At 50.3% G+C, this 70,879-nt stretch overlaps 1 protein-coding gene across 2 annotated transcripts; it reads left to right on the forward strand.

Moving 5' to 3' along the window:
• The first annotated feature begins 10,661 nt into the window (after window positions 1-10,661).
• On the forward strand, window positions 10,662-38,894 carry PDPN (podoplanin). Of its 2 annotated transcripts, none has more exons than XM_036025327.1 (6): window positions 10,662-11,062; window positions 28,623-28,759; window positions 31,744-31,870; window positions 35,494-35,520; window positions 36,056-36,167; window positions 37,210-38,894. In XM_036025327.1, the coding sequence occupies exons 1-6, from the start codon at window positions 10,996-10,998 to the stop codon at window positions 37,214-37,216; spliced, it is 477 nt and encodes a 158-aa protein (XP_035881220.1). In that variant the 5' UTR covers window positions 10,662-10,995; the 3' UTR covers window positions 37,217-38,894. The 2 variants fall into 2 exon arrangements, with proteins under 2 accessions (XP_035881220.1, XP_028367065.1); XM_028511264.2 differs by having other exon boundaries at window positions 10,663-11,062; window positions 36,056-36,161.
• Window positions 38,895-70,879: the final 31,985 nt, after the last annotated feature.

The raw sequence follows: 70,879 nt of genomic DNA on the forward strand, positions 1-70,879 counted from the left end.
CAGTGTTTGTGTGTTTGAAAAAATTGGGAAGTATTTCCAAATGTATATGAAAGAAGGGCGATGCTCTTAAAATAATCGAGAGCCTTCCTCAACCCAGTTACTCCTCCGAACCACAGAGCATAGAGAATGACTTGAGCGATGATTTTCTCAGTCTCCCAAAGAGGGCAGTAACTAGCGCCACCTAGAGGCCTAGGGGGGAAGTCCTTCTTCACTTAGAACAAGCGGTTTAGGGCGGGGAAAAGTGGGTTGCCAGGTGAGGGTGCAGGCATGCGCCTGATCCTGTATCAACACTTATTACAAAGTTATAGTGATTAAATAATGGGCTGGTGGTGCAGGTACAGACGCATTAACCAATGCCACAAAACAGGCCTCTAATTACGTGCAGACTTGATATGGGAAGAGGAGACATAGCAGTTCTGTGAGGGACAGATTTTGAGAAAGACCCAGAGACCACTGGTTATCCGCCTGGACGGGGTGGTGCCCAGGAAGTGTGAACCCTCATTTCACACCACACTCACCACACTCTAAGTCAATTCCTAGTGGGTTAGCCGCTTAAATGCAAAAGGCAAAAGTTTCAATCTTCCGGAAAAAATCCTGAAATAAAATTTTTATGACCTTAGCATACGGCAAGAATTTTTTTTTTTACATAGGACTTTTGAAAACCCCTGACACATTGAGCGCCATTGAAGTGAACACTTTCGGTTGATCAGAAGGAGACAGCGAATGAACTGAGGTATTTCCACGCAACGGGCTACTTCGCGGCGGAGAAGAGTGGACACACTAGGCTTACGTGTGACAACGGGGCGAATATTAACTGCCGAAGTCTGGGTGAAGCCAGAAGTTGCTGAAAAACAACATACTTTAGGAAACCTTTTTTTTGTTCAAAAGCTAAGCAAACTACTAATTATTGCTTAGATATGTGCATATGTGATAAACCTCTTAAGGAAACCAAAGGCGGGGGATAAATACAAAATTCGTGATGCCGTTAGCTCTGGCGGTGGGTGGCGTTTTTGTTTTCGGAGCGTGCAGTGAGGTCACGTGTCCATTTCGTTGTGCTGCTTGATAACTTATGTTGTATTTTCAGCATGTATCAGCTGTTAAATCTTTTTATAAAGGACAATGTAAAAAAGAATAACTGTTTCACTATGTGATTCGTTAGTATTTAATGTGGTGAAAAACACTTTGTAGCAGAAGTCAGAATGCAAACACTTCTTCGGGGGTGGGTGGGGATGAAGTTCTCCTTGTGTTTTAAGCAGATGAACTCACGGTGACCCTGACGCTGGGCCTCGAAGAGGAACTTACTCTGGTGATCGCTGACTCAATCTCTTTCGGTTTCGAGCGGCTCCCTAAGGTGCTCCCGTTCTCTTTCGGGGAAATACTCAGATTGCCGGGGTTTCCTTCCCTAAATGGTATCTGGGTGCAGGGGTCAGTGGGGCGGGGCTGTGGCTCATACGCAGGCTGTGACAACTCTGCTGTGTCCTGGGGCGTCCTGCGGGCCTTCAGGCTCTGGCCTCTCTTTCTTGCTGATGGGCTGGTGCTGTCATTGGTCGTGCCTGCTCTGACGTCACGGATTGATGACGTCTGCTGTTGCTACCACTCCGTGGCTCTGCCTTGTGCTGCGGTTGGAAGGCCGCTGCTCTCTGAGGTCGGTCTCCTGGTCCTGAGCTGGGCTTCAGGCAGGACCACCCGTCCTGCTGGCATCACTCTTTCCACCGAGGGGACACGAGGGACTTCACACTGGGGAGCCAGCTGGGCCGTTTCAGGGTCGCCTAGCTGGGCACCTGTCTCACCCTGTCACCTGCTTTCTGTGCATCCTGTTGGATGTTTCCGGAAGCAGAGCATCTACGCTTCTGTTCTCCGGGGGTCTAGGGTTTCCGACCCCAGACGGAGCCCCAAGGGGCCCAGGGGGCCTCTGCCCTCCTCTTGTCCTCCCCTCTGCACGCCTTCTGCCCTCTTTCCTCTCACTTCCTACGGAGAAAGAACAGCCCCGCGGGCGGCTGGACGCGGGAGCCTGGAGCTGAAGTCGGTTTCTGCCTGCAGACATCAGTATGGGAGCTGTCGGTGCTTGGGAACCCCAGTTCGGATGAGAGAGGTTTGCAAAAACGAGCGTCATGGCGTCCTCTGAGCCGTTTCCAGGTTCCGGGAAGCGCACCGGACACACGCCACCAGCCCTTGGGAGGTGCCTGCGCCTCTCCCCGGCGCGCTTCCCGTTGGAGGCACCGTGTTCGAATGGTTTGACTCAAGAACCAGCTGGGAAGGTGAAAACACCCTCCATTCCGGACGCCTTTGCCAATGTATTTACAGAGCTTGATTTTTATCTTATCGCGTAAAGGGATAAATATGTGCATTTCTAAATAAAGAAATCACATATACTTATTTTCACAAAAAAACCATGGAGCTGCGAATTCTGCTCGCAGAATTCGTGGGAATGCTCTTCCATGAAACCGAATTCTCACACCCAGTGCCCTGTATTAACTCAGTCAGTTACACCGAATGAATGTTGCTTCTGTCAAGATGCTACCTCTTGGTTCAAAATGACGAGTTATTATACATTTTCTTGAGAATCCTGATTCTTCTTACTTGTATTGGGGATACAGTCAATAGCGTTATAGCAGCTACGTTGGTGCCAGGTGGATAACTAGACTAATGGGGTGATCACTTCCTAATTTCACTGATGTCTAACCACTGTGCAATCCACATGTAACTAATGTGACACTGAATGCCAACTGTAATGGAAAACTTTACACAGTTTTTCAGGAAGAGGAACTATCCACATGCCAGGACAAGACAGAAAACTCATCTTTCACTGGAAGGAGGCTCGCCAACGCCAGCATCTTGACTTGTCCCTTCTCTGCCCTTCGAGGACTGTCACCTCCCTGGGCCATGCATCCTGGTGATCCGGGAGGCCTCAGAGGCTCGTCTGCCCACAGCCAAGGGGAAGGAAAACAGTGGTGGACGGGGGCGGGTTGTGGGGGGAGGGAGATCCGCTTTAGCAAAGAGGATGACGTGTTGGTTGAGGACCTGAGAAAGTTACACACTTTCCACTTCCCGCCCCCTTGGTGGCCCCGTGCAGCCTCGGGTGTGCAGGCGTGTACCCCACTGGGCACGGGGGTGGGGGGCACAACAACCTCTTTTATTCTTTTCAAACACACGGCGCAGCCTCTGCTTTCCTTGTTTATTTCCATCCCTATCATCCGCCCCCACCCCCAGAACTGTAAGAGGCCCCCAAACAGCCGCCTGGCTGCCTGGTTCCCTGCCACGCCCCCGAAGCTAGGACACCGCCTGGCACACGGGGGTTGTCCAACGGGCGGTTGCGGAATGAGAGAATCGGCAATCTGTCATTTGTCACTTGTGGCTGCCATGCCAGAGAGAAAAAGATGATCGGGTCCCCCAGGTCGGCTGAGGAAAAAGCTACCCCCCTCCAAAAGAACACCTCCCAGAAATTCCCCTGTGCCCCTCACCCCTCTCGGGAAAGCCGAACCACGCACCGCCGTGCCAGGAGGGCCCCTGTGACATCTGACGGCGGCCAGGGATGGGGTGGGGACCAGCCGCCTTGCGTACTGGGCTGCGGACATAAAAACTGTTTTCTTCAGCTTTATTAATTTTTTTAAGCCTTTTCCTGTTTTCCTATCATGGCCAAACCCACCTCTTGGCAGATGCTAAAGTCTGAATTTTCAAGTTAGATTCCTGAGTGGTGATCAAAACAGATTCAGGATGTCAACAGAACAGATTCGGTGGAAGAATCCCTCGCAAAACCCAGGGATGGAGCCCAGTGGAGGGAGGCGGGCAGAGGCGTCCCCTCTGGGGGAGGCACCATCTGCTCTGGGCAGGGAGTTCCTGGTTTGTGGTGGTCGTCCGCTGTCCCCGTCCTCAGCACGTGGCCAGGGCAGGAGTTGGCGGAAGACACGAGGAAGTTGCTCAAGCCTTTGGGGCACAGCCACGCCTCATGGGTGGGCGTTCTCCCTGACACCCCACGTCTTCCCACCAGCATTTCACAAGCCCACTCCCCACCCAGGGACACTGAGGGACAGAAAGGCTGGGACTGATGTCTCCTGGGCCACCACCCTCTGAGAGAACAGCAACGTGGAGACACGAGCCTCTCATCCTCATCCCGTGTCCCTGCTTGACCTGCAGCCGCCCACACACGGAGACGTATTCATTCAGATGGCTTTCCAAGCAGGGCCGAGGCTGCTCCTATTTTTTTTTTTCAAATACAGTGAAAGTTTGAAGTCACGGGGGTAGAAGGAGTGAGCCGCGGCAGAAGGGAGCCAGCTGGGCAGCGTGCACGGACGCAGAAGCCTGAAGCCCTCTCCGCACACACCGCTGAAAGGAGCTTTCTGTGCGTGTCGGCCTGGAGGGTAAAAACATCAGCCTCTCCCAGGGCTCGTCCGCCCGTTGCAGCTCAGGGTTGATCCAAAAAACAAAAACAAAAACAGAAAAACAAAACACTGACTCTGCCCCCATCCATTCAAGTCATCAGTGACCTTTTTGTTTCAAACCATCCAACACCCCTGCATGTAAACCGAGGGGCTGGGCTCAGCCAACTTTTGGGGGGGCGGTGGGGGAAGGGAGGTACGTAAAGAAGCAATTTGTTGCGAGGGAAACATTGCCAGCGGCCTGAGTGAGTCCTTTCTGCATCTCCTCGGGGCGGTGTGGAGCGGAGGTCAGACTTAGGACATACAACGTGGGGGCGTCACCCTCCGGGGAAGGGGGCGCTCACACCCTTGGCCAGGTCCCAGCCCCCTTCTCCTGGCGTCTGTGGCGCCCACTCTGCGTCCAGCAGAGAGGCCACAGCTTCCCCAGGAGGACACGGCGCACAGAAGCCTGTTGATCCACGGAGCTGAATGTTGTCCTTATTCCTTCAAGCAAAAGCTCTGCTGCTTTTAATAGACCAGGGAAGAGCCAGGCAGGCGTCACACCTTGTTCCTTGTCCTGAGACAGCCCCGGGGCCCCGCCTTGGCAAGGGGGGCTCAGCAGCCTCCCTCTGCCAACATGGGGGCCGGGAGCGGGCTGTGGGCCGAGGAGCGGACGCCACACGTGTGTCAGGTTCGGCGAGGACAGCAAGAGGACAAGGACGACTGGCCCCAGTCACGCCTGGGAGCCATCGTGGCCACGGGGGCCCCCGAGTGCCCAGGGCAGTGCTGGGCACCCTTCAGGTGTTCCCGAATGAGGGTGTCCGCGAGTCACCACAGTGAGCGGAAGACAGCAGGAGCCCCGAGCTGCCGCCTGACCAAACCCCACGAGGAAAGGGGCCCGAGTGTCTTGTGCCGCCCCCTTCGGCAATGTCTAAGAAACCAGCGCCCTTGACACCTTATCAACACCTGCTCTCGGGAAAGGGAGAGGAACCCGTGCACCTGGAACTTGGTGAGACCGGCCCTGCTATGGGCTGCCCTTCCCAGGCGTGCCTGCGTCCTACAGGGATCGACTGGCCTTCGGGCTCGGGAACGAATCTCTCCGAACGAACTGCAGCCGTCAGCCAGCGTGCCGAGGGGAGGCGGGGCCTCCGAGATGTGGGGCGTTGCCCACAGAGGTCACACCAGCCGCCTCTTGTACTTTGATTCTTTTCAGACTCAGGCTGGCGCGTGGTTCATTATGTGACATTGACTCCGTGTCTGGGCTGGGCTGGGCTGGGGGGTGGGTCCCAAGCTGTCCGTCCACAAACGTTTACCAAGCATGCTCCAGAGGCGGGGCTGCAGAGATGAAGCACCCGTGCACATGGGGCCCAGTCCTGTAACTGCAGCGGGAGGGGGGAGGCGGCCATAATGCCGGGAGGAGCTCCAGCCCGGCAGGGAACAGGACGGCGGCCTTCAAACAGGGGCAGCACACAGATTTACCCGGGGGGCACGCCAGAAAGGAGTCAGTTTCTCCAGTCTTCAACGTGTGGAAGTGTTCCTCCGTAACTCTCTGGAGAAGGAGGCACCTTCGCCATGCCCCCTCTCCCAATTGTAAAAGAAAGGCAGCCCCTTATCTGCCCCATTCTGGGGGGGGGGGGTTTCGTCCCAGGTGCGGACATAAAACGAGGCCTCTCCCTGCTTTGCGTACATGCCGTTAAGGGTGCGGGTAAGGATGTTCCAAATTCAGGATAAGACCAGAACTGACGTCCTGGCCTCCTCATTGAGAAGGCACATCGCCACATCCAGCCAGAAAGGCACACCTGGATCTGACCAGAAGGAGAGGTCAGGCAGACCCACACTGAAGGACAGTCTACAAAGCGTGCCGGCCTGCAGTCTTCACAACGCATCAGGTTCCAGAAAGACAAAGAAAGGCCGAGGCAGAGTTCTGGATTCTTCCGGAGACATGACAGCCAGGGCCATGTGCGACCCTGGATCAGATTCTGGGGGTGGAAAAAAAAAATCTATCCAGGGCATCATTGGGGAAATTGTCAAAGTTTGAATATGGAGTGTGGATTAGACAATAATAGCGTGGGTTTAATATTAAATTGTGTGAGTTTGCAATTCCTCCTGTGGCAACCCGGAAGAGGCTGCCCTTGGGGAATTCACACCCAGGCAGGGAGGGCTGGCGGGCAGGCGTCACACTCGGGTGAGTCAGAATACGACCGACACTCGGGTGTGTATTGATATGGAGACAGGGAGGAAGCGCACAGGCAACGTAGAAGCACACTGGTGAGCTGGATACAAGGGTGTGTGGGGCGCTTCGGCTACTTCAGCTTCAATGCCAGTCTGAATTTATATCAAAATAAAAAGTTGCAAACACACACAAACAAACAAAAATCTGGGCATGGGACCGTTTTTCTGCTTTCCTGTTTGCCACCTTCCCTGGAATGAATGCCTATTTTTATCATGAAACAGGAACACACGGACCTCCTGCGTGTTTTGAGAAGCGCGGCTGTCACACTCCTTGCTGGGCACAGAAACCTCCAGAGCAGGGATCACACGCCCACTTTAAAGAGGCAAGAAACGAGGGCCTGTGTGGCCCAAGGCCACCGTGGAGCCGAATTTTGATTCCCAAACACTGGGGGCCTCTTCCAGCAAACGAAGCTGCTACGGGTCCCTTCAGCCCCATGGCCACGCCCCCCCATCCCCACCCCCATGCCCAGCCTCGTCCCGTTTCTGCTGAATTCATTTTGGGCCCAGCTCAGACCCCGACGTGCGTGACTGATTCCGAGTCACAGCGGCGCCTTTACCATTGGAGATTTGTTCCGTCAGGCACCGTCTCAGCTCTGGAGCAGGGCGTGTCCAGAAGAATCCAGGGAAGACGAGGAGAAATCTTCCCCAGCAGCCTGGGGAAGCTGGGCGTCCTGCTCCTAACGGGAGATCCTGACGGGAACGCCCCCTCCCCTGCAGCGTGGATGGTCCCAGGTTCCTCTCCTTCTCCCCCACCCTGGGGAGGGGGGCTCCTGCTCCCTGAAAGTGACGTACAGTCCTCTCCCTCCAGACCCTCAAGCAGGAGAGCGCTAGTCCTGCCATGACCACTTCTGGACGACTCCATACCATGTGTGCGGTCTCTAAACCCATGGATGGTTCTCCAAGTAGGGCCCCAGGACCAGCAGCGGGAGCACATGGAAACTTATTAGTCATGCAGATGCTCAGGCCCCACGCTGGCCAATCAGATGCTCAAGCTCTACACTAGACAATGAGATGCTCAGGCACCACGCTGGCCAATCAGATGCTCAGGCCCCACACTGGCCAATCAGATGCTCAGGCTCTACACTAGACAATCAGATGCTCAGGCCCCACGCTGGCCAATCAGATGCACATTCCTTTGGAGACCACTTTGCTTTGGAAACCCATTTCCTCATTCATAACTCGAGTGTTATTTATTAGTGTTCTTAACGCAGGGTGGTTCTGAGGCGTCGGTGAGATAGTGCTGGATTCTTAGAGTTCCTGGGGTGCGGGGCAAATGTCACTGCTACCTCACTCGTCACCACTTCAGGGCCACAGGCTGTTTCTCGAGGATGGAGGAATCTTGGCACGTTCCCTACTTGTTCCCGTCTTCTCCACTTCTGGGCTGGTCTCAGGCTTCCAGCCCCCACTCAGCTCACTGCCCCCTCTTTACCTACCCCGAGTCGCTCAGGTGCGCCCTGGCTCCCACCTGTGCCGAGCCCGTCGTCCCTCCTCTCAACTCTGCTGTTTGCGTTGCTGAGGAAGGTCCCCCAACTAGGCCCAGCCTCTCTGTCCAGTTACTCGAACCCACAGCACCCGGACCCTCTCCATAGACTCCAGAGTCCTGACCCCTCTGCCCGTCCCCCAGGATGGCTTCCAACAGGAGGCAACACCCTGTGACCTACTCCTCCTCCATCCTCCACCAGAGGTCAGGTGACTGACCTGGTAGCATCTAGACCAGTTCCTGGGGGGGGGGACAGGGACTGGGGCAGGGGGTCGGGGCCTCTCCTTCAACCATAACCTGACCTCAGTCACCCTCTAAATGAGCTGCATTTCACCCATCTCCCACCTGGGCTTCATTTCACCTCCACTTCCAAGAGAAGGTGGTCTTTTTCCTTTCTCCTTGCCTGCGGGCTGGATGTGCATCTCTCCCCCGTGTAGCAGACTCTGCAGGCAATACCTGCACCATGCGGTCTGTCCGTGCAGCAGGCATTGCTGAAAAGGCCGTGATCGTAATAAATGGTAGTGGCAAGATGGGCGAGTCGGTTTGGATTCTCCTCTCTATCCCCAGTTTCCTCTTCACACTTTCAGCCCCCTGAACGGTCAGTGCCCTTCCTCTCCTCACTTCAGGCACCGGGGCCAGGACCAGGCATCGCCTCGGAGGGCTTTGGCAAAGCAGAGCCCCCCAGCCCCACCCCAGACCCAGGAGGCTGCACCCGCATTTCGTTGGCACTAAACATCCCTGTAGACAAGATCTCCAGGTGTTACCGGACAGGGGCCGGGCCTTGAGTGGGTCTGCCTGGTGTACGGTGTGGGTTTTTGACTCCGTGTAGGAAAGTGTCACAACACGAGTCCAGGTGGCTGTGAGGATGCGTTTATGAGAGCTGGGGACAGTGACACAGGGAAGGGCTGAGCACAGAAAAAGCAACAGGAGAGCCCAAGCCAGACTGCCTTTGCTCACTGGCAAGGTGGAGAAAAGGCGGCTTTGGGGACAGGTTCAGGGGGTCGGCCTGGGACAGACTGCCAGCTGCCAGTGGCCTTGGCGTTTAGGAGACGCGCACCTACAAGGAAAGAAGTGGGGGGAGGAAACGGGAAGGGAATGGCTGGGGCTGCTTCCCAGAGGGAGGGCGCTTGCCGGGTCCTTCATCTTGAGGCTTTTATCTCTCTCCTGCAGGCTGGAATCTCAGGGGCGGTCTCGGGGGAGGGTTCAGTGGACTGTGCATCAGTTCTCCAGGTGTGCTCTTCCAGGAAAGGTCATGATCTTTACTGATTGGTCAGTGCCCGGGGCAGGGGGTCCTCAGTCACTGCAGTTGGTTCTGGGGTGGCCCACCTGGTGTTGCTGCTCTGCTGGGCCTGGGGCTGAGACACAATGAGGCCTGGACATTGTCTCCAGGAGGGGGCAAAGGCCACCCTGGGGGCGAAGTCCTTGTTTTCCCAGCTTTGCCCCCTGCCCGGAAGGCCCGCCCTGGTGACCACTGCACCTGGCCGTCAGTTGCTCTGCCACGGTGTGCAGGCAGCCCTCCGTCTGTTTCCTTAGTGCACTCACCAAGGCACCTTCCTGGCTCCTCACTCTCCAGTCTCCCAGGGACACTGGCGTGAAATACGAATTCCCAAAGGGCCTGGTTCATGAGCAGGGGGACCCCAGGAATCTGGGCCTTTATGGCAGTCTCCCCTTGTGATCCTCACGATAAAGCAAATTTGAATAACTAAGCCTCGGATAAAGATCTGAGAACAACCAATTTTCACCCCAGTATGGAGCTCTAAGACACTTGTTTTTCAGGTTTTTTCGTTGAATGAAGTCTCCGGCATCTGGGAGTGGGGCAGAGGCCACCATGCCAACTTCTCTTCTAAAAAAAAAAAAATAAGAGAGAGAGAAATCTCACCAGTTCAGAAGGCAATAAAGTCAAAACTCGGAGTTATCTTCCTGCTGCTAGCATCCTGCACCTGGGGTCAGGGTGAGCTTGCTTAACCCAGAAGAGTGGGGATTGCCGGCAAATTCCAGGGCTGAAGAAGGAGAAGGGGCCCCACCCGGCTGGAGGTGGGCACAGGCTTGGGGACCGGGTGGGCCGCAGGCTTCATCCTCGGGCCCTAGCACCACCGTCCTGCGCCCCAAAATGCCAAAGCCACCAACCCTGCCAAGTTCCCCCCACCACTTCTCAGGCAGCCCCCCACCCCCCGGGAGCCCACCCCCTCCTGCCCCTCCTGGACAAAGCTGCAATTTATGGGCTGGAGCCTCCTCTTGGCCAGCTCAGATGAGGATGGCCACTCTTTTTTTTTTTTTTTTTTAAGCCATCAAATTCAATATTTACAGGCGCAATCCCGTGCTCGGTTCTGAAATGACTGGCACACAAGGAACCCCTTACTTCTCATGAGAAGAAAAACCTAGCGCTTGTGCCTTGCGCTTAAAAAACAGAATGAAGTTAATTAAAAATAAATAAGCCGCGTACTCCGTGCGCCCCCTTTCCCTTCTGTTGGGGAACACAGTACAAGCCAATTTTGCCGGGGCCGGGCTCCCCCGCATGTCTCGGCGGCCCCCACAGCGGCGAGCGGCCCTGTAACTTTAAACCTGGCCTGAGGTCATCGCTTCAGCGCTGGCCAAACAGAGCGGGAGGGCGGTCCCAGCGAGCCCCGGACGGAGACCACCTTACCGCGGGGCGCTCCCGCCCTCCCTGGGAGGGATAAATGCTGACTTCAGTCCCGAAGTTCCCAAGTGCAAAGTTTGCCCCGCCGACCGCCGCGGGCGAAGGAAGCCTGGGGCCCCCTCCTGCGCTGGGACTTCTGCTCCCCGCATTCCATTCCCCTCTTTCGCGCCGGCTCGGCCAGCGGAGGGCCTGTGCCCGTCTGTGGAGCTTTTTAATCCCCCCGCCTCCCCCTCCGCCAGCACGGAGAGGAGTCGCTGCTCCGCCCCATAGAGAACAAGCTAGCTGCAAGGATGTGGAAGGTGCCAGTTCTGCTGCTGGTTTTGGGAAGAACGCTGCTCTGGGTCCCGGCAGACGGAGGTAAGGCGCGGGGCCAGCGCCGCCCTGCAGCTGCTGTTGGGGGCCAGCGAGCCGGGACTTGCTGGGGTGCCGGGGCCTGGTATTTGCGGTTGCCCAGGGGAGCAGAGGGGGAGCCGGAGTGTGCGCGCACGCCCGCCTGGAGGGCCCGGGACAGGGCGAGGCTGCGGCTTAGCTGGTGCCAGGTCCCAAAGAAAGAGCTGAGCGGGTGCGAGGAGGGGCCCCCGAATCCACAGCCGGCAAAAGTGGGGAACAGTGGGGGGTCTCCCCTCACAGACAGCGCAACTCCTGTCACGCCCTGCTCAGCTCAGCAGAGATAGGGTGGCGGATGACTGCAAGGAGCCATCCGTGGCCGGGACGGGGCTTTCCTACTGGGCTGTGCCCAGGAGGGATGCCCGTGGCCTCCGGGGAGATTGGCCCCAGGGCATGGGGAGGGACGGTCTGGAGTGCTGGGGCGCCGGGAGGGCTCCCCTCGTGCAGCGCAGTGAGTGTCTGTCTCGGGGTTGCCGAGTCTTACACGCCAGACGCCCACATGTCAGGCACACTCAGGACCCCATGCGCCGGGCCGGGTGGGAAGAGGCCCCGGGACCCTCTGTGTGGAGGACAGTGTGTGTGGGAAGGACGGAGTGGACGGCCCCGCAAGCAGCACGAGGGGATGACGAAGGATGGCCGGGAGCCTGAGGTTTACTGAGTTGGTTTGGGGCCGGGCTGAACTTGGCCAGCAGTGCCAGTGACCACATGAGCGTTGGTGATTCCTCGGACTTGAAATGCGTTCGATCGGATGACAGGGGCTCCGCCTGCCTGGTCGTCTGCATCTTTCCGTTCCCTCCCCTCTTCTTCCTCACACAGCCCCCCCCAGTCCCCCATCCCTCACCTCCTTCTGCCCAGTCGGTGGCATCCTCAAACATGTGTCAATATTTTATTTCTTTTCTTGGGTTTTTATTATCTGTTTCTCCCCAAAGACTCTAAACTCCCAAGGACACAGCTGTGCCTTAGCCTTGATCCCCGGGGCCCAAACAAAGTCTGGTGCATAGTAGTCGCTCACTAAATACCGGTGGAAGGAATTGTAATCGAAGGAATGCTCTTTGGAGCTGGAGGTGGCTGAGCTGTGCTCTGACAGGGAAATGTACCTTTTCCAAAGTCAGGATCGGGGTAGTTCCCCGTTCCAGAAGAATCCTGGGAGGGAGTGTCTTGAAGGAGGAATGGACCTGACCTAGGCTTCCGTAACTCCCCGCCAAGACAAAAATACCCAGCCCTGGGGAAAGGATCCGGGGTTGGGGGGGTGAAGCGCTTCCGTGCAGACCGTCTGCGCGACTGTCTGCTTCCGAGAGCGGGAGTGACTCTCTCTGCAGGCCCCTGGGCCACTCGTGGTGGCCCTATCTTGGGCACTTCTCTTTTCGCTGCCATGGGCCCGACTCTGCATTTCAGTCACATTTCCTTTTTGGCGAGACAGCGTGCAACATGACGGCCTTCTGTGCTCCGCAGGGCAAGGTGTGGGAGGTCCCCAAACCGAGCCCCACCTAGCCCTGCTGGGGTGGGGGGAAGACTGGCAGCTGGGCACATCCTCCGTTTGCTCCCAGGGAAGGGTTAGCTGTAATTACCTTGAAGCCGGTTCCTGAGTGTCAAAGCTACTCCTGAAGGGTGGCCGTAAACCTAGTCTGAAAACACAGCCACGGACTGCTAAAGGCAGAAGCCCCCCTCCCCCGGGTTGCGGGTGGGAGGGGATGGCTGTGTGTGGATGCTGATTTGCTGGCCTGCTGGCAAGGAGCTGAGGCCCCGGGGGCTTTGTCTGAGGATAATGAGTGAAGCAACTTGCATATGGATGAATAACTTCATTGAGCTAAGCTATTGTTGGCTGTCTGTTGCGGAGCCGGGCTGGGGGTAATTATGGGGATGAATTTTATCATCCTTCTCCTAGTACCCTTCTCCTTCGAGGGGCCTCCCTCACCCAGCGTTGTGATCCCAGTTGGTTTTAGAAGCTGGGCCCCGGGTGTTGTCTCAGAGGATATCAGGGGCTTCAAAGCTGCTCCGTTGGGCACGCATCTGGCATTTCCTCAGTCGTCAGCTCCCCCCCCACCCCGGCCCCCCGCCGTTTGCTCTGAAATTTCATCCACGACCCGCACGTCCGGGCCTCTCCGTTGGCTTGGTGGAATTCTGCAGGCTGCTGCTTGCTGCAAAGCCACATGTGCTTTTCCGGGACCAGTCCACCCAGGATTAATCATGCAGCAAGCAAATTTCCCCGAAACGCTTGCCAGTTTCGGAGGCCCCGGAGTCTTCGAGAGTTGTTGAGAGTTTCTCCGTGCTGCTCAGGGCTCCGATCGAGCGTTTCACAAAGGCCAGGTCTGCGAGAGCCCTGGTGAGGGAGGCCTGTCCAGTGCACCGGTGCAGGAAGTCCAAAACAGCACTTAGCACAGAAAACACATTTTTAAGGAGTACCCAGGCATGAGACTAACACAGGACAGGGCGCGCAGGGAGGAGCCCTGGCTGAGCAGAGGCGCGAGGCCCCTTCTCTCCTGCTCTGGCCTCGGCAATCAGCGGCCCGCGAGTCACTCCACACCAGAGAATTGTGAAGACCCCAACCTCGGTGTCACGGGGGACGGTTTGGCCAAGTGGGAGGGACACCGCCTCCCTCCCATTCCCACTCCCCACCTCGGCCTCTGTAATCATCGCAGCTCCTTAAATTGTATGTTATTACCTTCAGAAGACGCCAGAACTGGGATTCAGGAATGGGTTTCACTCCCAACCCCGAGCTCTTTCTGCTACATTATATTGCTAAACCAAAGAGAGAGAGAAAGAGAGAGAGAGAGAGAGAGAGAACCCCATGAACACACAAAGGTTGAAGTTGAAATGAAAGGTTAACCCCTCTTTAAGTTCCTTAAACAGGAGAGCCCAAAGGTTTAAGAGGTATACAGAAGAAGTTCTTTACACTAAATATTTGCCCTACTCCTTTTACAGGAGAAACTCCCAGAAACTGGGTTCTTCTCGCCAACGCAGTAAAGAATGAGAGATCAGTGAGTCTGTGAGTGCGCAAGCAGGGTTTATGGGTGACCCGGTCTCGGTGGAAGAGACCGAGCCTAGCCCGGGTGGGGGTGGGGAGCTGGAAGGCACAGGTTCAGGGTGAAGCAGGGTAAGGGTGGCGAAAGGCCCGTGTGGCGAGTGTGCAGGGGTGGTGAGGGCTGGGACGGCCAGAAGCCAGGTGGCCTGAGGCCTGGTGGCCTGGCCAGGCGGCCAGAGAGCCAAGAGCTCTGGCCAAGAGCGCCAAACCTGCCAAGCCCTTTGTCCTGAAGACTTAAAAAGTTGAGTGGGTGGAGAAGTTACCTACTGATTGGCAGGTAAAGGTGGTGCCAGCTTTGGGTGGTGATGGGGGAGCCGGCGGCATGAGCACCTGAAGGAGTTACCGGGCTTCTTCCTTTAGGCTTCGGGCGCCTTTCGGGCTTTGGGATGAAAGCAGAGTTGCAAAGGCTTTCTTTCCCAGTTCATTGGAAAGATACATAGAATTTCAAGGGCTTCCCTCCTTCCTGCCTTTATTTCCCCTCTGGCTGCTCATTCCATGTAACAACACTCCTCTGAGAAGGATGCTGTCCCAGCCCATCACCGTGGGATGCATTAGTTCACTGCCCCGCCCTCCCAGGGGCGATACAGAATCTCCCTCAGGCTGGGTGAGGTGTCGGGTGCAGACGCCTGTGCACACCCACCATCGTAAAGCTCTCTGAACTCTTCACTAGCGCAGCAGCAGACCTTGCTTAAAATTCCATGGGCTTATCTGAATATTTGTCATATTTCTGGCGTCTGAGCATAGGCATGCCAGGTTAGAGCTTGTGCAAATATTACAGGGGAGGACAGAGAGAGAGAGAGAGAGAGAGAGAGAAGGCTCAAACACTTAGCACACCCTTGCAACACTCACTTGAGAAGTCCGAATAAGATCCTGCCACCCCTCCAGGAAACAGCTAGTGAGAGTGTTTTTGTTGCAAGAGAACTGAGTGGTCGGGGGAACGGGGGAACCGGGGACGAAGCGGGCGAGGCAGGTACTTCTAAAGCCAAGTAAACGGTGACTGAGAAAAGCCCCAGGATTCCCACGGGGTGAGCAAAGCGTACAGCAGCTCTCGATTGCACGCTCGAATCGTTTCCCTGCTGATTCCTGAAAACTCTGGGAAAGGAAAGCGATCAGGCGTTTCATCCGAGCGCTCGGAGATGGAGCCGGTGGGGGAACAACAGGAATTGTGCCAAGTTCATCCACGGCAGGAAGACGAGGTGGCTGTTTCCTTCCCTGCGTCTCACCCCAGCACCCACCAGCCAGCCTGCTCGGGGATGGGGTCCAGTCAGGGCAGGCATTCCCTTCAGCTTCAATGCGCTGGGTGGGCGGGCGCTCTCTCTCTCTCTCTCTCTCTTTCTTCTGGCTCGGAGCCTTCGCCCCGTAGGAGAGCGCTGTGTCCTTTGAGGACAGTCCAGCTGGAATCAAGCCAAGCCCAGGGGGAAGGCTGCAGGCCTGCCCACCTCCATCCACCCAGGGGTCTGCCATGGACCTGCAAACTGGAATGTCATGTTTCAGTTCGGGCCGCGCTCAATGCCATGCCGGCGGCGGGGAAAGAACCCAGAACAACACAACTGTCCAGAGGATGGTCAGCTTTCCGGAGGAAGGTGGGCTCCTGACCCCTGTGCAGAGGGGACCAGAGCCGCCAGCTGCGGGGAATGTCCCGGGATCATAATTGCCCTTGTGGCTTCTGCAGCCTGCCGGGGAATGCCAGCTACATAGAAAACGGGTGGGGAGCGGGGCAGAGGGGCATGCGAGAGTGTGTGTAAACGTGTGACCGAGGAGAGTGGAGTGTTTCCTGCAATTCATCAAGGTGTGTCCCTCTGGGAGGACAGAGCACCGCTGAACAATACAGGTGACGGTGACCCAGGGAGTAGAAACCCTCGCCAAAGGGTTTGGCGAGGTCCAACCTGCCTTGCCCAAGGACTCCATTTTTTACTTAACAGCTATTTCTTGAGAAACTGCTTTGCGAGTCAGGCAAGGCAAACGTTGTACCTGCTTGCAGCTGGTAGGCAAGATGTCACATCGGCTGGGGCTGGGGAGTCTGATCTCAGGGACAGGGAATCTGTGATGAGTCAGAGGTGCCTGCTCTGTCATGGTCTGGAAATGGTCCCCCCCGACGGCCTCGCCCTGCTCCTGTACCCTACATAACACGGAATGATGTCTCGGGTAGTCTGCCCTTGAGAAAGGCATGCGTTGGATAAAGCATCGGAAACGATTTCCTGTTCCCAATACACGACTGGGTTTCCCGGCCCCTGGTGAGTTGGGGTCATGTGACACATGGCCCCCTGAGCCGCACCGCCCCCTAATGAGACTGAGCTTCTGAATCTGTGAGGCTAAGGGAACTGGGTTCTGGGTGGAGGGTGTTCACGGCAGTGACTCTGTGACAACCGCTAACGTGTACTGAACGCTTAGCACGTGGCCAGGCCCCGCTTCCCTTGATCTGCTCCATGGACCTCCCAGGCAGCAACTAGTTGCGTTTTATGGATGAGAAAAGAAGCTCGGGGGGGGGGGGGGGGCTTAGTAACTCACACACAGACTCAGCTCGAGCAAATGGCAATGGTGAGCCTTAGCTTCAGGCAGCCCACCCCCCGAGCCCACGCCTCTAACCACTGAACACAACAGCCAGCTGTGCTTAGGGGTGAGGGAGCCAAGGACGCCCCGAAAAGTCAGCTGTTGGATTTCCTCAAGTACCTTGTCGAGCAGCACCAACGCTTGTTGCTTGCTAGACACGTAATTCAGTCTGAAGAACTATGGTGCCGGGGGTCCCGAATGGAAGGGTGTGGTCCCTGCCCCCTTTAAAGCAGGTACAAAATACACACCATTGAGAGCTTTGAGAGTTGGAGAGGGAGCACAAAGTGGGATCGCAGCTCACCAAGAGTGGCGAAGCGGATGCGTGTGGGACCCAAGGACCGGGATCCTGTAATCGTAAGAGAACACGCGAGGCAAATAGCGTGTCCAGAGCAGCTCACACCATTTGGTATCTGCTGGAGGAGTTGGGACGTGAGAGTCCTGTGGCCGCTGGGAGCTGGAAAAATGCCTATAGGGGCGATGGGACTAGGTCTTGGCTGTGAACGTGGTGAGGTGGGTTGGACAAGGTGTCAGGCAGGGAAAGGGGTCCCGGCAGATGAAAACACTCAGAGTTACACGGGAAGAGGTCTGGGCACCGAGGTCTGGGTGGGAAGGGCCAGGAGGGGCCAGGGAGGGCCGGGAGGGGCAGGGAAGGTGGGTGGAGTCAGGGCCGTGGAGTCGGGGAGTGGTAGGAAAGTCCGGGAAGCAGGAGTCCATGCTGAGTGGGAGAGGTGGACCTTTTTCTGTAGGCAATACTAGAAAGTGGGAGTGGGCAGGTCGTCAATAGTGGCTGTCGGAAGAAAATCAGTGACAATGGCACCAGGAGGGACAGAGGCTAGTGTATGGGACGAGTCAGGAGGAAGAGACTGAGGGTGGCTGGCAACCACAGAAGGACCGATGACATCAGACCTTTGGGGGAATAAGGGCCAGCAAGGCTTCTGCCCAGGATTTCCCAAAATTTTTCGTCTTTCATTTCCTGGCTTCTTGTTATTCGCCTCTTACGACACTCATCCCTGTGATAAAGAATGTTGCTGATAATGCGACGCACATGCCATGGAATTAACCCCTTTAACACCGACCAAATCCAGTGGTTTTTAGTGTATGAATATAGAGTTGTGCAACCAGCACCACTGTCAATTTTAGAATATTTTTTCTTTTTAAAAAATTTATTTATTTTTTAGATGGAGGAGTAGGGAGGAGGGAAAAGAGGGAGAGAAACATCAATGTGTGGTTGCCTCTTGTGTGCCCCCCCTCACTGGGGGGGACCCGAACTGCTACCCAGGCATGTGCCCTGACTGGGAACTAAACTGGTGACCCTTTGGTTCACAGGCCAGTGCTCAATCCACTGAGCCACACCAGCCAGGGCCAACTTTGGAATATTTTCATCACTCCCCTCCTCCAAGCTCCCAAACCATTAGCGGCTGAATAACATTCCACTGTATGGACAGACCACCTGACTGTTTATCCCTTCGCTAGCCGATGGACGTTTGGGGCTGTTCTAAATAAAGCTGCAAAGAATATCCATGTGCAAGTCTCTGTGCGGACATAAGCTTTCATTTCTCCCAAGTGTATATCTAGGAGTGGAATGGCCGGGCCACACCGTTACCCCGTGTTTAACTCTTTGAGACACTGCCAACCGGTATCCAGAGTGGCTGCAGCACGCTTACATTCCGACCAGCAATGCGAAAGCAAGTCCCAGTTTCTTTATATCCTTACAAACACTTGCTAACTTCTGTTTGCTTGTTTTTGACACCAGCCATCCTAACGGATATGAATTGGATTCTCATGGAGGTTTTGATTTGCGTTCCCTAACGACTGAAGATGTTGAATATCCTTTCATGTGCTTATTGGCCAACGTTACATCTCCTTTGGAGAGATGCCTGTTCATCTCCTTTTCTCCTTTCAAAATCGGATTGTCTTTTTATTGTTGAATTCTTGATGTGTTCTGAATCCTAGACCCTAGACCCTTATTAGATGTATGAATTGCAAATATTCTGTGGGTTGTCTTTTCACTTTCTTAATAGTGTTCACTGAAGCATGACTTTTTAAAATGTTGATGAAGTCTATGTTATTTTATTTTTTTTCTTTTGTTGCCTAGAGTGTTGATGTCACACCCAGGAAGCCGTTGCCTTGGTTTACTCTTATGTTTTCCTCCAACAATTGCATTGTTTGAGCTCCTGCGTTTAGGTCTCTGATTCATTTGGAGTTAATTTTTATCCATGGTGTGACGGACTGACCCAGCTCCATTCTTTTGTGGGTGGATGACCCACTGGTCCCAGGAACAGTTGTTGAGAAGTTGATTCCCCGTTCAATTATGTTGGCAACTTCAAAGTCAATTGCTCATTCTTCATTCTAGGTTTGGACTCTTTTTTTTTTAAAGATTTTATTTATTTTTAGAGAGGGAAGGGAGGGAGAGAGAGAGAGAGAGAGAGAGAGAGAGAGAGAGAGAGAGAGAGAGAGAGAGAGAGAGAGAGGGAGAGAGAGGGAGAGAGAGAAAGAAACATCAATGTGCGGTTGCTGGGGGTCGTGGCCTGAAACCCAGGCATGTGCCCTGACTGGGAATCGAATCTGCGATGTTTTGGTTCGCAGACCAAGCTCAATCCGCTGAGCTGCGCCAGCCAAGGCTAGTTTTGGATTCTTCATCCTATTCCATTATCTCTGCATCTATGCTTGTGCCAGGGCCACACGGTCTTGGTTTTTCATGTGGGTTTGTAGTAAGTGCTGACATCGGGATGTGTGAGTCCTACTGTGTTCTTTTCCGAGATTGCTTGGCTAATCTTTTCACTGTGTTTTAATTCTTTGTGTACATGCTGCCCCTTAGAGAAGAGAGGAAGACCTAGGTCATCTTCAGCACTTAAAAAACACATGGTTTCTGCATAGTAAACATTTGGCAGGAGGAAGAGCGAAGAAACTCAGCGACCCACATCTTTGGGCAGGAATGACAAAAAAAAAAAAGCGCATGATAGAACTTGGGTAGGAGGGGTGAGAGGTTAGGAACCGGCACTGAGTTTGGGGTAATAGTAAGACACACGATTGGGGTGGCCGATGGGGACCTGGGGAGAGACTCAACTAAAATGACATCAGAAATAAAAGCCCTGGCGTCAACGTTTGCTGCCTGAATGGCCCACTGATTGGAACAAGAGGGGAGAGATGGCAAAGGAGGGTCACAGAGATCCCCCCAGCTGAGAACAATTGTTAAAAAAAAACAGCAAAAAACCTACCGCAGCACACTTCAAACTCTCAAGCCTGGCTTAGGATCAAGGCCAAGGGCGGCCCGTGGAAACACAGCACATTCTGCACATTCCTGAAGGTCTCATCCTCCTGGGCGCACAGCTGGGCAGTCTGCGAGCCGCATGGGCGGACGGTGAGGTCAGAGCCAAAGGGGCTTCTCTTTTCACTCTTGCAACACCAGGGCCTGCTCAGCTGACGGCCGGGAGGGGTTCGGGAGCTGTTTCCCAGCAGATGGCCAGTGCTTTCCCAGAACAGTCCGCCACACCGGGGAGATGCCTTGCTGGGGGCAGCACTTCTAAAGCGGGCTTTAGTCGTCTGGTAATTCAAGCCCTAAGCTGTCTCTGCTAGCGGGCAGCCCTTCGTGCAGGGGGACTCCACCCCGTGAGGCCCCGAAAAGTTATTGCACAGGTGTTGATTCCAGTCGACAGAACTGTGAGCTCATTTCCTCTCACCGAGAACATTCCGCTCTTGGTCGAGAGAGAAACCTCTCCCCAGGTTGAGTAATCTCGGCTGAGGTTACAATCAACAGCCTCTACTCGGACTATTTGAGGAGGTCTGAGCCCTGTTTGTGATTGCGGGTGAGTGGCTAAGTTGAGTCACCCCGGGGGACCCTGAAAAGCATGACTATTCATGCACTCATCCACCGCTCCGCTGTCAGAGGCTGGGCTCCTGGCCGGGCAGGAGCCCACGGCACAGTGGCACGTGGCCCGAAGACGCCTGTAGACCGTAGGGAGAGGGCAGGGAGTAACCAGTGTTAGGAAGTCCTGCACTAGCTCGGCAGATGACTTTCTCCTGGCACCTGGGGCGGCTCTGAAGGAAGAGGTGCTTTACCTGGGTCAGGTAGAAGAGTAGGAAGGGTGTGGATGGAGGTGAAGGGTGAACCCGCAGGCATCCAGAAGCCCGCAAGCAGGGCAGCTTCAATTCCACTCCAGCCCCTTCTGTGTGACACAGAAAGGAATGTGGGTGGAGGGACTTGAGGAAAAGTGACCGAGACGTGCGAGGACGGTGTGGCGTGGTGGCCAGAGCGGGGGGGAGGGGTTTGGCTGTAGGCGTACTCTTCTAGTCAGCTGCTCAGTGGACGCCTGCCGTGTGTGCCACGGTGCCAGCGCCTGGGGTTATGGGACAGTGTGGGCTTTCGGTAGCATTTTGCTGCCCAGAGGAAAATTAAGTGTGTCATTTCTGTGGGACTGAGCGGCAGGGCCACACCTTCTCGGAGGTCCCTTGATTTTTCCATGGCCAAACTTTTTTGTAAAAGATTTTATTTACTTATTTTTAGAGAGAAGGGAAGGGAGGGGAAAAGAAAAGGAGAGAAATATCAATGTGGGGTTGCCTCTTGTGTGCCCCTCTACTGGGGACCTGGCCTGCAACTGAGGCATGTGCTCTGACTGGGAATCGAACTGGCAACCCTTTGGTTTGCAGCCCTCGCTCAATCCATTGAGCTATACCAGCCAAACTTTTGATCCAGGAAGCAGTCCACCAGGATCCCTGGAAAGGGTGAGGTGAGGGTGAAGGCAAAGCCCACCGGCCGCGCCAGTGATTGTGTTGACCACAGTCTAAGGTCTGCCAGGAGGAGTTGAGGGTCCGGCACATGGCCTTGGGCCAGGGAATGGCTTTTAATATTTCAAAGAAAGGCGTCTACACAAGGCGAGAGACGGGCAAGTCTGCAGGGCATGAGGAGTAACTGGAGAGATGTGGTCAATAGAAGCAGAGTCCCAGCACCTTTCTTCCCATTATAGATAGGAACCCACTGCGTGGTAATCACACAGCTCAGCAGGACGCTGGGAACTGTGAGACGCAGGCTGGTACCAAGGTCTGAGCGTCTCGGTGATTACACTGGGTGCCCTTCAGCATTCTGGAAAGTGTTGCGGATTGACATCTTCCTCCAGTTTGGGATGCATTGATTTTCAAGCTTCTGAGCACAATATTGAAACATGATAGAGAAGTAATACCCAAAAGCTTGTATCTGGACAAAGGAACAGAAGTGAACATTTCTATTTTTGGTTTTCAAATAGATGTTTTGACCCTCCCCGCAAAGCATTACTACTTCATTCCACCAGTAACTGGGAGGGGGTTGCTAGATCTAAATGTTTATTAATTCTCTTAGAGGGGAAAACCAGAACTTCCTAGGATGTTGTAAGAAACAGGGAGAGAGAGAGATTCTTCTTCTTAGTGGCCACAGAAATCATTCCAAGCCCATGTAGTCAACCCTCTTCAAAGGCTTATTTGTGTATTTAGATGCAGGAGCAGCCAAAGATGGTAGGAAAAAAACAGGAAATGTGAAAGACACCTTAATCCCTTGGCTTTTCAAAACCCCAAGGCTAGCTCAGCTTGCGTCTTCTTTATTTTTAAAGTCAACTTTCCTGTTTCAAGAGAAAACGCTGTCCAGGGGGCTCAGAGCTGTCTGATTCTGAAGCTTCAGGTCAGCAGAGAGTGGCCGGGCTGCGCTCCCCTCACGTGGAGACAGAGACGGTCTGAGAATCTTTATCTAAATTGACGCAGAGGACTTTCCGTGGCTGTCCTAGGGAAACCAGGGGAAGCCCAGGGGAGGATGTGGCACCAGCCAGGAACATCCTGCTTCACTTGGGACTCCCAGCTCAACGCTGTCACCGACGGAGCGCCTGCAGGCGGTAAAATGAACGCTTGGCTCCGATGTCTTGTCTTTATTCCTCATTATTGGTGGGCAATGACCTTGGGCACTTCCCAGACACTTCCTGGCCAGTTCTGCACCTCCCTACTGCCACTGTCTTGGTGCGAGCACCACCCACTCCTGCCTGGACAACAGAAATAGCCTACGGGGTCCCCGGTCCCAGGCCGATCCCAGCGCCAGTGCCAATACACACCCACCGTTCATGCTGCACCCAGAGCCGCCTCCCGGACTCGAGTGCTACCACTTCCTCTCACCCTCCAGCTGAAATCGAAACCCCTTGCAGAGCCCCACTGGACTGGCCCTCCACCCCTCCCAGGCTTTTCCTTCTTTTTGCAATAATTTTGAAAAAGGATTTTATTTCTTTTTAGAGAGAGAGGAAGGGAGGGAGACAATGAGAGAAACATTGATCGGCTGCCTCTTGCACACACCCAACTGGGGACCTGGTGTGAGCCCCAGGAATGTGCCCTGACCAGGAATCAAACCGGTGACCTTTTGGTTCGCAGGCCAGCGCTCAATCTGCTAAGCCATCCCAGCCAGGGCCTTTTCCTTTTCTTTTGATAGTTTATTTTTTATTGTGTTTTTTTCCATGACCCTTTATCCCCCTTATACATATGGAGTATGTATACTCCCTTCCCCACCCCTGCGATCACCAAGCACCACCCCCTACTCTGTCTTGTGTCTCACTATCCAGCCATATTGACCCCCGTTCCCCGTGTCTCAAGGTGCAGGGCCCCTAGCTCGTTCTGGGCTTTGTGCACCTGCCTGCGGCTCACGCGCTCATTCAGTGAATACATATGGGGTGTCTCCTATGCGCCAGGTATTTTAGGCAATGGGGACATTGAGCTAAAACAGTGTGTGTTCTTGTGGGACAGCAATTAGTAAACATACAGCACAGTGAGTGGCAAGTACTCTGGCCAGTGTGTATCAGCAGGGGGCAGGTAGTGATTTCACTGGCATGGTGGGGGCAGGGCTCCCCGAAAGTGTCCTTTGAGCGGAGATCTGAAGGGGATGGAGGAGCACTGTCTTAAGATTTCCCTGGTTTATTTGCTTGCTATGACCCCACCATCTCCCCACCCCAGTAACACCCAGATCCACAAGAGTGGAGACCATGCCTTGTTTACTCCTCTGCCTCCAGTGCTGGGAAAGGGGCCCAGCGCACACAGTAGGTGCACAGTAATGCCTGGGGATATTCCGGTGAAGCTCGGCATGGTTCCAGCCTCGATTGTTGCTGCTGCCTGCACTCGTAGGGCCAAGATGAGAGCTGCCGCTCACAGAGCCACCACCTTTTAAAGCGAATCACACCTTCCTTCTGAGCTGCCACTTCTGGAACCTTCGTCCCAGAAAGGGGCTGATCTGAGGAGACTGAGATTGCGGTCACGACATACGCAGATTTGAAGTTCTGACAAGATGGGATTTCTTTTTTTTTTAATATTTTATTTATTTATTTTTAGAGAGGGAAGGGAGGGAGATAGAGAGAGAAACATCAATGTGCAGTTGCTGGGGGTTATGGCCTGCAGCCCAGGCATGTGCCCTGACTGGGAATCGAACCTGGGACACTTTGGTTCCCAGCCCGAGCTCAATCCACTGAGCCATGCCAGCCAGGGCAAGATGGGATTTCTTAAGGGGAGGTGAGACGCCAGGGGAAGCCGTGGCTTCTGGCAGCCAGAGGGTGAGGAGGAGGATGGGGCCCAAGGGGAGGCTGTGGGGAGCTGGCAGGGGGCAGTGAGCGGGCTTCCCTGCCTATGGCAAGGTCCAGACAAGCTTCTGGGTCTGCGCGGGTGAGCACTCGCCAACCAGGCAAACTCGGTGAACCATTTCACTTCCGATGTTGTTAAGGAAGAAGCTATGCTGACACCTGTTAGCACAGTTGGGACACTTCATTCAAGGCGGCTCTCGGCGTTGAGAGAGAGGGCTCAGCTCTGAACACGACAGAGGAGCCGGGGACTTACAGCCACAGAGCAGTGTCGTGGGGGCGGCGGGGGTTGGTGGGTGGAGAGTCGCCACGAAGAGGGGCATCCTTGCTAGAGGCAGGCCAAGGACTTCGACCTCAAAGGAGGCGGGTGGGGAACTTGGTCGGATATCAGGGGTGGGGGAGTCTCTGTAAACTGACTTAGCAGGGTTCTCATGGAAACTGGACTTTGCTTCAAGGATGAGCACAGACGCCCAAGGTCACAGCCTCACGGAGAACAGGGCTCAGAGGCGCCTGACTGAAGTCTGGTCAAGGAGAGCACCGACCCCTCTCTTCCCTCATCCGATAAGTGGAGATGATAATGCCAGTGTAACTAACTGCGCACGGGGCCGCTGTGACAGTGTCGTCCACAAGGCAGTGCATAGACCGCACCTGGCTGAACAACGGGGGGGGCGGGGTCTCGTTACAAAGCTGTGCCTCTGGTGTTCAGCAGAACCTTCAACTTGGACAGACCTCAGGGCCTGTGTGTTCTAGCAGCCCACCCATCCTCCCGCTGTCTGGGCCCGGTTTGGTGCTGGCTGCATTTCTGGCACAGAATTAACCTGGCGGCGGGCAGCTGCTGCGAGGAGGGAGGGATGGCTGGGACTGAGGGGAGCCAAGATTTGGGGATGTGTTCTGGGAAGAATTGGCAGGCCGGGCAGTAGGAGAGGGGGCAGCCGGCAGGTCTCGGGCCGTGTCAGCTGGTCCTTGTGCTGAGAGGCTCCTCCCTCGACCGTGACGCGGCTGCTAGAAAGAAGACGCTGTCCCAACGAGAGCTAGTCCCGAAGCAGTGTTGGCAAGAGGGGTTGTGGCAATGACAGCCTAATCTTTTGGGAGGTGGAAATCAAGTTATATCCCCATTTTAAATCATATGTCCCGACACAAGACAAACAGAAATTGAAGTGTAAGGTGAATACTTATATATAACCTTGAAGGTAGGGTTGGTCATTGTCACATCAAAGGGACGAAACAAGCTTAATGAATTTGATGAGTGACAAAACTCGCCAGTCACAAAAGAGAGGTGCCGATGCCAACCAGCAAAACAAATGTGTCAGCATTTATTCCAGAGACTGTATTCTTAAGGTTATAAAGACACCTATAAAACTATGAAAACGATGAATACCATCAGAGAAAAATGGTCACAAAAGAAGACATTCCTGATGGCCGACAAACAGGTGAAACAACTCACTACTACAGATCAAAGAAATGTAAATAAAACCGAAGGATTGAAAACACTTACTCGAAGGTTTGTATCAAGAATTTGGAGCCCTGGCTGGCGTAGCTCAGTGAATTGAGCGCAGGCTGTGAACCAAAGTGTTGCAGGTTCGATTCCTAGTCAGGGCACATGCCTGGGTTACAGGCCATGGCCCCCAGCAACTGCACACTGATGTTTCTCTCTCTCTTTCTCCCTCCCTTCCCTCTCTAAAAATAAATAAATAAAATCTTTAAAAAAAAAAGAATTTGGGATGTTACACACAGTGACAATAACAGCGTGATGTAGGTTGCATTGAAATCCTGAACTATTTATAAAGAAATGCCACCCCCAAAATGTATGCCAATTAGCATAATTTCTTTAGAGATAGTAGGCTTTAACGCCAAGATGGAAATGATTCATAATTAGCACCTTCATACCAATAAGCACCTCTGTAGTAGTTCTTATCTGTTCTCAAATTGAAGAACCCTAAGGTGAAATGGATTTATCTACATCTTCTCAGAGGTAGTATACACTTTGGCCTAGCTTTGCAAAGAATAACACCTCCCCACTAAAAAAATTCCAAAGTCAGTGGATGGGTTGCCACCGAATCTGGAAACTTCCACTGGTTCTGAGCCGCCTCGGGGTGAGGCTAGGTGGGACAGGAAGCGATGCTACTGGAGCACAATTGCCCACATCTTCGGACCGACACTGTCGGTGCAGGTTCATCCCGACACTTACATCACCAGCTGCGTGTGCTGCCTGCGTGCGCACACGTGCTAGAAAGAAGAAAGGACAGGCGACCCAAGGCATCCTTAGTACATGGTTTGAGTTCCACCATTCAAGGGAGGAGGCTGGCAAACGCTGGCCGGAGACTCGGCAGCTGCGCTGGGAGAGCCCTTCGCCCAGGCGAGCGAGCCGTCGGCCAAAATAAGGGGAGAGACAATTGAGGATCTCTTGTTAAAGATCAGTTTTCCCAGGGAGCAAAGAGAATGCCAGGGCAGTGGGACAAAGGACATGCATCTTAATCACGAGCGTCATTCATAAAATGCCTTTTGTGTATTCAGAGCGGTTTTGGTGCTTGGCTCTGCGGGGCCGAGCGGAGAAAAGGACCAGAAGGAATTTTTATCGGCACGCTTTCAATGAACTGAACTTTCTGTGAGGGAACTCTGGCCAACTTCATTCAATATGTGACTTTTTTGTTAAAGCGAGGGTGGTTTGTTTTTGTTGTTTAAAATTAGAGGATGCCCCAGAGTAAGTGACTGCGCCGAACAACAGTTTCAGGAAACATGTTTAAAGTTGATGGTTTGTTAACTGAGTTCATAGCAGGAGAGAAGAAAAGAAAATAGGATACTTCAGGGTTTTGTTGTTGTTGTTGTTGTTTGTTTTAAAATAAGGAGTACTCGACCGGCAAAGGGATATTTCCCCTTGCGCTCAGTAAACGACATTCAGTATTTGCCTACATCACAGCCATAAATCCCGGTGGGGGTCAATGACTACCCCCACCCTGCCCCCCACCCCCACCTCAGCCAATGGCTCAGAGGGGAGGCTAACCATGGGCATGCACTGAGGTATTCAGTTGGTGCTAACTGGTGAAAGTCTTTTGCCACCCAGATGAAAAATAAACGCACGTACTTAGGAGGTCCGTCCAAAGCCACTGCAGAAAGACTCCAGATTCGAAGAGAACAAACGGATTCCCTCTGCAGGCCCTCTCCGTCTGTGCACCGGCAAAGGGGATGTGATCAAATATTTACCAGCAGTGCCTTCGGCTGGGCCGGCGAAGCGGCGAGAGGAACACAGTGTCTGAAGTCTGCACGCTAACTGGGGCACTGCCTGAATGCGCACTCCGCTCTTCAATCACGCACTCACAGCAGTGCCCACGCGCCCCCTCCCTCCTGGTCCTGGGATGCGTGTGCTCTCCTATTTTGCGACTGTCCTTAGTCATGGAATTTCCAGAGCTCCTCTGTGTCTGGGGCCAGAGCCTGTGGCCAGTGAGTCAGATTTTTAACGACCGAAGAAGGGGTATTTGGTGAGTTGAGATGGTGCTCCGGCTTGGTGGTGATGAGTTCAGATTGTGGCGACACAGGATGAAGAGGCCACTGTTGTGATCTGTTCTCTGCCCAGTTGTGGAATTCATCCTGTTCGTCCTGCTGTCCCCTCCGCCTTACCCACCCCCCCTGCTCCTCATTCATCCAGGGTTCATGCACGGGAGCCCGGGGCTGGGGCGGGGGTAGAAAGGTCTCTTGTTGGTATACCTCTCAGTGCACAAAGAGGTCTTTCAGTGATCTCTGGCATCCTTAAGTATATTATCACTGACTTTCCCCTGTAGACGTTAACCCAGCTGTAAAATAAGAGGTCGAACTCAATGTAACCCCTGAGGGCAGCGGTCAAAGCCAGTGCTTCTAATCGGTCCTGTAGGCAGCAGCCTCGAAATTAAACGGAGAGCAGGCTTGATGCAGTGAAGATTGGGACCCTGCCTTTGCACGTCCTGGTTCGGTAGGTTGGAGATAGAGCCTGCAAAAGCGGTGTTAGAGCGCTTTCGAGGTGACTCTGATTCAGAATTTTTCCAGGTCTAATTGATACTCTACTAACCCGAAAACATTCATCCATCCCATGGAGTGACACCAGGGAAAATCTGACTTGTTACTGAATGGGAAAGAGGTGCATCCCTCTGCTCCAGGGGCTTCGGTGGGATCCCGGGGAGGTGCTGGCTGTTTGGCCTTTGTGTATTTCCACCTCCCTTTCCTTGGCAATGGCGACTACCAGGCCGTCCCTCAGCCAGAGGTACGGCACGGAGAACGGTTTGTGGTATGCAGGGGAGGTAAAAATAACAACAACAGATCCCCAGAAGAAACGGGAAAAAAGTCATCTGGTTGTAGCCCTTCCTCTAGGTTTGCCCACACTGCTTCCACCGTAAGCCCTGACTCAGTCTTTCTTTCGCAGCCGTCACAGTCCTGCCAGAGGATGACATTACCACCTTAAGTGCAGAAGGTGGCACGGTGAACCCAGGTGTGGAAGATGACGCAGTGACTCCAGGTGCCAGTAGAGACCCCTCCGAGTCTGCTGGCTTGACAGCTCCGGTGAGTGGCCCGGGGAGAGAAGGCTTCGGTTTGCAGGCATGCAATCACATGCAAGGATGTGTGTGTGCATGCACACACATATATATATTTATATTTATATTTATATATTTAAGTATATGGAATCAACAGGGGCCACCACAGGAAGGAATTGTTACATGGCTTGCAACAAAAGGGACCTCCCAGTTTCATCCAGCTAGCAGGTAGCTGGTGTGCTGATCACAGGGGATTTGAGAGTATATACCGGGCTTCTCAAACTGGTAAGGAAGTAGGTTTGTAGATGTTTGATATATTACAGCCCACTTTTCTTTTCTTTTTTTTTTTCAGTGAGCAATTTTTTTTAAAGATTTTATTTATTTATTTATTTAGTTTAGAGAGGGAAGGGAGGGAGAAAGAGAGAGAAAAACATCCATGTGCGGTTGCTGGGGGCCGTGGCCTGCAACCCAGGCATGTGCCCTGACTGGGAATCGAACCTGTGATACTTTGGTTTGCAGCCTGCGCTCAATCCACTGAGCTATGCCAGCCAAGGGTTACAACCTACTTTTCAATACAAGAAAGTCTTGGACCTTGCACACTGGCACTGCTATAAAAGTTTTTAGACATGGAGTCGCAGTTTCTTGTCTTCTTGTGGCTGGTAATACCCACAGACTCGAACCCATGAACAGAGCACGCTGGTATAGTCTGTGTGAAGTCCCAGCTGACACATTCCCAACCTGATGAATGTTAGTCAGTTCAGAGGTGTCTTCAGCACCTACCATGGGTGCTTAAGACGAGATGCCAGGCTCTGGGAGACACTGAGGAGGTCTAGAAGCCACACTTCGACCTTTGAGGGAACCCTATTTCTCCCTCCCGAGACACCCCCTGGAGTTACTCTCTAGCTCAGAGGTCAGCAAACGATTCACCAGGTTTGGCCCACCACCAGCTTTTGTAAATAAAGTTTTATTGGAACACTGCAGGTCCTGTTCAGTTGAGAATGATCTCAGGCTGCTTCCCTACTTGTAAGAGCAGAGTTGAGTAGTTGGTTGCAACGGAGACCAAATGGTCTACAAAAATGAAAATGCTTACCATTTGGCCTTCTACGGAAAAGCATGCCGGCCCCTGTTTTGGCATATCCCCAGGGCTGAGAACCATGCTAAGCATATAGGAGATACCCATGAGCATATCTTTTATTGTGTTAAAAGACACGTAACATTAAATGTACCATCTGAACCATTTTTAAGTGTACCTATAAGTCAGTGGTGTTAAGTATGTTCACCTTGTGCAACAGATCTCCAGAATGTCTCCATCTCGCAAGTCTGAAACTATACAATGGCTCAGACAATAGCTTTCCTTTTTCGTCCCCCTCCGGCTCTGGTAACCTCCATCGTACTTTCTGTCTCCATGGTTTTGACTCCTCTAAGTGCCGCCTATCAGTGGAGTCACACGGTGCTTGTCTTTTGGTGACTGGCTCGTTTCACTCAGCATAATGTCCTGAAGGCTCATCCATGTGGTGGCATGTGTCAGAATTTCCTTTTTTATGGCCGAATAATATTCCTTTATATGTATATACCATATTTTGTTTATGCATTCAGCACTGATGAACATTTGGGTTGCTATTGGCTATTGTCAATGGTGCTGCTATGAACATGGTGTACGAACACCTCTTGCCGACCTCGCTTTCTTTTTTTTTTTAAAGATTTTATTTATTTTTATTTTTAGAGAGGGAAGGGAGGGAGAAAGAGAGAGAGAGAGAAACATCAATGTGCGCAGTTGCTGGGGGCCATGGCCTGCAACCCAGGCATGTGCCCTGACTGGGAATTGAACCTGTGACACTTTAATTCGAGGCCCGCGCTCAATCCACTGAGCTACGCCAGCCAGGGCTGACCTCACTTTTGATTCTTTCGGGTGTACACCCAGAAGTGGGGCTGTTGGATCAGATGATAGCTCTGTTTCTCATTTTTTTCGAGGAAACTCTGTCCTGTTTTCCTTGGCGGCTGCACCATTTCCACCGACACCAACGGTGCCCAGATGTTCCGATTCCTTCACAGCCTTGCTCGCACGTTATTTTCTGTTCTTTTGATAGTAGCCATGCTAACAGTTATGAGGCAGTAATGCTACTGAGGTATTGATCTGCAATCCTCTTGATGATTAGTGATACTAAGAAGTTTTTCATCTGCTTGTTGGCCACTGTGTATTATCTTTAGAAAATGTCTATTTTCCCCATTTTTTAATCAGGTTATTTGATATTTTTTTTGTTATTGAGTTGTAGGAGCGCTTCATACCTTTACCAAGAATATGATTTGCAAATAGTTTATTGCATAGGTTGCCTTTTCCCTTTGTTGATTGGGTTCTCCAATGCACAAAGTTTTTAAGTTTGATACGGTCCCATTTATCTATTTTTGCCTTCATTGCCTATGTTCAGGACCATATTTGTTGAATGAGTGCTTTTGTACGTTGGCATGAACTTTGGAGTCAACGGAAGCTCTTCCAAGTCTTGTTCTGTCTCTCCTTGGCTATGTGAGTGTGGATTTATTTTCTGATCTCTGTAAGCCTTGTTCATACTATAGCACTAGTAGGATCTATTTCATAGGGTTTTTTGTGTGGAGTAAATGGGATGTTTAAAGGGGCCGTCACCTAGTAAGCTGTCTTGGGGAGCGGGAGAGGGCAGTGAAGGATGATAAGAACATAATATGGGCCCCCCAACATGCTGCAGGGAGGACGTGCCCCTCCAATTCAAGGAAGAAAAAGATTCAAAGCTTAGAGATCCGATATTTTCCGAAGAATTCAGACCCATTGAAGTAAACATTTGGCACTCATTTATGGAGTTGGCTTGGTTGTATTCCTGTTCCCACTCTTCTGTTTGTTTGTTTCCTTGTTTCCACTTCCCATTTATATCGTCACGTGTCTTACATACTGATGCCCCCTTACATTCTCTCCTCTTAGGAGACAGTGCCTGTATGTTAAAACAGTGTTCCATTTCCGTCCTGCTTCCTTTACTTCTCCCACAGGTGCCCACCAACACGAAGAACACAGACCTTCTCACAGAGGACCTGCCGACTGCAGGCAGCGGGGTCCCTGGCCAGGAAGAAAGCCGGAGCGCCACCACCTTGCCGGCGGCCACCAGTCGCTCAGTGGGTAAGGACACCGGTCACCCCGATGGGCACTGACCTTGTTTTGCGTGACCAGTACATTCCCCAAACCATGAACAAATGTAACAATCAATAGGGCACATGTTGGAAGACATGAGTGAACTGTGAATTATGGGGTAGTTTCAGGATTCGGTGGAGGAGGTTACGAAATCAAATCTGATTTATTGGGTTGCTGAACACAGCTCTTTACCTTGAGTGACAGCTGGTGATGATGCCCCAACACAGGCAAGTTGAGTAGCCTCTGGTGTCATGTTCCTGACCCTAAGCTGATAAAATGCTACACTGAGAACTTTGTGTTTTCACCCAAGAGCATAAGACTCAGCCAACCTATGGGAATCTCAATAGATTGTATACTGCTATTTACCATTGAACAATGAGTTGATGTCTGCACCCCAGGAGCAAGGATGTTTCCTAAAGCAGTGTGGCCAGGATTTGGGGTCGCACTTGTCACGCACAGTCGGCACCTGCAGTCAGTCATGTGAACGGAACACCTTGGAGGGAGGCTGTGGACAAGACCTTGGGTCTTTGCCATGAGTATGAGGTTTGGACCATCACTGCGAAGCATGAGGAAAGGTCATTGCCACTATGACTCGGCAATAGAAAGAGATAGCTTCCTGTTCCTAGAACTTTCTTTAAAAATAGGCTCTAATTTTGTAGCAGATAGGGGTGGGAGAGAAAAGGAGCTAACCCTGCAGTAGCTACAATGAGCTATTTCATAAAAATCATCTTATCTATCACAGACAGGTATTTCTAGCTTTAAATGAAAGTATACCCAAAGGCCTCCCCTAAAGCCAAATGCACGACTGAACACCCAGAAAGTTATTATTGTCAATATACATTTCCAGACCCCCACACCAATCTGGTTTTATAAAATCTATAATACGCCTGAGGATTTTTACAAAATGCTTTCTATTTGTACCCCCATGTGCATAGCAGCATTCTTTTTTTTAAACAATCAGAGTTTTTTTTTAAGATTTTATTTATTTATGTTTAGAGAGGGAAAGGAGGGAGAAAGAGAGGGAGAGAGAAACATCAATGTGTGGTTGCTGGGGGCCGTGGCCTGACTGGGAATGAACCCGCAATGCTTTGGTTCTCAGCCCACGCTCAATCCACTGAGCTATGCCAGCCAGGAGAGGCATTCTTTACAATAGCTAAAACACAGTAGTCATGAGCAGTTGAACGGATCAACAAAATGTGGCGAATACCTACAATGGAATGTTATTCCGCCTGTAAAAGGAAGACACTTCCTTTTGACAGAACTGTACCACAGTTCTGACACGTGGTACAACATGGGTAAACCTTGGAACGTTATGCTAACTGGAATAAGCCAGTCACCAAAAGACACATGTGGTGTGATTCCGCTTAGATGTGGCACGGGGACTAGTCAAAGGTACAGGGATGGAAAGTGGAAGGGCGGTCGCCTGGGGCTGGGGGGCGGAGGGGGTGGGGAGTCAAGGTTTCGTGGGTATATAACATTTGTTTTGCGAGAGGGAAGGAGCTCCTGCAGGCGGATGATGGTGGTGATGGCAAAACAATATGAACGTACTTTCTTCCGTTGAACTGTACACAAAAATGGTGAAGACAGAAAATGTCGTGTCATCTATATTTTACCGCAATAGAAAAGAAAAGCTTCATAAAAGTGCTTGGAAAATAAAGCCCCAGGGTTACTCCAAGATGCTGAAGAAATGGTTAACATTCAAAGCACCAAGAAAACCGAAAAGCTAGGAAAGTATCGTCAGTATCATTTGTCGTTGGGAAGAGTCTTAAATTATGTGAGACAAACTGATCATTTGCAACATGAGCTGACAGCGAATTGACAGGAAAGGAAATAGAAAATTCCAAGTCAAATATTCTTTCTGTCATCCCAGGATACCTCTCCTAATCCTTAAAAAAAGAAATTCTCAATTGCCCGGAAAATACTCATGGCTACTCTTCTGTCCAGGCCCCTACCCCACCCCGTTGCAAAATGTGTGACTTATAGTACATTTCCACTTAAATATCAGTGTCCCAGGAAATGTTCACATGAGCTAAAATGTGATCGTAAGCTCTGGGGCTTTTTAAGAGCTACTTTTATTAGGGCAGCAGATGTCTTTCCTGTGAAACGCCCAAGGTCACTGATGTTCCCACATATGACACATTTTGTGATCCCAGTCAAGTAATTAACTGGGAGGGAGCTAGGGAGTACAGGACTAATAAGCTCCAATTTAGCGAGGAATCTTCCATAAACTTTGTTTTTGGCATTTTCTAACCAATGGTGTCACTGATGGTGATGATGGCATGTCATGAGGCTGGAAGTGGCAGCCACTGCGTTAAGCGAATGACTCACCTGTGTCTGCTGGTGTTTGGCAGCTGGGGATGACATTCTGGGAGTTGACTGGGTGACCGGGAGGACCCATGTCCAGCCCTTTCCTGACCACCGTTTTATGGTGATGCTGCATCTTGAGCTCTGGGTAGATGATGCATCAGAGCCACGAGCCTTGCTCGTACAAGGAGAGCTGGGATTGGGGCCCCCTGCCCTGGGACCATCTTGAAAAGGCATCTTTCCGAAGACAGCCTTGGTACAAGGCGGGTGGCTTTTTTCAAACCCAACCATTAGAAAAAAGCAAGCAGCTTGTTGCTGGTGGCCAGCTGAGTTCCACCTTTGACTAGGGAAGCTGTTGGCCATCTGTAGTTTGCGAGTTGGGAGCTAAGGTTGTCGGGAAGGCCTGGCTGATTAACGTCTCTCCACCGCATCACCAAACCACGGTGCCTTGACTTTTCTCCCTCTGCAAACTGTGTACACAAATACCGCCCCCGGGCCCTGACCCCTGAGGAGTTAAGGACTCTCTGTACACAAAGAGGTTGATGGGAGAAACCAAACACCTTCATTTTTTACATAAGAATTGTGTAGAATTATCTGCAAGAAGCCCACAATTGTATTACTTACACGAAGGTACTTGTAAGGAAATAACTGATACCTATGTGATGGGTAAATGAAAATATTCACATTGCCAGTATTAAACTAGGTTTGGCTGCAGGTGGAAATCCTAAAATCACAGTGGCCTCAACAGAAAGGGTGTATTCTCTCACTAAACTGAGCTGTAAGATGTCAATGTCAATTGTGCTACCAAAGAAAAGGCAGGGAATTACTGTAATGTCACAAGACGGGTCCCAGTCTTGCCCACGTCTTCCGAAACGTGAGCGTATTGCTCTCAAAATGAAAATTCTTCAAAATGGACCTCATCACAGTGGGCTCTATGATCTTGACAATGGACCAAGAATCAACAGCCTTGGATCCTTTTGTTACCCTAGGCTCTGAAACATTTTGACCCTTTATTTAAGACCTCTGTGGGCCAGTTACATTGACTCTGCCCTTGAAAGTCGATAGGAGTCAAGTACATGGAGGTACTGAGGACCCAGAGGCGTCCAGTGTTCATAAATTCCATAATGATGGCTCTGAAGACAGGAGCGTGTCACAGCTTGCTTAAAAATTCCCTGACCCAGTTTATTTAAGAAATTATCTTTGCTTTTATTTTGCCACCTTCCACTTAGGGAAAATGCATCTTGTGCCAATTGTGAAATTATAGTTATTAAATCCTAATAATTCTATATCATTACCTCTCTCTACAGAAGACACACAGACAACAGTGGAGAAAGGTAAGCTCGATTTCGGTATCAAAATATTCTTTGGGGGTTTAAAAAAAAAGAAAGGGAAGGTTTCTTTGAACCTCATCTTCGTGATGAATTACATTCTTTTCTGGACAGGAGCCAGCAAGCGCGGAATAGACAGCCTTCCGGGAAGAGGTTTCAAACTTCTTTGAGGGGAATTGCCTGTGTTTGAAAAGGAGCAAACCACCAATAAGTGTGTCTGCCTGGTGGCAACTGGGGGGGAAGGGTGTCAGATCACAATTCATTGTTAGCTAGGAGCGAAAAGGGGTCTGATTTCAAAGCCGTACACAAATGCCACGCAGTAATTAACTGTGAAGCCACTCAGTACCCGTGGTATGCTTCGTTGACCCTGAGACCCAGAAGTCATTAAATGGGATTAGAACAGCCCGCAGTTTCTACTCTTCTAAAGCTGGATACAGAACAAACAGCATGGGACAGTATTTGTACTCCACAGCGGGGCGGTGGCCGTTGTATCGCAGGTGTGTTGTTTGGCGAGGGCTCACGGTTTTTCCTTCTCACTCAGATGGCTTGGCGACAGGGACCCTGATCGGAATCATAGTGGGGGTCTTACTAGCCATTGGCTTCGTCGGCGGACTCATCATTGTGGTCGTGCGGAAAATGTCAGGAAGGTACTCGTAAGTAAATAACTTTACCCCCGTGTGATAGGTCAGTGGAGGCAGTCACTTACAGCGCTCTGGCCTCTGAACCCATGGGAACCTTCAGATGGAGGTCCTGGTCAGAGGACCGTACCCCCAGAAGTACTACGTCTGAAGTTGTCCCAGAAGAATGCGCATCTTGGTAGACCTTATCATTTCTGAGAAAAGACAGCCAGAGCTGGAGGTGACTCGTTGTTGACTCCCCTGGAACTCTAGCCAAATTGGACCTCGTGACTTAATTTCCCAACTACCTGACTTGAGAGAAAACCCAAACCCAGTCTTAACTTGACACCTAGTCACCCTGCTCCCAGTCGTCACAGCTGAGAGGTCTCCAGAGGGCCATCTGCTGCAGGGCCAGAGCTCCGTCCGTTCTGGTGAGGAATTTTACTGGGATGCGGACCCTCTGTCCGTCCTGCCCTGGACACACCCACACGCGTGGTAGTGCACTCCTGGCATTGGCTGTTGGTGAAAGGAAGGCATTCTATCTCCTCATTAAAGTTCCCTAAGAATTCAGAACATTCAAATGCATAGCCAGGGGGAACCTTTTGCTTGTTTCTGTTGGAGAGATGATATATGACCGAGTATATAGGGACAGGGACAGGGCAGATGCTATGGATCTGGGAGGCTGGGGGACAGGAATCATAATGCAGTTGCCGATTTCTGTATTTGGAGATGCCTGGGAATCCGAGCGTGGCTGTGCAGGGACCTGGCACGCGGGAGGAATGATCTAGAAAGAAGAGTGTCAGGCTCCCAGACTGGAACAGGGGTGTCCAACCTTTTGGCATCTCTGGGCCACACTGTGAGAACAGTTGTCTTGGGCCACACATTAAATACACAAACCTAAACGAAAACCGATGAGCAAAAAAACGGTTTTAAGTGAATTTACGGTTCTGTGTTGGGCTGCATTCACAGCCATTCTGGGTTGGACACCCCAAAAGGACAATAGGAACGTGACTCACAGGATTCCTAGTCACGGTGCCAGTAAAAGAGGCGACAGTCACCCTTCCCTTTGTTTTCACAGGCCCTAAAGCTCTGAAGAAGTGTGCCCTTCTGCCAAAACGTTTAAAAGAGAGTTTCCGACCTCCCCCGTCCCCGAGCAGGCGGGAGAAGATGACCCGTGGACATGCCTGGCCACCCCACTCAAAATCCACGGCGATCCCCCCGCTTGCAGAAGTAACCGAAGGAACGATGACTCCCAAGACTCGCTCCTTTTAAGTGTTTGCCTTTTGAGAAACTTTTTTAAAAGATACATTTTGGAAAAGGTGATTTTTTAAAAAAAATGCATAGAAAAGGGAGCACAACTATGTAAATTGACTTGTAACTAAGAGAGACGACATAACTCCGTCGATGTTAGAAACTGTAATCACATCTTCGTTCCGACCGTTCTCTGTTATTGTTAAAATGCAAAGGAATCTGGAAATATTTACACCGATGGAGTCCTTGGGTCTAGCACTGTGTCAGCAAATGGCATGGGCCTTTTGCAATGTCCGGTTGAAATGTAGACATTCCAGTCTAGTTTGGTCTACTTGAAAAGACTGATTCGGTATGAATAATCAAGTAGAAAAGTCTCAACTTGGGTAATATGTAAATTCTCACCACGAGGCCCCGGGGCAGCCTGTGGGCTTGCTTTCCCCTCGCTTCCAGGGATGATCTGATGGCTCAGAGGTTTGTCCCCCTTGACCTACTGCTTCCCTCGGATGTTGGGGAGTTACAGGGGTGGCTTCCTCTCCTCCCGTGACGCAAGTCCTTCCGATTGGCTGCTTTGTTCTGGACAGTGGGGGTCTCAGCCCTGATGATGGCCCAGGAGGCTGCTAGAGAGAGGCCCAGAGGCAGCAGAGGCTCCCGGAGTCTTCCAGAAACCGAGAACCCTGGGTGGTCCCGACAGACAGAGACCCTCTGTGTGCCTCTGGCGTGGGACGGAGAACCTACCAGTTTTCTAGCATTTCCTTTCTGCCTCGGGGGGGAGATAGGGGGAGCAAAAAAATAACCTTGCAAAATGTTCCTTTTTGTAAAAAGCAGCTGGATTGAAAAACAGAAGGTATCCTCAGTCTTCATGGCATGGCCCACGTGTTTCTGTGGGTTCGTAAGTGAAAAGATCCAAATCTAGGAGCCCGGCCTGCCGTTCGGTGTTAGAACCATCCGGCTCGGTCCGGCTGCGTTTCCTCCCCAGAGGTCAGCTGAGCGCCTCGCCCGAAACAAAAGGTCCTTATACCGAGCAGACGTCTGTGAGTGTGGTCACACAGTCATGACGTCCTGGAAACTTGTGCCCGTTCATAAAACAGGAAAAAGTAAACTGTCAGTCGGAAAGCACAGCCTGCTCCCCCTCCCCGCCTTTTTTTTTGCAGTGGCGGGTGGATGTTGTTTTAAACAGTGTGTCCTACTGTTGCATAAGTCCAGCTGTCCCTCAGCCCACGTTCCATAGCTGAGCAGCACCTGAGTGAGAGAAGGGGGCGTGGAAGAGCTTTAGGAGCTCACCGTCCCTCCGGTTCGTCACTCAGACCCCTGAACCGGAGCTGGGGATATACTGCGTGTCCATATTGCATCTTCCCTTTTCTTCCTTCTCTCACCGTGAGCAGCAGTGGTCCACCCCGAGTCGTACACTGGACCCACGGCCTGCTGGGACCGGGCTGCGGGTTTCTTCGCCACGTCTGTGTTGATGCTCAACGCAGTGTGGGCGTGTTTGAAAATAAAACAGATGATTGCGTACCACGCACGTTGAGTCAGAGCTTTGATTAGAAATGTCGGTCACGCCGGGGTCACCCTTCAGAGCATCTCTGGATAAGCTTATCAATTACGTCAACATCTGCCTTCTGACTTGACTGGGAGCGAATGATAAATGGTCATAGGAAGTACAGCCATGGGGAAAAAACACAACTATGCCTTTCACCTAGAGGTCAAGGTCGAGCAGGCGAATGGGGTGAGAGGGCAAGTGGCACCTTGGGACTTCTTTTGCTCTCTCTGGTCCTAACGGTTTAACTGGGTTTTGTCCCGATTTCTCTGCACTGAGGAGCCAGGGGAGGGGGCGGCCACCCCTTCTGCCTGTCCTCCCTGAGACCCTCCCTGAGAACCTGACCCTAAGTGCACTGGGCTTGGCTGCCCAGGAATAGAAGGTGCTGTATAACCCTGGCTGAGGGTGCTCCCTCCGCCTGTGGGCCTGGGAGCCTGTCCCAGAGCTCCTGCTCCTGGCACAGCGCACTCTCAGTGCTCCTTGGCTCTCAGCTGCGGAGGCTCTGCTGGTCTGGAGATGACAGTGGCCAGGCTCTCTGCCTCCGGCCCTCTGTCATCCATCTGCTGCTCCCCACCCCCACCTGCACTGCTCAGTGAGCATTCCAGCGCCACGCCCTGCCCTGCGTGGCCTCCCTTTCAATCCCATCCCCACCCCATAAAGGCTGGATGCCGGGACCCGGAGAGCTGTGAGAATTACGCCTTCCTTCTAGCAAACACTCCATTTCTGTTCAATCCAGAGTGTTGGATCTGCCGGAAGTCAGGGTTCCTGGGTGCCGTGTTCTCCTGTGTCGTGGAAAAGAACAGGATCCAGGTCCTGTTCCACGTCACAGCTGTCATCCCCAGATGAGTCAACCGCTAACCCTTTTAGGCCACGGTTTCTCCCTAAGACCTCACAAGGTCTTTAGTGAGGTGGTTCAGAAATCCTTTCTGTTCGAGCGGAAAGCTAACCGCAGCCACCTGGTCCCTCCAAGAGGCAACGGCCCTCCGCTGTGTCGAGTGTAAACTCCCGCTCCCTTCCCAGCTCCCAGCGGGCCAGGACTGGAAACTGTATTGCAGCTGCCAAATGGACTGGAAGTCAGGGAAACAGCTCCATCCACTCTGTGATTAGAACCATCTGGGAGCAGGCACTGGCGTTAACTCTTTGCATCTTACCAAAGCCTTGTTTTAACCCCCATTTTTTTTCCCCTTTCAACCTGGGAGAAGCAGTCGAACTGTAGGGCTTAGTTCCGCTTCATGAGCCACTTGTAACGAACAGGGAGAGGACAAGAGGCAGAATCCCCCTCTGTCTCCATCTTTAGTTTAATCCGACTTCCTTAGTGTCCAGGGCTCGGGGCTGCTTGTGGCCGGCGCTCAGAAGTCCAGTGGGGTGGGAGGGCCGTTTCTCTGCACTGCAGCCGGACGGTCTCCCGTGCCCGTGGATTACAGCTGTCCGTTTGTGCGCGTCAGGGAACCTGGCATTCCCCAAGGGACTGCATTTCCTCTTGCTCCTCCTGAAGCTTAAAATCAGGTTAGAGTGCACCACAGATCATCGGTGTTGAATTCAATAAATGCAAAGTTTGTAACCATGGTTGCTGGGCAATAATGCAGAATGAATTTAGAATCTTGGAGTAGAGAAGGACTTGAAGGAAGACGGCCCCACCGGGCAGTGTGAGGAATGGGACTTTTTCAGCCCAGGGGCGTGGCCTACACATGCCCCCCCCCCCCCGCCCCCCCCTGCCACACAGGCAAGTGCCAGGCTGCAACATTATTCGCCAGCACGTTCGCTCTCTGGGGCTCATCTTCCTACACCGTGACTCTCGGCGCCACACTGAGAGTTCTGTTTCTGCACCGAGTGCTCCAGGCCACAGCGCAGCGCCGTCCATGATCCTGAGACCTTGTTCCTCTCATTGTTTTCTTCCCTACCCCCTTCTCTCCTGCTGCCTCTTACTCCCCACTGGTGCAGACCTTCGAGGAGACGACTCCTTGCGGGTCACAGAGGGGGATGTTTCCAGAGTGATGTCACCCTCTGGATGCCACCACGGAGGCTGCCTGACAGAGGGCCAGAACAAGGAAACCACTTACAATGCCCCATGTGTCCCCCCAGGGAGGGGAGAATGTTCTGCCTGGAGAAAGCTTGAACCTTTCTTTGGCTCCCCACCCCCAGCCTATAAATTAGGGCAGGACTGCGGATGACACAGGGACAGTTGGAAAGGGACTGTATGGTGTGGATGTTTGTCCAAGGAGACCCAGGGACCAGAGACACTCGCTTGGGTCAACTAGGTATGTTGGGTTGCTGGAGAGAGACAATCGCATGGGACGGGAATGACGTGATTGTTTATTCATTCAACAAATGCTGTCAGGTCTTATTCTAGGTATTGGGGATTTCGCACAGTGAAATCCACACAGTGAACAAATCCACAAATCCTTGCCCACGTGGAGCTTTCATTCTAGTGTGAGACAGACTGTTCCTGAAATAAATAAGCAAATCGTAGAGGACATGAACAATGAGAGGGTGGAAGAGGCCATGCAGAAAAACGGCAGGGGGAGGAAGGGAGGGGAAGAGAAGGGTGGACGGACTGCAGCGTGGACTCAGGGGTGGGGAGGGCCTTGCGGAGATCTGAGCAGGTTCTTGAAGAGGCAGGGAATGAGCCTCGTGGGCATCTGGGCGAAAAGCATTCCGGCTCAGGGGCTCTCCAAGACCCAAGGCAGGAGCGTGTGCGGCGTGGTTAGGGAGAGCAGGAAACTCTGAAGGCTGGAGCAGAATGACCACATGGGGAGAATGTGGGAGACGAAGTCAGTGAGTGGGGGGCTCTTGCAAATTGGGGGGAAGGTTTTGAGCGGAGGAGTGACACGATCCGACTTACATCCTCCCCCACCCCCTCACCCACCAAGAAAACAAAATCACTCTTCCTTCCCGCTGGGAACTGGCCAGTTAAAAAGCCAGTGTGACAACCCAAGCAGGAGATGAGGGTGACTCAGAGCAAGATGATGGCAGTGGGGGTGGCATAGAGCAGCCCGGCTCTGGTTATGTTTTGAGGGAAGTCAGCAGAATTAGCGGATGGATGGCACACGGGACATGAGAACAACAGCCGTCACGACAAGTCCAAGGATTTTGCCCTGAGCCCTTGAAACACGGAGCTGCCCTCCACTCGCCAGGGAAGCCTGTGGATGTTGCAGGGGGTGAGAGGGAAGCACAGGTGTTCCGTGTCGAACATGCGGAATTTGAGACAGCTGTACTAGGTCCAGGTGGGGGTGTGGAGCAGGTACCTCCTTGAGGGGAAAAAAAATCATGAACCAAAAAATATTTGCATCTGGAGCTTGAGTCAGAGGTCTGGCTGGGGACCTAATTTGGGAGTTGTCCGTACTTAGTAATGACACGAATGAGATCACTCAGGGTATGAGTATCAATAGAAAAAAGAAAAAAATTCAAGGTCAGAGCACTGGTGGTCTTCAAGGTGAAGAGGCCAGGGATAGGGAGAGGGATCACCCGAAGGCTGTCCCACCGTGGCCTGGATGAGAGACATCTCGGGATGAGTCATTTCCTTTTGTTCTTATTTCATACCAGCCAATGGCCATCTGATGAACACTCAGCTCTCCAAGTGGCTTAGTGCTGGGACGGGGGTGCTGTCAATCATGGGCACAGGTATTCCCAACACTGGGAAAGAATCTCACTCACTGAAAATTAGCAGCGGTGTTGTCAATCAGTTTCTTGTGAGTTAGATTGGCAGGAGTTGGGCCCTCGAAACTGTTCGACTCGTGCAATAATGATTTCAGAAGTATAAGCGTGAGAGCCAGATCTTTTGAGGATGATAACCACGTCGAGTTACCACTTGCAGGTTGGCCGGCGAACTCTGCTTCCTACATAGCACTGTGTTATTAAGTCCCAACTGTCATGGTGCCCACACAATCTCCCTCCCACCATCTACCCAGCTGCCACCCAGTCCACTGACTTGCTCCGTCCACGTTTCCAAATGACCTCCCATTGGTCAATGCCATGGCCTCTTTTTGGTCTTGCTCTCAGTAATCAACAGCAACCGTCAGCTCTGTGCACCCCCTTCCTGAAGCCACCTTCTCTGTCCCTTGGTTTGCATGCCATGCCACCCTACGGGTTGCCCCTCCTGGCTCTCTGCTTGCTTGTCTTCACCCTCTCCCCTTGTGGGATTTCCTAAAGCTCCCTTTTTACCTCTCAGTAAAGAGAGAAGGTACCGCTGTACCCGCCCCCCCCCATCTGTGGCCCATTTCTTGCCGGCAGAGGGTGGTCCCGGAAGGAAGAACTTTGGGAACACCATCTGCTCCTGACCTCGCTGTTTTGTTACATGAACCAATGTAGAACATAATGCCTATATCATAGCTGTCATCCCCTTAAGTAAATAATGAATGCTTAGTGCCTGTCTGAGAACACAGTAACTGCTCCATCATTAGCAGCAATTATTCCAACGGCCACTCCTTCCTTCTGTTACTGTAGCTCATTTACTCTCACACATCTCGATGAAGTAGGCGAGACAGGGATTATTCCCGTTTTGCAAGTGAAGAAGTGGAGGTTCAAACAGTTGCCTAAAATTACAAAGTTGCGAAAGGCCTCTGCAGGTGTCCTGCCTCAGTCCCAGGCCCTCCTCTCCTTTGCTCAGCCCGCGTGGCATCTGCTAAAATCAGTGGTCTTCCTATAAGCGCAACAGCAGTGCGTTTCAAAAACACAGTCTCTTCAGCCAGTGGAAAGTAGGAAACTTTTTCTAATGATAAAATACTTGAAACATACAGAAGAATACAGAGAGAAATAACAAAGCCCCCTACACCCACCACCGAGCTCCTGCAAACCCTACCATTTTCTCACGTTTTCTGTATAATTGGTTGTTTGAGAAATAAAAACTTTGCACACATTGTCCTCTCTGACATCAGGTTCCTTTATCCTCCCCTTCCCAGAGGAATCATTCCCCTGTACAGGGTGCATTTCGTGCGGAAGCACGTATATTTTTCTGCCATCTTATTTCATGCGTATGTATCCGTAACCAAGGTACAGCGCTGTGCCCTGACCCATGTGGCCCCACTGGTTGGGCATGGCCTTGCAAAGCTCAAGTTCACCTGGTTCATCCCAGTCAGGGCACAGGCCTGGCTGGCAGGTTTGGTCCCCAGGTTGAGGAACCTGCAGGAGGCAGCAGATTGATGTTTCCGTCCCTCCCTTCCTAAAAATAAAAAAAAACATTAAAAAATATTTTTAAAGCAGTGTTCTACACGTTTTCAACTTTTATATCTGTGGACTCATTCTCTGTAACTGGCTTCTTCCACGCCCATGACGTTCAGGAGGTTCCTCCTCACGGAGGCACGGAGCCGCCACGCGCCTGTGCAGATGGTGGAGCATCAGGTGAAGGTTCTATCCCCGTCTCCTTCGCCTTTTCCCGCCCACGGGTATTTAGGGTGTTTCTGAATTTCTGAACTCCCATCAATGTTGTGACACATGGGGTCCTAATAAAAGAACTTCCATTTTTCCAGAGAGCAGGGTTTCGTCCTGCAGGAAAAATAACAGTAAAAATGAGCTGATTTTTCCCCCCCTGATGTTTAAATAGCAAGACTCGGCTGGGAATTACTTGCAATTTTCGAACAAGCATGACGCTCACAGAAAGGAGTTCTAAATTAATTGGATTTAAATCACTTCACAATCAGCCTTTGTCCCTGTGCATCTGTTTCCCTTCAGACGACCACTTGGTCTGAGTTTTTTAAAATATAAAAACCTTTGAATGAAATACATTTGCTATTTCTTTTCCAAATGATAGATATGTCTCATCTATATTCAATGAAAGCATAGTTTGGAGCTAGTTCATTATTTCTAATAAAAACCCAACTTAGTAAATTTCGAAGTCAGTATTTTCTTTAAGTACAAAGTGATAGATAGATCATATTGGAAAGTCATACTATCAGTTCTCGTGGCATATCAGTCCACTATCAGTCCATGTGGCAGTCCACGTGGCATTCCCCTGTAGAAGGAAAAGAATCTAAAGGTGTGAAGTAGGCTCCTGAAAGCAATGAAAAACAATTTGTAGGCTCACAAAGTTAAACCCAACCTTTTCTTCTTTTCGGTAAGAAGCCCATTCGGTAAATGGGCTTGATGTTGATTGAGCATTTCTCGATAATCTCCGCAAATCATTCATCGGCATCCCTTTCCGAGAATGCCTGGGGCCCACCCACCCCACCTGTAGGGGACCGAAGGTTGCTCCCCGCCCCCGCAATGTGTCCGCTCTGACCCCAGTTTCTGTGCAACTGTTCCTACTCGGAAAGGGTCTTTGCAAAGGCAGTTAAGGTAAAGGTCTCCAGACGAGATCACACCATGTTAACTGGGGTGGCCCTGACTCCAGCAGCTGGTGTTCTCGCGAGAAGAGGAGACAACACGGGGAGAGGCTGTGTGCTGTGTGCACAAGGGTGGGCCGGGGATCTGAGTGATGCCGCTGCAAGACAAGGGACACCAGGTGCCACCAGGAGCTGGAGGAGGCCGGGAGGCTCCCCTGGCATCCTCACAAGGAGATGTGCCTGCCTGCTGATGCCTTGATTTCAGACCTGCGGCCTCCAGAACTGGGAGAAAATAAATTTCTGTTGCTTGAAGCCACCCAGCTGGAGGCAATTGGCTACATCTGCCGTTGGAAACGAACACCTGCCCTGGAGTAACCCGTCCATGAGGGTGAGGGCAGCTCCCACCGCCTGTCCGGCCCATCCCCCGTGGAGAACAATGCTGACCTCATCCACTCCGACCTTCAGCCATTCCCCTGATTCTTCCAAACAATGGGTTGGCGGCCCCCCACCCTGCTTCCTTTGTGACCGACAGATGTGACTGGACCTTCCCACCCCGTCATCCCAGGGTTTCACTCATGTTGGAGGAACCCGTGGTGAAAGAAATGTGGCCCAGAACAATAGGCAGCGGCAGCCCTCGCAGGACAAGTGGAGTCCAGAGGTAGACCAGCTCTCCGCCCCTTGCGGTGACTCACCCCGAAATGCTTCCGTGTCACTCAGCACTGGCCTTGACCCGTCAGAAACACTTTAATGCGACTCAAACCCAATGTCTACTGACTGTGCATTCGACAAGTAATTCACTGAGCAACTCCTGTGAGTCAGGCACTGCGCCAGAGATGTTAACAGTGAGATGAAATTATTCTAATCGTTCCTGACGCTCGCCAGGGAAAGTAGTCCTTCGGGTCTGTGGTTGGTTTGGGAGTAAGGAGCACCCTTCCTCCACAGGGACTGACTGACAACAGCGGTGGTGGTTACAGGCTGCTGTCGGAGGGGCGAGCACGCAGCAACAGGATTTCAGGGGTGGTTATGGCAAAACTGAGAATGTCTTCGGCACCTGCCCATCTGCCTTTGTTCACTTGTCTCCCCCAGACCTCTGGTCCGGGCCCCATCATAGGCTCCGCCCTCAGCAGCTTGCCAGTGAGCCCACCTGAGGGGGAGAGACCAAGGAACAGAAAGAGCCCGGAGTCCAGTGTGGGAAGACCTGACTTGCAGTTCACATAAAGCACATTACCCGCCTGTTTTCTCACCTGTAACAATAGAAGTGATAACACAATCCAGCCCAGTTCACAGGCGTGCATCTGGAGCAAACAGTGCGTGTGAAAGTGTTTTATGAATTACAAAGCCATGCACCACAGCAGCAGGAGTTACCGTTCGTTTGGAAATGATCACATCCAGGAGACACACTAGATTCTCTGTATACGATACATGTAGCCCTTACGACAACCCTGGAATGTGGGTATTACTGTTGCCCTTTTCCAGTGAGGAAGCCAAGAGTTGGGGTGCTTGAATTACCCCAGGCCCCCTAATAGGTGGAGGAGCTGGGGTCTCAAATCTGTGGCTCTTTCCCTGTGCCCCAAATATAAAGCATTATATATGTAAAGTCTTGCTCAGAGAAATCATTATTCACACCTAGAAAAATAAGTCCTTTTAAAAATCTAAGAATCAATGGAATATCACCAATGGTCAAATTTCAGGAGCTAGACAGGTAGTAAAAGATCTTTAGAATAAAGGCTCTCCCAGCATCCCTGAAATGATGTCACAGACGCACCACTTGCTCCTTGCATGCACTTTGACGTCTAGGTCACAGACCAGGGATAGGGTTTAATGTCATCTTACTCTTTGTTGCAGCCCAGCTACTCAGTGCAGCCACCTCTCCTGGTGAGTAAGGTCAGGCCATGGCTACTGTGAATTCAGCAGCCAAAGCCTCGGGGCCACGGCTCTGCCTGTCGCTCATGCCCCAGCACACAGGGATCCTGGAGCTCAGATGTAAGGGCAGGTGGAGCTTCAGGGGCCTTTCACGGGCTCCCCTGCTCCTTATTGGGTGGGTGTGGAATGGCTCCTCCAGGGAACGGACTGACAGAAGGAGCTGGGACATCAGCGTAAGACAGGAGGGGTAGAGCGGGATTCTGGACAGAAGAGTTTCTTCTGCTAGCTTTGAGCTCAGCCTCCATTCACACTTCGTAGTCCAGCACCAGCACCCCAAATTATGATGCTTATATTTCCCAAGGTTCCAAGAGGCAAGCAAGATGCCAAATGCAAACTGAGGAAGCTTCTGCCTCGTCCTGAGCTCTGCTAGCTCAGGGGGGCAAGGCTGGATGTGGGAAGGGGACTAGAGACATTAAAGGCTCGGTTCTCCACCTTTCTGGTTTGTTGGTTTGGGGGAGAAATAAGAAGGTATGACAGCACTGATTTGATTATACAGATCCCAAATTTTGATTCCCATCAGTGAAAACTCTGCAAACACTCACTGTGTAGTGTTCAGTCGAACCACCTGAAACTGCCGTGTCTGTAGGAAAGTAATTGGCCCCATAATGGTACTTTCACATGTGCAGCCCAATGTATGTTATAAATTACAAATGCATGGACCTCTGTCAACTTGCATGTTGAATTTTAGAAAGGGTTAATTTCTTTCTTTTTTAAGAAAAAAAAAGTAAATATAAAGAAGAGTTCTCAAATCTTCTTGTACCCCGAATGGTCTCTGTGTGTGGCCCCCAACTCTGGACATCATGGCTGCAGAGGAAGGGGTCCAGTGGCACCCGGACATGGAAGGAGGGATATTCAGGAGGGAGCCTGAAGAGTGGGCGGGATTGGCCAGGCAGAGGGTCCAGCCCAGGCTCTTCCTGGGGAGAACAGCAGACCCAAATCCCAGAAGTGTGGGGGGCTCATGGGCTGAGAGGTGGTAGAAGCTGCCTGGCAGGGCACCCGGGGCCAGCCAGCCAGCCCGCCTACAGAAACGTGGCTGAGCCTCCTCCTTCAGCTCGGTTCTGGAAAACTCTACCTCGCGATATAGGTAGCAGTTAGACTGTTTTCCCCCCATGTCATGGTACCTAACCTTTACGTTAAGGGACTCAGGGTGTGGGGAAGAAAACCTGTGTCTGGGTGCAGTGGGCTCCATGGTGGGCCCCAAAGACATGTCCACGCCCAAGTCCCTAGAACCTGTGAGTGTGACCTGATTTGGCAAAAGGGTCTTTCCAGATAGAGTTACTTTAAGGATCGAGAGATGAGATCACCCTGGGGTTGCCCAGACGGGCCCTAAGTCCAGTAAGCATCCTTCGGTCAGAGAACTGGAGAAGACACGGAAGAGGCCATGGGACCACGGAGGCCGAGACTGGAGCGGTGCAGCCACAGACCAAGGAACGGCAGCCACCGGAAGCTGGAAGAGGAACAAAAGAGACCCTCCCTAGAGCCTCTACTGGGAGCGCCTCCTGGGAGACCTTGAGTTTGGACTTCTGGCCTCCAGGACTGTAAGAGACTAACATTCTGTTGTTCTGAGCCACCCCAGGTTGTGGGACCAGGTTATGGCAGCCACAGGACACTGACGCACCAGGCACGTACACTTGAACTCGCTGTACTGGGCTGTCTGGCATTGCAATGTTAATGAAAAACTGGCAGGGGAAAAGGTTCATCTTTGAAGAGCCCCTACGCCATCCCTTAGACGACCCTCCAAATTCAATCGTTTTAGTGTGATATGCAAGCCTCATGGGCGTCCAACCTGCGGCCTACAGGCCACAGGCAGCTCTAGATGGCTGTGACTGCAGCCCAACACAAAATCGTAAACTTACTTAAAACATGATGAGACGTTTTTTGTGATTACATGTCACAATGTATTTTAATGTGTGGCCCAAGACAACCCTTCTTCTTCCAGTGTGGCCCAGAGGCGCCCAAAGGTGGGACGCCCCTGTGTCTAACTGAAGCCTGCTGCTCCTCTCCCACAGGACCCCACACGCACAGCGTGGCTATTCATAGGGGCAGCTTTGATCACCCAGGTCAGGCCGTCCTCAGTGACCCGAGCCCTGGAATCAGCTCCAGCAACTCTCAGCCCAGCCCAAGTCTCCAACCTGCCACGGCGAGCCACAAGACAGGAAGCATGCAGCCTGGGGGGCCTCCTGGAGGAGGTGCTGGCGGTGACGGGGCTCTGAGTCCCAGCCTTGTGCCACCTTCCAGCCATGCCCAAAGCGCTCTCCATAAATAAACCCCACATTGCACCAGCTATGTGTCTTTTTGTCTGCATCTGTAGACCTAGGCATGCGACCAAACCCACAGACCTTCTTGGTAACAAACAGTTGGGTTCAAGTACAAAGCTCTCCATTCACCCTTCTTGTTTGTTCATTTCTCGGCACAGAGGAGAGCAACACTTTTAAATCCTTGTGCAAATCAAATTGGGCATTTTAACAGGCTGGGTCCTTTCTATTTCCTATACTTTGGGGAGGATCTCACTCCTGGTAACTGAGCATCCTGGACACAGAGTATGAGCATGGGTGGGGGGGGGGATTGCAGCTGGCAAGTGTTATTTAACTGGAGGGGGGTCCTCTTCATTCCCTAAAGAGGTAACATGTTAAAGCCCCCAAACCCTGCATTTCTTGAAAACAAAACATCTCATCAGTTAAAAGTGTCCTTGATATAGGCTGTGGAAACCAAAGAGCTTCTGGCAAGAAAGCCGTAGTGTCCTTCAAGATGTCCAAGATCACTTCATGGTAACCAGAGGGAAACCCCACCGGCTGCCACCATGGGTCTCGGTTTCAGACAAGGAGACAGACAGACAGAAGGAGCCTGGACTAAAGGTCTCTAAGGTCCTTTTCTGGACCAAAATTCCCATTGGAGCTACAAGCACAAGGAAATGATCCTAACACTCGGAGGGTGGGTAGCCCTGGGCACACAAATGACCTTCACCTTGATAGTCACACCTTGTGAAGACCCCTTCCCGCAATATGTAGGTCTGACCTGCGTCACCAGCAGCAAATCATGGAAATGGAAGAGCATGCCGTTAAGGTTAAGCCACCGAAGTCTGTGTGGCTTCCTCTTGCTTTCACTCTGGGACCACTTGCCTGGGGGAAGTTGGCCGCCATACTGGAAGGATGCTCAAGCAACCCTATGGAGAAGACCAGGTGATGAGGAACTGAGTCCTGCTAGCAGCCAGCCCTGACTAGTTGGTCATGTGGTTGAATCATCTTGGAAGAAGATGGTCAGTTAACATTTCAGCTGTTGGCAGCCCAGGCCGACCTCTTGACAGCAACCTTATGAGAGACCTAGAGCTAGAACCTCCCAGCTAAACTGCTTCCAAATTCTTTTTTTTTAAGATTTTATTTATTTATTTTCAGAGAGAGGGGAAGGGAGGGAGAAAGAAGAAAGAGAAGGAGAGGAACATCAATGTGTGGTTGCCTCTCACACACTCCCAACTGGGGACCTGGCCCACAACCCAGGCCTGTGCTCTGACCAGGAATCGAACCCAGGACCCTTTGGTTCACAAGCTGGCATTCAATCCACTGAGTTACACCAGCCAGGGCTGCTCCCAAATTCTTGATGCACAGAAACTATAAACATCTTATTGTTTTTTTTTCTTTAAAGATGCTAACATTGGAAGGAATTTGTTATGCAGGAACAGATAACTCATCCAAGGAATATTTGTAGATCTTTTTATTTTTAAGTTTATATATATATTTTTAAAGATTTTATTTATTTATCTTTAGAGAGGGGAAGGGAGGGAGAAAGAGAGGGGAACATCAATGTGTGTTGCCTCTCGTGCTCCCCCTACTGGGGACCTGGCCCACAACCCAGGCTTGTACTCTGACTGGGAATCGAACCAGTGACACTTGGGTTCTGAGGCCAGCACTCGGTCTATGGAGCCACACTGGCCGGGGCATATTTGTGGAATCTTGGGGACTAGTTAACTCACACAGCATAGAGGATAAGAGAACCCCAGAAGGGAAGTAATGTTAAAGGTGGGTCTGAGGGAGGAGTAGGGTTAGTCCGGCAATAACGGGGGAGAGGAATACTCCAGTGAGGGGAACAGCATGTAGGAAAGTCTTCAGGCAGGAAGGACAGGTTTGAGGAACCCATCCCATGGCTGGGGCGGGAGCCGCAGAGGACGCTGGGCTGGTAGGTGGGGCCAGGCCCTGCCCAGCCTCATGGACATGGTAAGGGTTTGGGTCTTCATGCAAGGGTCAGTGAGAAGCCAGACAGTCCCGGTTTTGCCATTGGATCCCACTAATATCAACAGATAGAACATCAACCCTCCAGTTCATTTATGTGTCTTCTTCTCAACAAGGTCACGCGTCTACCAGGGACATTAGCCAGGTCCTAAAAGGAGAGGATCACTAGTAATGACAGTAGAAGCTGGGGCTCCAAGGACAGCTCTTTGCGTCTGGTCACAGATCAGGGTGTGCTGGGAGTTACGAGCACCATGGCGCCTCCTGAAATAACACTCGAGGAGCCCTCAAAATGCAATTTGTGGCCTGGCAGCACGGCCCTGGGTTTGACCTTTGGGTGAAATTCAATCCGCATCTATCCTGATTTCAAAGAGGATCTTTTAGAGCCTGAGGCTAAGTGCCTCCAGCCTTGCACTGAGCCCTGAGAACCCGAACAAATATTTGCATGTATTCACGTTCCTAAATTTGTCAGAGGAGTTTTAACGTAACCTGTGATCGGTCCCGATTTTTTTCTTCAAAGCAAACACAGTTTTCTTGTCCCTGAATGTGCATTGAGGGGAGAGACACTTGGTCATTTCTTCAGCTGAACTGTTGCTCTGGAAAATTACAGCGTTTCCTGCTGCCGGGGTGGGGGATCGTCACCAGCTACAGATTGGCATGCAGAGGCAATGTCCTTAGGAAATCAATTAGAGTTGCATTAATGGGACAATGCCATCGCCAGCAGTCAGTGAAGCATCAAGCCTGGCTGTCAGAGGGGCAGAGAGACACCCGCTGCTGCTGTGCCCGGATCTCCGCTCCTTGGTGGTCACCTCCCATCCATCCCTGAGGGCTGAGGTCATGAAATGAACGTGGCTGTAGCCAGTGAGAATGGCCTGATCACTACAAGATGCTGTGCCTTTCTCAGGCCGTCGTCGCTGTATGGATTTTTTCATTTATAAAGAGAATGAACAATCTATGGTGGACTCTCCAACATCCGTTATTCCTAAGCAGTTGGACTGAGTCAATCACGGATCTCACTCTCCTGGCCGGGGGTTGGTTTAGAACCCGCGTGGGAACGGATCCTGATTTCCCAAGGCGACAGGGGAGGTCAGCCAGGCCTGGGGCCTCCGGTCAAGACACTTCCCTCTGAGACACCGGTCCTCGTCTCCATTGTCCTGTGAAAGGCTGGTGCGAAGACTGCTGCGTGCTTGTCAAGACAAGGCTAGGAGGAAAACGGGGTCAGATTCTTCCAGCACAGCAATTCTTAAACTTTTGATCTCAGGATCTCTTTACACACAGATATTATTGAGCACCAACAAAGAGCCTTTGCTTCTGTGGTCTGTCTGACAATATTTGCCGTATTAGAAAATAAACCCTGGCTGGCGTAGCTCAGTGGATTGAATGTGGGCTGCGAACCAAAGTATCGCAGGTTCGATTCCCAGTCAGGGCACATGCCTTGGTTGCAGGCCATGGCCCCCAGCAACCGCACATTGATGTTTCTCTCTCTCTTTCTCCCTCCCTTCCCTCTCTAAAAATAAATAAATAAAATCTTTAAAAAAAGAAAATAAAACTGAGAAAAAATGAATGCTTATCCACTCCTCTAAAAATGCAATCATAAGCCCATTGCTTTAGTAACGTAAATAGCACGTTGTTACTGAAAAAGAACTAGATACTCCAAACAAGAAGCGATTTTGTGAGGAGAGTGGCGTTGCCATACATTTTCGCAAATTTCTTTAATGTCCTGCATAACAGAGGACAGTTGGACCCTCACTTCCGCATCTGCATCCAATCAGTCAGTTTTTGGTTAAAATTTGTGGGGCAGGTTCTGCTTCACACCAACAGTTTAAAAGGAGAGTCCCCCAAAAGGGGCTTCTGGGATCCCTCGGGAATTCTTGGACCACAGTCTCTGATGTGCTACAGATATTTAAATTAAGAATTCCTGAATAAGAACGATCTGTCAGTCTACACTCTAATTTTTCAGTCATTTCATTTGATTGTCATTATATGGCTCTTAAGTCTTTTTTATAATTTAGACATCCTCCTCCCCTTTCACCCCATTTTCCTTCCACTTCGATTGTTTAGACACAGGATCGTTTTTTCTACGGGATGTCCCACATTCTGCATTTGTTCGATTCCTTTCTTTCTTTTTTTTTGAGATTTTATTTATTTATTTTCAGAGAGGGAAGGGAGGGAGAAAGAGAGAGAGAGAGAAACATCAATGTGCGGTTGCTGGGGGCCGTGGCCTGCAACCCAGGCATGTGCCCTGACTGGGAATCGAACCTGTGACACTTTGGTTTGCAGCCCACGCTCAATCCACTGAGCTACACCAGCTGGGGCCGATTCCTTTCTTCTGGAGTCGTTGAACTGGTTGGTTTGTCCCCGATTCTCCTGTACACTGAACGGTATGTTTAAAGACTCGGTTGGGCTCTTTGGCGAGAATGGGTCACAGTGGTGCCTTCTGTTATACTCTGTACATGGGGCACCTTCTGTCACATCTCACCCAAAGGCACAGAATCTGGTTGCCCTTCATTTAGTGATGCTGGGACTGGCCAGCGGGTTCAGGGGATGGCGGGCTGCTTGCTCCTCCGTGAGGTCATTCATTCCCCATTAGGTTTTGCCTCAATTTAATCCCTGGACCAGTTATTCAGTTAGGAGTTGAAAATCATGATATTTTAACCCATTTATATTGTATTATTTCTACTAAATGTATTAGCTGGAATTCTCCTGTAAGGAAGAACTTTCCTCCTCAACTAGGGCTCTTTAGACCCAGAAATAGAGTTCACGTGCATCAGGCAGGACAAATGCTTTTTTCTTTCCCTCTAATGACCAATGCTCACTGTAGGGAGCTTGTCTGAGTCTGCTCAGGCTGCTATCCCAAGATGCCACAGCCTGGGTGGCTTAAATGGTACATTTATTTTGCACAGTTCTGGCGGCTGGCAACTCCAAGATCAAGGTCCTGGAAGAGTCAGCGTCTGGTAAGAGCTCTCTTCCTGGCTTGCTGACAGCCACCTTCTTGCTGTGCCCTTATTTGGTGGAGAGAGAGGGAGAGGGAGAAGGTGTGTGTGTGGGGCGGGGGGGAGCGAGAGAGAGAAAGACAGACCTCCAAAGGCTCCATGAATTTTGGAGGTGTGCAGAGCCAACTCAATGACACAAAACACACAAATATTTAATCTGTCACAGAATAACAGAGTTGGTGCCCTAGCTTCCAATAATAGCTTCAATGGTGCCCAGGGAATTTTTTTGAGCTGCTATTGGTATTCCTACTCTCTCTTCCTCTTGCTCTCGCTCTGAGTATCCTTGTGAACTCACTGATTCTTACATATTTGTTATGTGTTGGTCAGCGAGTCCTTCTTTTTGATGCCCAAACTGTCCGTGTTAGGCTACGGTAGCCCCGCGAGCTGGCTTTTTGACATTGACCCCATTAGTCTTTGAAAGCATCCTTGCTCTCCGACACCAGGGGCTCCAGGATCGGCTCACACATTTCCTGCCTTCAATTCAGACTTAGCTCTTTCTCTGAGAAGCCTGTTTGTTTAGAAGCCTTGTTTGTTCATTGCTATTGAGTTGTTACTGCTTCTGTCCCTTGGTTTGGAAAACACATATTTTCCAAAAATAAAAAAAACCCTCAAGTATCTGCAGCGATAGTTCTGCTTTGAAGTTCTTGTCATTGGTGTTCACTGAACTTTTTAAAGTTTATATGTGTGTGTCTTTTCTGTTATATTGCAAGTCTTCATTCCAAACAATAATTTTATCGCTGTAATGGCTTATTCATCTACAACACACATAGAATAATTTCAAAAATTGCAAGGTCAAGGTTGCTACCGACAGAAAGAATATGGAATGAACTTGTCTTTCTTTGTGGTTCTTTTCAGCCTGAGGATATTCCCCTAATGACGCCCAGTCCAGACGCGGCGCCTGAAACGGCTCTTTCATCTCTGTGCTCCACCATCAACCTGATACATAATTTAGTGCTTTTCTTGATTTGTCTTCGAGTTATGGGGAGTGCTTTTTTCCTTCTCCTTTTGATTTGCTTTGCTTTTCTGAATACGTAAAATACTTCCCGATGCCAAAGTCACAGCATTATAGCGCGACAGATACAGGGAGGCCTCGTTTCCATTCCCCGCTTCTGTGTCTCATCCCCTCCCTCTTCTTCCCAGTAGTTCTGCCCCCGGTGTATGTACTCGTGCTCCCTTTAGAAGATATGAGGAAGCTCGGTGTGTGTTTGCGTGTGTGCGCGTGTGTGCACATGTGTGTGTTGCTATGTCCTCTTCTTCTTTACTCAGAAGGCGGTACACTGTATACACTGTTTTGCAGGTGACACTTTCAGTTCTTCCGCCAATGTGTCCCGTATTCCCCTCCACCCAAGGACATAGAGATAAGCCCTCGTTCCTTTCTGATGACACGTTATACTCACTGTGTGGGTTTTTCATGCTTTATTTGACCACTTCCCTATTGAGGGTGTTTGGGTCGTTCCTCATGGTTGACCGTTACAAATAATGTTGCAATGATTAATTTAGGGATATGTCATTTTTGCATGCGTGTTTGTTTGCAGATGTATCACTGAGATAGATTCCTAGAAATGGGATAGCCTTGTAAGAGGATAAATGCATATAAACTTTTGCTAGATTTTACCAAAATGTCCTCCATAGGGTTTATATTATTTTGTGTTCCTATGGATAACGTCTGAGAATTCCTGTGTCCCCAATACCCTTACCTCTAGTGTTTGGTGTCAAAGCTTTTAATTTTTGTCATTTGGATAGGTGAGAAAATAGTACCTCAATGTAGTTTTCTTGTTTCTTTTATTACAAGGGAGTTTCGGCATCTTTCCATATCTTGAAAGACCATTTGCTTTTTATTTTCTGTGAGCTGTGTGTTCATCCATTTTTAAAAAATCACGTTCTCTTCTCCACTTTTAGAAGCACTTTCTATAAATCCCTTATCTACAATATAAGGCACAAATATTTTTCCTGTTTATTGTTTCTTTTGTCTTTACTTGCAGTACTTTCCCCATTTATAAGATCTTTGTTTTGTTTTGTTTTGTTTTTTGGTAGTTGAATTCACCATCTTTTTTTTTTCCTATTGCATCTGGATTTCAAGTTATAATTAATAAGGCTTTTCTCCACTCCTACATTACAAAAAGAATCCACTCACCCTTTTTAATGGTACTTACATGATTTTATCTATAAAATGTATATTTTTGATCCACTTGGAAATTACCTTGACATCCTTGTGAGGGACAGATGGAGTTTTTTCCAAATGTCTGTGACTGATTGTGTTTTTGACTTAGTTGAAATAACTGATGTTCTGGCTCAGTGGATATCCTTCGTTAAAGGAAGATAATACCAGTTTTAAATTTTGAGCACCTTGTCACTGACGTAAGACTTCAGAATGTTCTAGAAGCTAGAAGTCGATGTTGTGGGAGACAGTGCGCTCTCTCAACCTCTTCTGTCTCGGGGCTCTCTGACTAGGCCCCTCACATGCTGGGCTCAGTGTCTGCCACACACAGTGGTGTCGGAAGCCAGGAAGAGGAAACTATTCTTGTCATCTGAGGGGGCAAGACGGCCACTTCCCCTTAATTTCTGATGCAACTCGACATACCAGATGTGACGGGACGGAGACGCTAACGTCTGCTGTTGAGAAACACCCATCACGAAACATTGCCCGTGAGACACTGTCTGCCCCTGACGGGTCCCCATGGCGGGGAATCACTCAGAGTGACTTCTAGAAACGCCAGATGATGCTTTATATGAATTAATTCAGTGTTGCAAATAACGACATTTCTGACTCATATCAATGCTTTTTAAAAGCAGAATTTAATTTTTTTTAAAACTCCTCACCTGAGGATATGCTCATTGATTCTAGTGAGAGAGAAAGGGAGGGAGGGAGGGAAGGAGAAAGAGAGAGAGAGAGAGAGAGAGAGAGAGAGAGAGAAAACCCAGGCAATGTGTCCTGACCGGGAATTGAACCCCTGACCTTTCTGTGTATGGGACAATGCCCTAATCAATTGAGCCCCCCAGCTAGGGCTAAAAGCAGAATTTGTAATGACAATGTAATACAATGAAGCTCAATTTGTGAAAATTTTAAGTGTTTTGAAAGGTGATCCAGACATAAAATTGTCAACATATTTTTTATCAGGGAATAAACCTTTTCTTCTGTGTTTTTTTGGTTATGAAATCTGCTGTTCTTCACTCGGTGAGAGTAACTGAAGTGACTGACAGACAGAAGAACGTGAACTCCTGTACGTTTTTTCCAGAAATGTGAATCACTGGCTTTAAACAGCCACCATGGAAGGCCCCATGTGACCTTTCATGTGAATTTCAGTGACCTTGGTAGGGCAGCTGACTCATAGCCATGGACGTGAAGGAAGCTCATCAGCCTAAGGAAGAACGAAAATGTCAAACTAAGCCTGTTTCATACTATGCTCTAGACCAAATCAGCTATGGAATTAATGTCAAGCAACTGGTATTTATTTCCAGCAAAGTGATCGCTATTTTAAAGTGGCAATCAATTTAGAAGTGGATGTTAGTTCGTGGGGTAAAAAGATAACCCCACGAAAAATTGGTAGGAAGGAAATAATAATAATAATAATAAACAGAAATAATTAGAAATAAATATATAATTTATGTATATATAATATATTTATTATATTAAATATATATAATATAAACATATATTTACATATAAATATATATTTATATATTATAAATATATAATAACAGAAATAAATAGATTTTTATTTATTTTTATAAATAAAAATCCAATAAAACCCAAAGTTAGTGCTTTAAGAAAATTATAACATTGCCCTGGCTGGCGTAGCTCAGTGGATTGAGCACGGGCTGCGAGCCAGACATTACAGGTTCGATTCCCAGTCAGGGTACATGCCTGGGTTGCAGGCCATGACCCCCAGCAACTGCACATTGATGTTTCTCTCTCTCTCTCTATCTCCCTCCCTTCCCTCTCTAGAAATAAATAAATAAAATCTTTTTTTAAAAAAAGAAAATTATAACGTCAGACCTGTATGATTAAAAAAATAGAGAGGAGACAGAATTCATAAATAACTCCTATCAGGGATGAAAAAAGGAATACACTACAGGTGTCACAGACATTAAATAGGAAATAAGATATGATAAACAGCTATAGGACGACAAATTTGAAAATTGTTAAAAATGGACAAGTTCTTAGAAAAAAACAATAGTGAAAATGATTGAAGAAGAATGAACATGTTTGAAAGTTTCTACAACCACTGACTTGGTAGCAAAACGAAATCCCCAAGAAAAATCTCAGCCTCCGATGGCCTTACTGCAAACCTTCCCCGAATGTTCACACAAGATGTTACTTGACCCCCCCCACACTCTTTCCCAGAAAAAGGGGAGATTCCCCAACTCTGCTTTGTAAGGCATCCCCTGAACCCTGCCCCCCTAAACACAGCCAAGGGAAAACCAAGAAGCAGCCGCTCTCACATGGAAACACACAGGCAAACTCCTACAAAAACATCAGCAAACCAAATCTAGCAAACCTGTGAAACGGATGAAAGGAGGTGAGCAAGGTCAGTTGCACCGGGAATGCCAGGCTGGTTTATCCTTAAAACAATGAAGGGATGCTATTCCCAACGTGCAGAGGGTAAAGGAGAAACACCATACGATTGGTTTCATAGATGCAAAAGTGAACGTTTGCTAAAATGCAACGCATATTTATGATAAAGCTTAGCAAACCAAAGACCTGCAGCAGGCACAGCAGTGGGGGAATGGGGTGGGGGTGGGGGCGCCCTTCCTCAGCTCTCAGGGCGAAGACCAGGGCACCTGCTTGTCTTCCAGCTCCACTCGAAAACACAGCGAGACAAGAAAAGGAAAAAAAGTGAATCAAAAAATATAAACATGAGACGGGAGTGGGGGAGAGAACAAGAGTCCTGTGGTGTTGGATTCAGGGCGTAGTGCTGACTCGTAAGAAAACACGTAAGTGCTACAATGATACCACGTGTAAACAGTCCCAGGGAAGACGATAAGGTAAAAAGAGACTTCTGGCTGGCTGGCTGGCTAGCCCTGTTGCTTCCTTCAAGGAGGACTTGACCAACACAAACTGGGAATCAGTCTTTTTTTTTAATCTTCACTTGAGGATACATGTATTGATTTTAGGGGGAGGAGAGAGAGGACATCAATGTGAGAGAGAAACACCAATCAGTTGCCCTTCATATGTGGCCCCAAAGGGGATTGAACCTGCAACCTAGATGTGTGCCCTGACCGGAGATTGAACCCTCAGCTTTGTGGGTACGGGACAATGCTCTGCCCCACTGAGCCCCCCAGCAAGGGCCAGGAGTCAGTCTTTTTATTAGGATACTTTAGTTTTCAAAGTCTCCGCCCCCCCAAATGCACTGTTTATATGATAAGATTCAAGAATATTTTAAAGACCAGTTTATGCGTTGGATGTGACAACAAAAGCAGAAAATTCTGGTGTTGAAAAGGACTTGAATGATGATCTCATTCAGAAGGAAATCTCTTAGACCCACGTGAGTGTTGGCTGGGGGGGCGGGGCAGACCTCCAGGGCGGGATCCAAGACCCGCCTCCTCCTGTAGCGAGGCAATGATACAAGGGCACAGTGTCCAGCAGAGAGCAGCGACCCACTTGACCCACTTCGGGTGACAGATTGCAGGTGATTCACTGTAACGTGATGCTTACTAAGTGGGGTCCTAGCACCAGCTAGTGGTGAGAATTAATGAAGACATTATTTGCCAGGAAAAAGAGAACATTTGTCATAAGGAAATCTTACACTTCAGTTTCTCGAGCACTTTTTAGACGCCTTCACAGTCCATAATTTTTACCCTCTTGACTAAATGACCCAGGCATCTTTATATAAAATGCTGGAGGGTGTTGTTTCGCTGAAGAGAGCGAGGAGGGATTTGCATCCACAGTTGTCAGAATCCGGGGAAGGAGAGCCAGGATGGGGGGTGGAGAAGAGAGGGAATGAAAAATCGTAGCGTTTGGACAAAACTACCCTTGAATATATAACCTTCACGGGACTCGTGCGTATGTAGCAGTTTTTGTTATTTTGCCCTAATTGGGCCTGAGGCGCCCTCTAACTGTCCTTGAGGGCAGTTACTAACCAAGACCCCAGCCCCCCACATCACCTCCAGTGTGCTCGAAAACCTGGAAGTTGAAACAGACTCACCAACCCCATTCTGAGCCGGCTCTGACAGTCTTGCTGGGTGTGGACGGACAGACAGACAGAATTAAGGACTTCTCTGGCGACTGTGACACTGGCGGCTGGCCTGCTCTGACGCTGTTAACAAAGCTCACTTTCGTGATCCTGCTCACACCTGGGAAATCTCGTGTGCCCGCACAACCACCACACACAGCGTTAATTCACGATGATCACCACGAGGTGGGATTAAATCGGATGCAGCAGCTAAGAACTAGAAAATGCGCCTTTGTTCCCCAAGGAGATTTCCTTCAGGGCTAAAATCCCCCTGGAACAAAAATTACCCCATGGAAGGTAAGACGCATTTCAAAAGATCATTATCGCACAATAAAAATTTGGTGGTGGAGTCTTCTTTTGTTCTACAATGGTCCTAGAATCCAGCATAAATATTTTAAAAAGACAGTCAGACCCATGGTGTAATTTGTTTATGTTAAGAAATATAGCCCTGGCTGGCGTAGCTCAGTGGATTGAGCGCGGGCTGCGAACCAAAGCATCGCAAGTTCGATTCCCAGCCAGGGCACATGCCTGGGTTGCAGGCCATGGCCCCCAGCAACCGCACATTGATGTTTGTCTCTCTCTCTTTTTCCCTCCCTTCCCTCTCTAAAAATAAATAAATAAATCTTAAAAATAAAAGAGAAATGTATACGTATCTGAGTCCAACGCACAATGGCGTTTCTATGGGTGAGCGTTTGGCTTCCAAAATGTGGTTGGCTCCAACTAAACTGCAATACTTTTAAAACAACGTCCTTTAATGACCGTGGCTTACGTGACCCGGAGATGTTCAAGTCCCGCTTCCTGCTGAGTGCCTTTGTGACAGGAAGCTCTTCCACAGGTCACCTGCTGCTCCCAGGTGAGAAGATGCAGCTCACACCCTCTGAGCCTCCAAGAGTCAGACGGCTGCAGCCCCGGCCACCTGCACGCCTCCGTCTGAGACAGAAACATGTAGGAAGTTACTCGAAGCCAGCGCTCCTACCAACGAGAGGGTCTGCTGCCTCCCATCTTCCTCCACTCCATGCTCAGAAGCAGGACCCCAGGGCTTGTCCGTGGCCAGTAGGGCCACAGTTTGGATGGCATTCACACAGCCCCCTGTTGATTGGGTCATTTAAAGTCACTCTGTGGCAGGAGCCGACGTGTCAGAGATAAAGCCCCTGTCCTTGCTGCCTTAGCAAATAACTCAGAGGGAAAAGAAAAAGTCCTTCAGGTGTAAAATGCAAGCTAGCACTGTGTGAAGATTTACAGGAGTGACTGCATCTAGTCCTCACACAGCGACGGAGGAGATTCTCTTAGGATCTTCACCTTACCCATGAAAAAACATGAGGCTTCAGAGAGAGGAGCAATTTGCCCACGACGACAAAAACTGGAGGTGGTGGCGATAAGAGGAGGTCACAGCAACTGCCCAGACTGCGTCGTTAACACGTCTCTAGTCGACATCTTAAACAAATAAAAATAAAAAAGCGTTCTTATCCTTCACCCCAGGATAGATGTCTTTATTCTTCCCTATCTATTTATGTTAGTGTGGACTCATGCGTGGTTGTTTTATACTTTGATTTATAATCCAGCACTACCCAGGTTATTGTGCTGTTCAGATTGTTCCAGCTTTGGCTGGGGGGAGAACTGGTCATGTATCCCTTTGACGTTCTCCCATCATTGTAGTCTTTTATTTACTTGAGTACTTTCTTACAAAACTCCACGGTCTCATCATCTAAATTTCCTTGTCGGCTGTGTTTTAAAACGACATTAATATTATTCAGCCCTGGGTGGTGTGGCTCCATGGATTGAGCACTGGCCTGTGAACCAAAGGTTCACCGGTTCGATCCCCAGTCAGGGCACGTGCCTGGGTTGCAGGCCAGGTCCCCAGTAGAGGGCGTGCAAGAGGTGATCACATACTGATGTTCCTCTCCCTCTCTTTCTCCTTTCCTCTCTCTCTAAAACTAAATAAATACAAATCTAAAAAAATTTAAAAAGTATGATTCACTGGATCAGGTAGATTGTAAGCCACTGTGTGTAAATTAGTTCAGATTTGTGGCTGCACGTTGAGTTTTCACAGCACTTCATTTCTGTATTTCCACTTTTCTTTTGGTTGGAGTTGGCAGTCGTCTGGATTTGACCACCAACACCGGGTGCTGAACTTGACCCCTGGGGCAGCCCTGATTTATGATAACAGAGTTAGCTCAGTGCTTTCTGTTGCTCCCAATAAATTGATGAAGTTATCAGTCTCCTAGCATCATACTGAGTATGTTCTCTTTCCTGCCTTTGTCAAACAATCGGAGTAAAGGGAGACCAGAAGAACCTGACAGCTGGATGCCATCTTGCAAGCTTTCTCAGCCTCGGCATTGCTGATGTTTGGGGCTGGGTACTTCCCTGTCGGAGGGGCTGTCCGGTCATTGCAGGGTGTGCAGCGGCATCCCTGATCTCACCCACTAGGTGCCACCTGCACTCGCCAAGTTGTGACAACCAAAACTTCCCCGGACATTGTCCAATGCACGCCTGGGGGCAACGTCACCCCCAGTGGAAATCACTGGCCTGTAATAACCACCTGAGACGCTTCTATTGGCAGCATTCCCACAGGAGGGAGGTTCAGAAGGCTTGCTGTCAGCAGCTGGGCCTTTGTAAAGACCGGATCAGCTTTGATTTCCTGGGCAAGACGGATCTGGGCAAGTCTGGGCAAAGTCAACCTTCAAGAACCCACAAGGGTGGCATTTGGGTAATTTGCAAAGTGACTCGAAAGGCTGGAAGGTCGATCTGTTTCGTTCATTAAAACACTTGCACCCACCCTGGCTGGTGTGACTCAGTGGATTGACCGCTGGCCTGTGAACCAAAGGGTCGCCAGTTCGATACCCAGTCAGCGCACATGCCTGCATTGCAGGCCACGCCCCCAGTAGGGGGCGCACAAGAAGCAACCACATATTGATATTTCTTCCCTCTCTCTCCCTCTCACCCTATGTTTCTCTCTCTCTCTTTCTCCCTCCCTTCCCTCTCTAAAAATAAATAAATAAAATCTTTAAAAAAAAACAACAAAACAACAAAACCAATTGGTGAGGGTCAGCTCCGAGGTCCTGGCCGATTTCCAGCCAGGTGAACACAGCCTCCCTTCCTCGGTTCTCTTCCCAGTATCCACCGGGCACACAGCGCCTGTCTTCCATTCTCCACCACGTGACCAAACCACGATTATTATCCCCTTGTCTAGCGATTAGTTAGAGGATATTAATTTCTGGTTCGTTTATAATGTTTAAGTTGGCAAAGCCCTGGAGGATGAGAAGGACACCCCGAGTTTCTCACTTGGGCTCTGTGGGATGGCATCCTGGAGGGAGAACATTTTAAATTGTCTTGCCAAAGGAGAAACATTATCCGATAGTTCATAAGTCTGCGTGGGGCTTTCGGTGATGAAGACAAGTCCCAGAGGAGAGAGACCATGCTGATCACAGTGTCCCATGCTTTGCTGTTCGGACACAGTAGAAGGACTGAGTGTCCTTAGGTGAACGGCTCCCCCCAACTTGCTAGTAGCCTGACACCCTGTTTCCACTGCCCCTTTAGGACACTGGCCTCCTCTGGACTCTTCTCAATCCCTGTGTCCATTTAAACGGCCAGTCCTGTATGTTAACCCCCGTAGAGGCCTTGTCTCTGCACAGCAACGGAGTGAGTGGTATAAACCTGGGGGACCAACTTACCCAGGTTTGCCCAGGGCTGTCTGGATTTTAGCACTGGGTCCCAGGAAATCCTTCCATCCTGGGCACACCGGGATGGTTGGTTACCCTAACTCCTTGAAGGCAACCTCCATATCTCCTCTCCTGTGACCTCAACCCTCTCCTAACACACCTCCCAGCGTCTAGGTCAGGAAGTGATTTAGCATCTTTAAAAAAAAAAAAAAAAAAAAAAAAAAAGAGCGAGAAACAGAAATTAACGGCAACTCTCTGAATGGCCACAAGGAGGCGCGTTCTCCCACATATCCAGGGCTGCCTGTGGAGAAGGGGAGGAACATTCTGGGTTAGCAGTGCTCAAGTTAAAATGCCCGGACAATCTGTGATTGCCTAAAGGGTAGACGATTTTAAAAATTCGGGTTAAAGTCATTTTTACCCCTTAAAAAAAGACAGAAAAAAAATAAACCAGTGTTTTCGAAATCGACCCTCAGTTCTGAGTACCACCAGGTTGCAGGAGCCTTATCTCCTTTATCTTGGTCCTTACAAGGACTTTGCAAACAAGTGACAACTGCAATTAGGGAGTCAAGTCACAAATTTGGGTGCAACTGCAAAGACCACCCACCATCTGTCCAAAACACCGCCTCACCCGATTATTTTAAAGTTCCATGAATCGGGAACATGGCAGACCGTTCCCTCCGCTCGAGGCTGGGGGTGGGGGTGGGGGTGAGGGAAGGCGATGTGGATGGTGCCTAACCGAGGCCTTGGTCCCCGCCCATCACCGGGGACAGGGGTGTAGAGGACCCATTCGCAGTGTGCACGCCGACAGGAGGCCGGGTGGGAAATGCAGCCTCATGGGCCCCAGGGCGATGGGGAGGCAGGGGGTCCCAGCCCTTGCTACTTTCCGGCGCAGCCACCGAGAGCAGAGGCTCTTACTGCTGCACCACGTCAGGGAGCTCAGAGAGCAAAGCCGAAGTGACTTAGGCAGAGAGTTCGAGGCCATTCTGCGTGAGAACTGATCAGGGAGTCCTTAATAGAAACGCGGGGAGAAGGGCCAGGTGGGACGGCGCTGGCGCCAGATGCCGAGCCACCTGTGACTGCCGCCTGCCAAAAAGAACTGGCAAAGCCAGCCCCAGCTCAATTCAGAACCGCAATACCAAGAATACCCAGAGGGAGGAAAAGCATCTGGTGGCCGCCGTGGATAAAGCAAAGAGAAAGGGAAAGCATGGCGATTGTTTAGATGAGTAGTTAAGGGCCTTCATCCTGGGGTTGGTGCGGAAGACACCCTCGTGTTCTGGAAAGCGTTAGGGCGGTTGGGTGAGGAGCTTCTCTTAGACGAGGAGTGATGACATTCAGTTCGATTTAGTTTCTTCTGCTGCCGAATTTCACCCCTTAGAGATATGTCCACAAGCCCTGGGGTTCACGTGTTCTTTCCTCTTCCTTTTTTTTTTAATGAAATAGCTCAGCAATAGGTTTCACTATGACATAGAAATGGTTTGTTTGTTCGTTTGTTTTGTTTGTTTTTGGTCGGACTCTCCAGTTCTGACAGCCACAGCGTGGGAGACCTACTTAGCTGTCGGGAAAAGGACTGCTCTCTGCATTCCTTTAAACAAAACGCTTATGGTTTTTAAAACTGTGTGTTGGATTACCATGTTGGCCCCGGGTTATTTGACAGCCACCAGATGAATGGGGCTAAACTTTATCACAAATGGTCCTCTTCCCATGGATATATTTTAATCCAGAACAAGAGCCCTCTAACCCAAGCTGGAAAGGGAAGCCCACGTGATCTTAAGGTGAGCACTTTTAAGCTGCAAAGCACATTGTAGCCTAAAAAGGAAACACGTAGCCTTCCAAGGCTATCTCATCCCCAGAGAGTGCGTGGTGGCCAATGTCAAGGTGGCAGGATTGAAGAGCACCCCACAATTTGTCAACGAACCATCGAAAGAGCCATTATGGTTTTTTAAAATAATTTTTTATTTATTTATTTTTAGAGAGGGAAGGGAGGGAAGACAGAGAGAGAGAGTGACACACACACACACACACACACACACACATCAATGTGCAGTTGCTGGGGGTCATGGCCCGTAACCCAGGCATGTACCCTGACTGGGAATCGAACCTGCGACACTTTGGTTTGCAGCCTGCGCTCAATCCACTAGCTACGCCAGCCAGGGCTAGAGCCATTATGTTTGCATACAGGAAGGTCTAATTGTTCCCCTGTCTGGTTAAAATTTTTTCGTCAGACTCATGACCAAGGAGTTCCAGATCCATACTTCCGTGAGAACTGGAATGCTGCAAGACCGCCGTGCAAGGAAGGATGAGGATATGAGGGGGAAACCTCAACTAGGGGTTTTTGAAACGGGCGGCCTCTGTATTTAATGTGGTCTTTGGAGGACAGCCAGCTCCCCAGGTATAGGTCAATGTATTTTAAATTGTGTTCTAGTTCTTTGTTGTATAAACAAATGAAACATGGTTTAAAATTAAGGTAATGCCGTTCCTTCTCTTTTAGAAAGGGACCCACATTTTGCTGATAATAGGTCCAACTGAAGATCGGAGCACAGGTCCAACTGGTTTGTTTATGTTTCATTCATTGCTATTTGTCTTGCAAGTGATAAATCTTAAGTTAGCTTAACTTTAAAAATAAATGTATTGGCTTGTGTAATCGGAAAGTTCAGGGATACATGTAACTTCAGGCATGGTTGGATGTAGGCGCCCAGACAATTTCATCACAAATGTCCCTCTTCAACTCTTGGTTCCTTTTTTTTTTTTTTTTTTAACTTCTTGACTTTCCTTTATTCTAGGCCTTTGTCTACATGGCAGCGAAGATGACCCCTAGCTGCTCCAGACTTCATACCTTATGGCCTATGCTCTCAGAAGGACAGAGAATGTCTTTTTCAACAAAAGCCCCTGCAAAGAGCTCCCTGAAGACAGACCGATTACAGATCCATCTTCCCAGGTGTCAACCGATCACTGTGCCCGGGAAGTTCTGGACCCATTGGGCGGCCTTGGATCTGCACTGACCCCTCATACTCAGGGTGGCCTCTGTGTGGACCGTACTGCCTGGAAGAGGGAGGGCTTATTTCCCCCCCAGAAGTGAGGACACTGTTGCTGCAAGAAGCAGGGTGTGATGCTTGACGGGGGAGGACAACACGTGTCCACTTCCCACACTGGACCAGGAATTCCTTGCCAACAGTCGGTGCCGCTGAGAGCGACAGCAAGTACCTGGTGGCTCTGGGGTAGCTGGAATGAGCAGCCGGAACAGGGACCAGAAATTATGGGTGGGTCTCCCGGAAAAATCTCTTCCCTGTGCTCCACCCCAGGCTCACCCCACCAGCACAGCGCATTCATTCTGGAAATTTCTGTCTTTGCCTGGGAGGGAGCCGAGTGTGAATTCCCATCTCCTCTGTGGCTGCTGGGGGCAGGGAAAGGCTTTCTTCTTATTGTGTTAAGAATTTGGACGTGGTACCAAGATCATTCCCAATAACATACTATTAAGTTATTTCTTCATTCAGTAGAGGAAATGACTGATTCAGGGGAAAACAAAGGACACTCCTAAAGATCGGATCACTCATACCACAGTGTGGTCTCCTTAAAAACCCCGAATTCCTTGCCTGGCCAGTGTGGCTCAGCGGTGTCTTCCCTCGGAGCGAGGGGTCACCGGTTTGATCCCAGTCAGAGTGCGGGCTGGGGTGGCAGGTTCAGTCCCTGGTCCCCGAGGGGTGCCTACGGGCCTGGAGGCCAATCCACCCTTCTCTCCCTCTCCTTCTCCCTCTCTCTGAAAACAGATGAATGAAACCTTTAGGAAAAAGAAACCCGAATTTCTCGTAGCTTCAGCGTTAAAAGCCATGTGGTTTCATCCTCAAGCAAGAGGCCCCAGCCGACTGCTGAGACCGCCGCGGTCTTGGCCGGGTTATCCACGCCCCAAGGAAGCGTCTTCATTATCATCAGCTCGGGGAATTTTTTTTCATTTCCCTTTTTTATGTCCCCTGCAACGTACAGGTTATTTCTTATTACTGCTTCGTTTTCCAGACATATGGCATTTTGTGGCCATCCTTTGTTATTAAATTCTAGTTGTATTAAAATATAGCTGAAGAACATGGTCAGTGTGGTACATATGATACTATTCTTTTGGAATTTATTGAGGTTTCTTTTATGACCTCATGCATGGTCTATTTTTTTTTTTTTGATATTTTTTCCATATGTCCTGAAAAATGTGCAGAAATGTGCAGAAAGAGATGGTGTGTTCTGCCTGGTGGGGTGTAACATGTCTGAAAAATCGAACTCATAAATTCAAGCACGTAGGTATATAGGAGACTGTGTACGCTGGTGTTTCTTCATCCGCAGAGCAGGGGTAGCCATCCCCCCGGATCTGTGCACATTAGTCACGGCGATGGGCTTCCAAAAAATAAAACTTACTGGAAGCAGGAGCTCATGTAGAAGCCTTCTGTGGCCCGTGTCCTTGGCGTCTCTCCCCACCAGTCCCGGCAGACTAACTTGATCTTCCTAATGTGTTCCTCCTCCATTTTCAGCCTCGGGGATTGAATAGGGTAATGTTTATACACAACACATAGTAAATCCTCAAAAATGCAATCATTTGTTACTAGTCTTGCTGCTATCACTGCTAATTTAAATATGTGTTTGTATATTTAGAGTTCATATTATTCTAAAAATATATGCTTGTTAGGAACCACCCTGCCTAGTATCAGAAGCTGTAACCCCCGCCAAGGCTGAGGGAATGACCTTGGGACCATAAGCCAGCAAGGAGACAAAAGCTTATCTCCCTGGCAGGAGCACTGCTTCTGCTCCTTTTACTTCACCCTGCCTGGCCCCCAATGCCTGGTCAGTTAGCCAATGATGGGTGAGATTCCCCAAGGGGGGAACGACCTAAGACAGGCACCATCACGTGGGAGGCCCCCAAGGAAGGACTTTGGGGTCTACAGCAAAAGGGGGTGATGGACCCCCGCCCCTCAGCTAGACAAAATCTGAGTCCTCCTTGCCTGCGAGAAAATCTCCTAATCTCCTGGCTGCCTTACTTCCCTTGCTCCACCTAAGCCTGAAACAATGACGGAGGGTGGTGCAGCCCTGTGCTGCGAAGGGCAGGTTCCCCAGGTGATCAGGCCTCAGAAAGAATATGTAAATTCCTGTGAAACCTGCTTTGTTTAGAATGCTCTCAATTAGATGATAAGGGTCCAAGGAAGAAGTAAGTTTGTTCCTCAAAGTTTTACAGCTCTTTAGCTATCTGACCCTGACTCAAAATAGGCCCTCAGAGTTCTTTGTTATCTATTGTTTGATCCTTACTTCCCGGCAATGAGTGATGAGCTTTACCTGAATTCCTGGGTAAATGAACCCAATAAAAGCCTGCTGGGGGGAGAACGGGGAGCTCTCCCCTAGGGAGGGTGGCTGAGGTGCTCTCCATTAGAGAGAGTAGCCGTTTCGTCCCTATTTCCCCACCGGACTCGGTTGTCCATGTGCATGTTTTTCTCATGTTTCGATGAGCATCTGCAGCTGCAATGGATACCGCTGGCCCGGTATCCTCCACACTTACTGAAGATGCATTTCTTGAAGGCAAGGGCTGTGGCTCACAGGCCTCTGAATATGCTGAGGTTACAGGTGTGCACATTCATTCAATTATAATTTAAGTCATTTTTTAAAAGTTATGCATCAAAATACAAAATGAATTACTCAAACTAAATGGGCTAGTATTGATTTCTGAAGTTAAAATATTACACTAAAATTTAGTGGATCTGAGCAAAGACATTAAAAAGAATAATGAATGTCATAAATATGAATATCATACAAAAATAAATATCTGGGTGAACCTGCAAAGTGCTAGTTACTTATGAAATTGACAAATACCAAGCGACCACTGAAAATGTAGATGTTAATAAAAATAAATGCAGTGATAGCGTTCACTGAGGAAAAAACAAATTAGTACAAAGAATTAGTACCATAGCTCCTAAAAATCCTGATTTCCTCCTAAGGTTTTCTACAGTGTGCTTTGTGGAATTTGATGCCTAATGCAGACTAAATAGTAGACTCAAGAGCCCAGGACTAAACTGTATGTGGCCTTGCTTGGTACACTATTTGGTGTTTCTCTCTGGCCCTGCGGTTAAATCATTGACCTGGGGGTTCATATAGACTCTGGTTCCGTGGCGAAAGGGGAAAGGCAGGGACAACCTGCTTTCTAGACCTTGGGAAGGTTTCTAGATTGTATGAAGGTTCAGGCACAGAGTCTGGCCCTGAGACCAGCGTGAGCTCCATCTCAAGGTCATTGGGTCATCCCGTGACATGTGTCTTCCCACGAGCTGACTCCCTGTCTACTCCGTGGCCACGTTGCTGTGACCGCCCTCTTTTCAACTTGCTGGCCAAACTGGGGATGGGATTAACCTCTCTTTCTTCTCATTAGAAAAACAGTTTCTGCAGAAATCGTGTTGTCAGCCAAGGATAGCATCAGCTTCGTGCTCCTGCATCCGTCCCAGGGGCGTGTTAGAATGGCAGCCAGCCTAGACCTGGGTCCCCACCAGCTCCGGTGCCTGAGAAATTTTGGCCCTAACCCGATCCTTGAAAAAACAAAAACCCCGCATTCTGTTCTTTTTGAATTGGCATGCAAAATTTTTAAGTGTCGCATGGGATTTTCCTGCCTGGTTTCTAAATGGAAAAGAAAGTACGAGGGATAATAAACCGGCAGTTTGATGTTGCTTCTTAAGTTTTTGTTTCAAAAGAATTTTTTCCTTAAAGTAGTTCTTTTTTTTTCCCTCT

Source organism: Phyllostomus discolor, chromosome 5, assembly GCF_004126475.2.
Source record: "Phyllostomus discolor isolate MPI-MPIP mPhyDis1 chromosome 5, mPhyDis1.pri.v3, whole genome shotgun sequence".
Classification (NCBI taxonomy): Eukaryota; Metazoa; Chordata; class Mammalia; order Chiroptera; family Phyllostomidae; genus Phyllostomus; species Phyllostomus discolor.

Excerpts from the sequence above, each read along its gene's own strand:
- PDPN (XM_036025327.1), top strand. The coding sequence starts at position 10,996 with ATGTGGAAGGTGCCAGTTCTGCTGCTGGTTTTGGGAAGAACGCTGCTC. Across the intron at positions 28,760-31,743 it reads CTGCTGGCTTGACAGCTCCG|GTGCCCACCAACACGAAGAA; the intron begins GTGAGTGGCCCG and ends CTTCTCCCACAG. Across the intron at positions 35,521-36,055 it reads ACAGACAACAGTGGAGAAAG|ATGGCTTGGCGACAGGGACC; the intron begins GTAAGCTCGATT and ends CTTCTCACTCAG.